General features: G+C 42.9%; 1 long non-coding RNA gene across 2 annotated transcripts; it reads left to right on the top strand.

Moving 5' to 3' along the window:
• Window positions 1-26877: 26877 nt before the first annotated feature.
• On the top strand, window positions 26878-52045 carry LOC143989138 (uncharacterized). Of its 2 annotated transcripts, XR_013276993.1 has the most exons (6): window positions 26878-27037; window positions 34459-34568; window positions 35970-36073; window positions 37655-37918; window positions 38470-38548; window positions 51827-52045. It is a non-coding gene; the product is annotated as an uncharacterized LOC143989138 (long non-coding RNA). The 2 variants fall into 2 exon arrangements; XR_013276992.1 differs by lacking the exon at window positions 37655-37918.
• The last annotated feature ends 20044 nt before the right edge of the window (window positions 52046-72089 follow it).

The raw sequence follows: 72089 nt of genomic DNA, 5'->3' as shown, positions 1-72089 counted from the left end.
CTGTAACCTGTAAATCGCACATATCTGCATTCAGCCACCTGTAAATTTGAAAAAATTGGGGTCTATTAGACCCTAGATCTTTCCTCTGCCCTCAAAGCATCTGACCACACCGTTCGGTGTGATAAAATGCTTTCCCACTGGAAATGTTTATATCCGGGAGGGGGGACATTCCCTCCCACTGCTTGTAAAAGCAGTCTAGAGGCTAATTAGCCACTAGGATTGCTTTTACGTGAAAGCCGATCACTATCTGAAAAGAATACCAAGATGATACCTAAACCCGCAGGCATCATTCTGGTATAACCATTCAAATTCCAGCAACATACCAGTACGTTGCTGGTCCTTGTTGGACATATATTGTATTTTTTTTTCATGCAGCCTGTTGGCTGAAGGAAAAAAAAAGAGATTGATCGGTGGGTATGCCCACCATTAGAATACCTCCCTTCATCCACCCACTTCTAATGGTGGGCATACATGCACCATTTATATATGCCGAAGCATGGGGGCATCCTCCCGCAAAAAAGTTATGTCACGTACACACGGTCGGACTTTTCCACGGGCAAGCCATCTTTCGGAATTTCGACCATATGTATGCGGATTAGGAGCAAAATCGCTCCTCCGTCCCTGCTGCCCCCATGCTTCAGCATATATGCTCTTTTTTTTAACTGTGGTGTTGAAATCACCTCCTACAGCACTGGAGTCACAGCTTTATGTATCCTGAGGGCAAATGCTGCTGCTCTCAAGATAAATAAATCTGCGCTGCAGCTGAATGGCGCATCTGAAAACAAAAAAAATGGTAAATCGCACATATTTGCATTCTACAAGCTGTAAATCACATATCTGCATTCTGCAACCTATAAATCACACATAACTGCATTCTGAAACCTGTAACTTGCACATATCTGCATTCTGCAGCATTCAAATCGCACATATCTGCATTCTGAAACCTATAAATCGCACATAACTGCATTCTGCAACCTGTAAATTGCACATATCTGCATTCTGTAAATCGCACATAACTGCATTCAGCAACCTGTAAATTGCACATATCTGCAACATGTAAATAGCACATATCTGTATTCTGTAAATTGCACATATCTGCTTTCTGCAACCGGTAAATTGCACATAACTGCATTCTTAAATCTGTAAATCGCACATATCCGAATTCTTAAATCTGTAAATTGCACATAGCTGCATTCTGCAATCTGCAATTCGCACATATCTGCATTCTGTAACCTGTAAATCGCACATATCTGCATTCAGCCACCTGTAAATTTGAAAAAATTGGGGTCTATTAGACCCTACATCTTTCCTCTGCCCTCAAAGCATCTGACCACACCGTTCGGTGTGATAAAATGCTTTCCCACTGGAAATGTTTATATCGGGGAGGGGGGACATTCCCTCCCACTGCTTGTAAAAGCAGTCTAGAGGCTAATTAGCCACTAGGATTGCTTTTACATGAAAGCCGATCACTATCTGAAAAGAATACCAAGATGATACCTAAACCCGCAGGCATCATTCTGGTATAACCATTCAAATTCCAGCAACATACCAGTACGTTGCTGGTCCTTGTTGGACATGTATTGTAATTTTTTTTTCATGCAGCCTGTTGGCTGAAGGAAAAAAAAAGAGATTGATCGGTGGGTATGCCCACCATTAGAATACCTCCCTTCATCCACCCACTTCTAATGGTGGGCATACATGCACCATTTATATATGCCGAAGCATGGGGGCATCCTCCCGCAAAAAAGTTATGCCACGTACACACGGTCGGACTTTTCCACGGGCAAGCCATCTTTCGGAACTTCGACCATATGTATGCGGATTAGGAGCGAAATCGCTCCTCCGCCCCTGCTGCCCCCATGCTTCAGCATATATGCTCTTTTTTTTTAACTGTGGTGTTGAAATCACCTCCTACAGCACTGGAGTCACAGCTTTATGTATAGTGAGGGCAAACGCTGTTGCTCTCAAGATAAATAAATCTGAGCTGCAGCTGAATGGCGCATCTGAAAACAAAAAAATGGTAAATCGCACATATTTGCATTCTACAAGCTGTAAATCACATATCTGCATTCTGCAACCTATAAATCGCACATAACTGCATTCTGAAACCTGTAACTTGCACATATCTGCATTCTGCAGCATTTAAAGCGCACATATCTGCATTCTGAAACCTATGAATCGCACATTACTGCATTTTGCAACCTGTGAATTGCACATATCTGCATTCTGTAAATCGCACATAACTGCATTCAGCAACATGTAAATTGCATATATCTGCAACATGTAAATAGTACATATCTATATTCTGTAAATTGCACATATCTGCATTCTGCAACTGGTAAATTGCACATAACTGCATTCTTAAATCTGTAAATCGCACATATCTGAATTATTAAATCTGTAAATCGCACATAGCTGCATTCTGAAATCTGCAATTCGCACATATCTGCATTCTGTAACCTGTAAATCGCACATATCTGCATTCAGCCACCTGTAAATTTGAAAAAATTGGGGTCTATTAGACCCTAGATCTTTCCTCTGCCCTCAAAGCATCTGACCACACCGTTCGGTGTGATAAAATGCTTTCCCACTGGAAATGTTTATATCGGGGAGGGGGGACATTCCCTCCCACTGCTTGTAAAAGCAGTCTAGAGGCTAATTAGCCACTAGGATTGCTTTTACATGAAAGCCGATCACTATCTGAAAAGAATACCAAGATGATACCTAAACCCGCAGGCATCATTCTGGTATAACCATTCAAATTCCAGCAACATACCAGTACGTTGCTGGTCCTTGTTGGACATATATTGTAATTTTTTTTTTCATGCAGCCTGTTGGCTGAAGGAAAAAAAAAAGAGATTGATCGGTGGGTATGCCCACCATTAGAATACCTCCCTTCATCCACCCACTTCTAATGGTGGGCATACATGCACCATTTATATATGCCGAAGCATGGGGGCATCCTCCCGCAAAAAAGTTATGCCACGTACACACGGTCGGACTTTTCCACGGGCAAGCCATCTTTCGGAACTTCGACCATATGTATGCGGATTAGGAGCGAAATCGCTCCTCCGCCCCTGCTGCCCCCATGCTTCAGCATATATGCTCTTTTTTTTAACTGTGGTGTTGAAATCACCTCCTACAGCACTGGAGTCACAGCTTTATGTATCGTGAGGGCAAACGCTGTTGCTCTCAAGATAAATAAATCTGAGCTGCAGCTGAATGGCGCATCTGAAAACAAAAAAATGGTAAATCGCACATATTTGCATTCTACAAGCTGTAAATCACATATCTGCATTCTGCAACCTATAAATCGCACATAACTGCATTCTAAAACCTGTAACTTGCACATATCTGCATTCTGCAGCATTTAAAGCGCACATATCTGCATTCTGAAACCTATATATCGCACATAACTACATTCTGCAACCTGTAAATTGCACACATCTGCATTCTGTAAATCGCACATAACTGCATTCAGCAACCTGTAAATTGCACATATCTGCAACATGTAAATAGCACATATCTGTATTCTGTAAATTGCACATATCTGCTTTCTGCAACCGGTAAATTGCACATAACTGCATTCTTAAATCTGTAAATCGCACATATCTGAATTCTTAAATCTGTAAATCGCACATAGCTGCATTCTGCAATCTGCAATTCGCACATATCTGCATTCTGCAACCTGTAAATCGCACATATCTGCATTCAGCAACCTGTAAATTTGAAAAAATTGGGGGTCTATTAGACCCTAGATCTTACCTCTGCCCTCAAAGCATCTGACCACACCGTTCGGTGTGATAAAATGCTTTCCCACTGGATATGTTTATATCGGGGAGGGGGGACATTCCCTCCCACTGCTTGTAAAAGCAGTCTAGAGGCTAATTAGCCACTAGGATTGCTTTTACATGAAAGCTGATCACTATCTGAAAAGAATACCAAGATGATACCTAAACCCGCAGGCATCATTCTGGTATAACCATTCAAATTCCAGCAACATACCAGTACGTTGCTGGTCCTTGTTGGACATATATTGTAATTTTTTTTTCATGCAGCCTGTTGGCTGAAGGAAAAAAAAAGAGATTGATCGGTGGGTATGCCCACCATTAGAATACCTCCCTTCATCCACCCACTTCTAATGGTGGGCATACATGCACCATTTATATATGCCGAAGCATGGGGGCATCCTCCCGCAAAAAAGTTATGCCACGTACACACGGTCGGACTTTTCCACGGGCAAGCCATCTTTCGGAACTTCGACCATATGTATGCGGATTAGGAGCGAAATCGCTCCTCCGCCCCTGCTGCCCCCATGCTTCAGCATATATGCTCTTTTTTTTTAACTGTGGTGTTGAAATCACCTCCTACAGCACTGGAGTCACAGCTTTATGTATAGTGAGGGCAAACGCTGTTGCTCTCAAGATAAATAAATCTGAGCTGCAGCTGAATGGCGCATCTGAAAACAAAAAAATGGTAAATCGCACATATTTGCATTCTACAAGCTGTAAATCACATATCTGCATTCTGCAACCTATAAATCGCACATAACTGCATTCTGAAACCTGTAACTTGCACATATCTGCATTCTGCAGCATTTAAAGCGCACATATCTGCATTCTGAAACCTATGAATCGCACATTACTGCATTCTGCAACCTGTGAATTGCACATATCTGCATTCTGTAAATCGCACATAACTGCATTCAGCAACATGTAAATTGCATATATCTGCAACATGTAAATAGTACATATCTATATTCTGTAAATTGCACATATCTGCATTCTGAAACTGGTAAATTGCACATAACTGCATTCTTAAATCTGTAAATCGCACATATCTGAATTCTTAAATCTGTAAATCGCACATAGCTGCATTCTGAAATCTGCAATTCGCACATATCTGCATTCTGTAACCTGTAAATCGCACATATCTGCATTCAGCCACCTGTAAATTTGAAAAAATTGGGGTCTATTAGACCCTAGATCTTTCCTCTGCCCTCAAAGCATCTGACCACACCGTTCGGTGTGATAAAATGCTTTCCCACTGGAAATGGTTATATCGGGGAGGGGGGACATTCCCTCCCACTGCTTGTAAAAGCAGTCTAGAGGCTAATTAGCCACTAGGATTGCTTTTACATGAAAGCCGATCACTATCTGAAAAGAATACCAAGATGATACCTAAACCCGCAGGCATCATTCTGGTATAACCATTCAAATTCCAGCAACATACCAGTACGTTGCTGGTCCTTGTTGGACATATATTGTAATTTTTTTTTCATGCAGCCTGTTGGCTGAAGGAAAAAAAAAAGAGATTGATCGGTGGGTATGCCCACCATTAGAATACCTCCCTTCATCCACCCACTTCTAATGGTGGGCATACATGCACCATTTATATATGCCGAAGCATGGGGGCATCCTCCCGCAAAAAAGTTATGCCACGTACACACGGTCGGACTTTTCCACGGGCAAGCCATCTTTCGGAACTTCGACCATATGTATGCGGATTAGGAGCGAAATCGCTCCTCCGCCCCTGCTGCCCCCATGCTTCAGCATATATGCTCTTTTTTTTAACTGTGGTGTTGAAATCACCTCCTACAGCACTGGAGTCACAGCTTTATGTATCGTGAGGGCAAACGCTGTTGCTCTCAAGATACATAAATCTGAGCTGCAGCTGAATGGCGCATCTGAAAACAAAAAAATGGTAAATCGCACATATTTGCATTCTACAAGCTGTAAATCACATATCTGCATTCTGCAACCTATAAATCGCACATAACTGCATTCTAAAACCTGTAACTTGCACATATCTGCATTCTGCAGCATTTAAAGCGCACATATCTGCATTCTGAAACCTATATATCGCACATAACTACATTCTGCAACCTGTAAATTGCACACATCTGCATTCTGTAAATCGCACATAACTGCATTCAGCAACCTGTAAATTGCACATATCTGCAACATGTAAATAGCACATATCTGTATTCTGTAAATTGCACATATCTGCTTTCTGCAACCGGTAAATTGCACATAACTGCATTCTTAAATCTGTAAATCGCACATATCTGAATTCTTAAATCTGTAAATTGCACATAGCTGCATTCTGCAATCTGCAATTCGCACATATCTGCATTCTGTAACCTGTAAATCGCACATATCTGCATTCAGCAACCTGTAAATTTGAAAAAATTGGGGGTCTATTAGACCGTAGATCTTACCTCTGCCCTCAAAGCATCTGACCACACCGTTCGGTGTGATAAAATGCTTTCCCACTGGATATGTTTATATCGGGGAGGGGGGACATTCCCTCCCACTGCTTGTAAAAGCAGTCTAGAGGCTAATTAGCCACTAGGATTGCTTTTACATGAAAGCCGATCACTATCTGAAAAGAATACCAAGATGATACCTAAACCCGCAGGCATCATTCTGGTATAACCATTCAAATTCCAGCAACATACCAGTACGTTGCTGACCCTTGTTGGACATATATTGTAATTTTTTTTTCATGCAGCCTGTTGGCTGAAGGAAAAAAAAAGAGATTGATCGGTGGGTATGCCCACCATTAGAATACCTCCCTTCATCCACCCACTTCTAATGGTGGGCATACATGCACCATTTATATATGCCGAAGCATGGGGGCATCCTCCCGCAAAAAAGTTATGCCACGTACACACGGTCGGACTTTTCCACGGGCAAGCCATCTTTCGGAACTTCGACCATATGTATGCGGATTAGGAGCGAAATCGCTCCTCCGCCCCTGCTGCCCCCATGCTTCAGCATATATGCTCTTTTTTTTAACTGTGGTGTTGAAATCATCTCCTACAGCACTGGAGTCACAGCTTTATGTATCGTGAGGGCAAACGCTGTTGCTCTCAAGATAAATAAATCTGAGGTGCAGCTGAATGGCGCATCTGAAAACAAAAAAATGGTAAATCGCACATATTTGCATTCTACAAGCTGTAAATCACATATCTGCATTCTGCAACCTATAAATCACACATAACTGCATTCTGAAACCTGTAACTTGCACATATCTGCATTCTGCAGCATTTAAAGCGCACATATCTGCATTCTGAAACCTATGAATCGCACATTACTGCATTCTGCAACCTGTGAATTGCACATATCTGCATTCTGTAAATCGCACATAACTGCATTCAGCAACATGTAAATTGCATATATCTGCAACATGTAAATAGTACATATCTGTATTCTGTAAATTGCACATATCTGCATTCTGCAACCGGTAAATTGCACATAACTGCATTCTTAAATCTGTAAATCGCACATATCTGAATTCTTAAATCTGTAAATCGCACATATCTGCATTCAGCCACCTGTAAATTTGAAAAAATTGGGGTCTATTAGACCCTAGATCTTACCTCTGCCCTCAAAGCATCTGACCACACCGTTCGGTGTGATAAAATGCTTTCCCACTGGATATGTTTATATCGGGGAGGGGGGACATTCCCTCCCACTGCTTGTAAAAGCAGTCTAGAGGCTAATTAGCCACTAGGATTGCTTTTACATGAAAGCCAATCACTATCTGAAAAGAATACCAAGATGATACCTAAACCCGCAGGCATCATTCTGGTATAACCATTCAAATTCCAGCAACATACCAGTACGTTGCTGGTCCTTGTTGGACATATATTGTAATCTTTTTTTCATGCAGCCTGTTGGCTGAAGGAAAAAAAAAAGAGATTGATCGGTGGGTATGCCCACCATTAGAATACCTCCCTTCATCCACCCACTTCTAATGGTGGGCATACATGCACCATTTATATATGCCGAAGCATGGGGGCATCCTCCCGCAAAAAAGTTATGCCACGTACACACGGTCGGACTTTTCCACGGGCAAGCCATCTTTCGGAACTTCGACCATATGTATGCGGATTAGGAGCGAAATCGCTCCTCCGCCCCTGCTGCCCCCATGCTTCAGCATATATGCTCTTTTTTTTTAACTGTGGTGTTGAAATCACCTCCTACAGCACTGGAGTCACAGTTTTATGTATAGTGAGGGCAAACGCTGTTGCTCTCAAGATAAATAAATCTGAGGTGCAGCTGAATGGCGCATCTGAAAACAAAAAAATGGTAAATCGCACATATTTGCATTCTACAAGCTGTAAATCACATATCTGCATTCTGCAACCTATAAATCGCACATAACTGCATTCTGAAACCTGTAACTTGCACATATCTGCATTCTGCAGCATTTAAAGCGCACATATCTGCATTCTGAAACCTATGAATCGCACATTACTGCATTCTGCAACCTGTGAATTGCACATATCTGCATTCTGTAAATCGCACATAACTGCATTCAGCAACATGTAAATTGCATATATCTGCAACATATAAATAGTACATATCTGTATTCTGTAAATTGCACATATCTGCATTCTGCAACCGGTAAATTGAACATAACTGCATTCTTAAATTTGTAAATCACACATATCTGAATTCTTAAATCTGTAAATCGCACATAGCTGCATTCTGAAATCTGCAATTCGCACATATCTGCATTCTGTAACCTATAAATCGCACATATCTGCATTCAGCCACCTGTAAATTTGAAAAAATTGGGGTCTATTAGACCCTAGATCTTTCCTCTGCCCTCAAAGCATCTGACCACACCGTTCGGTGTGATAAAATGCTTTCCCACTGGAAATGTTTATATCGGGGAGGGGGGACATTCCCTCCCACTGCTTGTAAAAGCAGTCTAGAGGCTAATTAGCCACTAGGATTGCTTTTACGTGAAAGCCGATCACTATCTGAAAAGAATACCAAGATGATACCTAAACCCGCAGGCATCATTCTGGTATAACCATTCAAATTCCAGCAACATACCAGTACGTTGCTGGTCCTTGTTGGACATATATTGTAATTTTTTTTTCATGCAGCCTGTTGGCTGAAGGAAAAAAAAAAGAGATTGATCGGTGGGTATGCCCACCATTAGAATACCTCCCTTCATCCACCCACTTCTAATGGTGGGCATACATGCACCATTTATATATGCCGAAGCATGGGGGCATCCTCCCGCAAAAAAGTTATGCCACGTACACACGGTCGGACTTTTCCACGGGCAAGCCATCTTTCGGAATTTCGACCATATGTATGCGGATTAGGAGCAAAATCGCTCCTCCGTCCCTGCTGCCCCCATGCTTCAGCATATATGCTCTTTTTTTTTAACTTTGGTGTTGAAATCACCTCCTACAGCACTGGAGTCACAGCTTTATGTATCCTGAGGGCAAATGCTGCTGCTCTCAAGATAAATAAATCTGCGCTGCAGCTGAATGGCGCATCTGAAAACAAAAAAATGGTAAATCGCACATATTTGCATTCTACAAGCTGTAAATCACATATCTGCATTCTGCAACCTATAAATCGCACATAACTGCATTCTGAAACCTGTAACTTGCACATATCTGCATTCTGCAGCATTTAAATCTCACATATCTGCATTCTGAAACCTATAAATCGCACATAACTGCATTCTGCAACCTGTAAATTGCACATATCTGCATTCTGTAAATCGCACATAACTGCATTCAGCAACCTGTAAATTGCACATATCTGCAACATGTAAATAGCACATATCTGTATTCTGTAAATTGCACATATCTGCATTCTGCAACCGGTAAATTGCACATATCTGAATTCTTAAATCTGTAAATCGCACATATCTGAGTTCTTAAATCTGTAAATCGCGCATAGCTGCATTCTGAAATCTGCAATTCGCACATATCTGCATTCTGTAACCTGTAAATCGCACACATCTGCATTCAGCAACCTGTAAATTTGAAAAAATTGGGGGTCTATTAGACCCTAGATCTTACCTCTGCCCTCAAAGCATCTGACCACACCGTTCGGTGTGATAAAATGCTTTCCCACTGGAAATGTTTATATCCAGGAGGGGGGACATTCCCTCCCACTGCTTGTAAAAGCAGTCTAGAGGCTAATTAGCCACTAGGATTGCTTTTACATGAAAGCCGATCACTATCTGAAAAGAATACCAAGATGATACCTAAACCCGCAGGCATCATTCTGGTATAACAATTCAAATTCCAGCAACATACCAGTACGTTGCTGGTCCTTGTTGGACATATATTGTAATTTTTTTTCATGCAGCCTGTTGGCTGAAGGAAAAAAAAAAGAGATTGATCGGTGGGTATGCCCACCATTAGAATACCTCCCTTCATCCACCCACTTCTAATGGTGGGCATACATGCACCATTTATATATGCCGAAGCATGGGGGCATCCTCCCTCAAAAAAGTTATGCCACGTACACACGGTCGGACTTTTCCATGGGCAAGCCATCTTTCGGAATTTCGACCATATGTATGCGGATTAGGAGCAAAATCGCTCCTCCATCCCTGCTGCCCCCATGCTTCAGCATATATGCTCTTTTTTTTTAACTGTGGTGTTGAAATCACCTCCTACAGCACTGGAGTCACAGCTTTATGTATCGTGAGGGCAAATGCTGTTGCTCTCAAGATAAATAAATCTGCGCTGCAGCTGAATAGCGCATCTGAAAACAAAAAAATGGTAAATCGCACATATTTGCCTTCTGCAACCTGTAAATCACATATCTGCATTCTGCAACCTATAAATCGCACATAACTGCATTCTAAAACCTGTAACTTGCACATATCTGCATTCTGCAGCATTTAAAGCGCACATATCTGCATTCTGAAACCTATATATCGCACATAACTACATTCTGCAACCTGTAAATTGCACACATCTGCATTCTGTAAATCGCACATAACTGCATTCAGCAACCTGTAAATTGCACATATCTGCAACATGTAAATAGCACATATCTGTATTCTGTAAATTGCACATATCTGCTTTCTGCAACCGGTAAATTGCACATAACTGCATTCTTAAATCTGTAAATCGCACATATCTGAATTCTTAAATCTGTAAGTTGCACATAGCTGCATTCTGCAATTCGCACATATCTGCATTCTGTAACCTGTAAATCGCACATATCTGCATTCAGCAACCTGTAAATTTGAAAAAATTGGGGGTCTATTAGACCCTAGATCTTACCTCTGCCCTCAAAGCATCTGACCACACCGTTCGGTGTGATAAAATGCTTTCCCACTGGATATGTTTATATCGGGGAGGGGGGACATTCCCTCCCACTGCTTGTAAAAGCAGTCTAGAGGCTAATTAGCCACTAGGATTGCTTTTACATGAAAGCCGATCACTATCTGAAAAGAATACCAAGAGGATACCTAAACCCGCAGGCATCATTCTGGTATAACCATTCAAATTCCAGCAACATACCAGTACGTTGCTGACCCTTGTTGGACATATATTGTAATTTTTTTTTCATGCAGCCTGTTGGCTGAAGGAAAAAAAAAAAAAGATTGATCGGTGGGTATGCCCACCATTAGAATACCTCCCTTCATCCACCCACTTCTAATGGTGGGCATACATGCACCATTTATATATGCCGAAGCATGGGGGCATCCTCCCGCAAAAAAGTTATGCCACGTACACACGGTCGGACTTTTCCATGGGCAAGCCATCTTTCGGAACTTCGACCATATGTATGCGGATTAGGAGCGAAATCGCTCCTCCGCCCCTGCTGCCCCCATGCTTCAGCATATATGCTCTTTTTTTTTAACTGTGGTGTTGAAATCACCTCCTACAGCACTGGAGTCACAGCTTTATGTATCGTGAGGGCAAACGCTGTTGCTCTCAAGATAAATAAATCTGAGCTGCAGCTGAATGGCGCATCTGAAAACAAAAAAATGGTAAATCGCACATATTTGCATTCTACAAGCTGTAAATCACATATCTGCATTCTGCAACCTATAAATCACACATAACTGCATTCTGAAACCTGTAAATTGCACATATCTGCATTCTGCAGCATTTAAAGCGCACATATCTGCATTCTGAAACCTATGAATCGCACATTACTGCATTCTGCAACCTGTGAATTGAACATATCTGCATTCTGTAAATCGCACATAACTGCATTCAGCAACATGTAAATTGCATATATCTGCAACATGTAAATAGTACATATCTGTATTCTGTAAATTGCACATATCTGCATTCTGCAACCGGTAAATTGCACATAACTGCATTCTTAAATCTGTAAATCGCACATATCTGAATTCTTAAATCTGTAAATCGCACATAGCTGCATTCTGAAATCGGCAATTCACACATATCTGCATTCTGTAACCTGTAAATCGCACATATCTGCATTCAGCCACCTGTAAATTTGAAAAAATTGGGGTCTATTAGACCCTAGATCTTTCCTCTGCCCTCAAAGCATCTGACCACACCGTTCGGTGTGATAAAATGCTTTCCCACTGGAAATGTTTATATCCGGGAGGGGGGACATTCCCTCCCACTGCTTGTAAAAGCAGTCTAGAGGCTAATTAGCCACTAGGATTGCTTTTACGTGAAAGCCGATCACTATCTGAAAAGAATACCAAGATGATACCTAAACCCGCAGGCATCATTCTGGTATAACCATTCAAATTCCAGCAACATACCAGTACGTTGCTGGTCCTTGTTGGACATATATTGTAATTTTTTTTCATGCAGCCTGTTGGCTGAAGGAAAAAAAAAAGAGATTGATCGGTGGGTATGCCCACCATTAGAATACCTCCCTTCATCCACCCACTTCTAATGGTGGGCATACATGCACCATTTATATATGCCGAAGCATGGGGGCATCCTCCCGCAAAAGTTATGTCACGTACACACGGTCGGACTTTTCCACGGGCAAGCCATCTTTCGGAATTTCGACCATATGTATGCGGATTAGGAGCGAAATCGCTCCTCCGCCCCTGCTGCCCCCATGCTTCAGCATATATGCTCTTTTTTTTTAACTGTGGTGTTGAAATCACCTCCTACAGCACTGGAGTCACAGCTTTATGTATCGTGAGGGCAAACGCTGTTGCTCTCAAGATAAATAAATCTGAGCTGCAGCTGAATGGCGCATCTGAAAACAAAAAAATGGTAAATCGCACATATTTGCATTCTACAAGCTGTAAATCACATATCTGCATTCTGCAACCTATAAATCGCACATAACTGCATTCTAAAACCTGTAACTTGCACATATCTGCATTCTGCAGCATTTAAAGCGCACATATCTGCATTCTGAAACCTATATATCGCACATAACTACATTCTGCAACCTGTAAATTGCACACATCTGCATTCTGTAAATCGCACATAACTGCATTCAGCAACCTGTAAATTGCACATATCTGCAACATGTAAATAGCACATATCTGTATTCTGTAAATTGCACATATCTGCTTTCTGCAACCGGTAAATTGCACATAACTGCATTCTTAAATCTGTAAATCGCACATATCTGAATTCTTAAATCTGTAAATTGCACATAGCTGCATTCTGCAATCTGCAATTCGCACATATCTGCATTCTGTAACCTGTAAATCGCACATATCTGCATTCAGCAACCTGTAAATTTGAAAAAATTGGGGGTCTATTAGACCCTAGATCTTACCTCTGCCCTCAAAGCATCTGACCACACCGTTCGGTGTGATAAAATGCTTTCCCACTGGATATGTTTATATCGGGGAGGGGGGACATTCCCTCCCACTGCTTGTAAAAGCAGTCTAGAGGCTAATTAGCCACTAGGATTGCTTTTACATGAAAGCCGATCACTATCTGAAAAGAATACCAAGATGATACCTAAACCCGCAGTCATCATTCTGGTATAACCATTCAAATTCCGGCAACATACCAGTACGTTGCTGACCCTTGTTGGACATATATTGTAATTTTTTTTTCATGCAGCCTGTTGGCTGAAGGAAAAAAAAAAGAGATTGATCGGTGGGTATGCTCACCATTAGAATACCTCCCTTCATCCACCCACTTCTAATGGTGGGCATACATGCACCATTTATATATGCCGAAGCATGGGGGCATCCTCCCGCAAAAAAGTTATGCCACGTACACACGGTCGGACTTTTCCACGGGCAAGCCATCTTTCGGAACTTCGACCATATGTATGCGGATTAGGAGCGAAATCGCTCCTCCACCCCTGCTGCCCCCATGCTTCAGCATATATGCTCTTTTTTTTTAACTGTGGTGTTGAAATCACCTCCTACAGCACTGGAGTCACAGCTTTATGTATCGTGAGGGCAAACGCTGTTGCTCTCAAGATAAATAAATCTGAGCTGCAGCTGAATGGCGCATCTGAAAACAAAAAAATGGTAAATCGCACATATTTGCATTCTACAAGCTGTAAATCACATATCTGCATTCTGCAACCTATAAATTGCACATAACTGCATTCTAAAACCTGTAACTTGCACATATCTGCATTCTGCAGCATTTAAAGCGCACATATCTGCATTCTGAAACCTATATATCGCACATAACTACATTCTGCAACCTGTAAATTGCACACATCTGCATTCTGTAAATCGCACATAACTGCATTCAGCAACCTGTAAATTGCACATATCTGCAACATGTAAATAGCACATATCTGTATTCTGTAAATTGCACATATCTGCTTTCTGCAACCGGTAAATTGCACATAACTGCATTCTTAAATCTGTAAATCGCACATATCTGAATTCTTAAATCTGTAAATTGCACATAGCTGCATTCTGCAATCTGCAATTCGCACATATCTGCATTCTGTAACCTGTAAATCGCACATATCTGCATTCAGCAACCTGTAAATTTGAAAAAATTGGGGGTCTATTAGACCCTAGATCTTACCTCTGCCCTCAAAGCATCTGACCACACCGTTCGGTGTGATAAAATGCTTTCCCACTGGATATGTTTATATCGGGGAGGGGGGACATTCCCTCCCACTGCTTGTAAAAGCAGTCTAGAGGCTAATTAGCCACTAGGATTGCTTTTACATGAAAGCCGATCACTATCTGAAAAGAATACCAAGATGATACCTAAACCCGCAGGCATCATTCTGGTATAACCATTCAAATTCCAGCAACATACCAGTACGTTGCTGACCCTTGTTGGACATATATTGTAATTTTTTTTTCATGCAGCCTGTTGGCTGAAGGAAAAAAAAAAGAGATTGATCGGTGGGTATGCTCACCATTAGAATACCTCCCTTCATCCACCCACTTCTAATGGTGGGCATACATGCACCATTTATATATGCCGAAGCATGGGGGCATCCTCCCGCAAAAAAGTTATGCCACGTACACACGGTCGGACTTTTCCACGGGCAAGCCATCTTTCGGAACTTCGACCATATGTATGCGGATTAGGAGCGAAATCGCTCCTCCGTCCCTGCTGCCCCCATGCTTCAGCATATATGCTCTTTTTTTTAACTGTGGTGTTGAAATCACCTCCTACAGCACTGGAGTCACAGCTTTATGTATCCTGAGGGCAAATGCTGCTGCTCTCAAGATAAATAAATCTGCGCTGCAGCTGAATGGCGCATCTGAAAACAAAAAAATGGTAAATCGCACATATTTGCATTCTACAAGCTGTAAATCACATATCTGCATTCTGCAACCTATAAATCACACATAACTGCATTCTGAAACCTGTAACTTGCACATATCTGCATTCTGCAGCATTTAAATCGCACATATCTGCATTCTGAAACCTATAAATCGCACATAACTGCATTCTGCAACCTGTAAATTGCACATATCTGCATTCTGTAAATCGCACATAACTGCATTCAGCAACCTGTAAATTGCACATATCTGCAACATGTAAATAGCACATATCTGGATTCTGTAAATTGCACATATCTGCATTCTGCAACCGGTAAATTGCACATATCTGAATTCTTAAATCTGTAAATCGCACATATCTGAGTTCTTAAATCTGTAAATCGCGCATAGCTGCATTCTGAAATCTGCAATTCGCACATATCTGCATTCTGTAACCTGTAAATCGCACATATCTGCATTCAGCAACCTGTAAATTTGAAAAAATTTGTAAATTTTGTAAAAGCAGTCTAGAGGCTAATTAGCCACTAGGATTGCTTTTACATGAAAGCCGATCACTATCTGAAAAGAATACCAAGATGATACCTAAACCCGCAGGCATCATTCTGGTATAACCATTCAAATTCCAGCAACATACCAGTACGTTGCTGGTCCTTGTTGGACATATATTGTAATTTTTTTTTCATGCAGCCTGTTGGCTGAAGGAAAAAAAAAAGAGATTGATCGGTGGGTATGCCCACCATTAGAATACCTCCCTTCATCCACCCACTTCTAATGGTGGGCATACATGCACCATTTATATATGCCGAAGCATGGGGGCATCCTCCCGCAAAAAAGTTATGCCACGTACACACGGTCGGACTTTTCCATGGGCAAGCCATCTTTCGGAATTTCGACCATATGTATGCGGATTAGGAGCAAAATCGCTCCTCCGTCCCTGCTGCCCCCATGCTTCAGCATATATGCTCTTTTTTTTTAACTGTGGTGTTGAAATCACCTCCTACAGCACTGGAGTCACAGCTTTATGTATCGTGAGGGCAAATGCTGTTGCTCTCAAGATAAATAAATCTGCGCTGCAGCTGAATAGCGCATCTGAAAACAAAAAAATGGTAAATCGCACATATTTGCATTCTACAAGCTGTAAATCACATATCTGCATTCTGCAACCTATAAATCACACATAACTGCATTCTAAAACCTGTAACTTGCACATATCTGCATTCTGCAGCATTTAAAGCGCACATATCTGCATTCTGAAACCTATATATCGCACATAACTACATTCTGCAACCTGTAAATTGCACACATCTGCATTCTGTAAATCGCACATAACTGCATTCAGCAACCTGTAAATTGCACATATCTGCAACATGTAAATAGCACATATCTGTATTCTGTAAATTGCACATATCTGCTTTCTGCAACCGGTAAATTGCACATAACTGCATTCTTAAATCTGTAAATCGCACATATCTGAATTCTTAAATCTGTAAATTGCACATAGCTGCATTCTGCAATCTGCAATTCGCACATATCTGCATTCTAAAAACTGTAAATCGCACATATCTGCATTCAGCCACCTGTAAATTTGAAAAAATTGGGGTCTATTAGACCCTAGATCTTTCCTCTGCCCTCAAAGCATCTGACCACACTGTTCGGTGTGATAAAATGCTTTCCCACTGGAAATGTTTATATCGGGGAGGGGGGACATTCCCTCCCACTGCTTGTAAAAGCAGTCTAGAGGCTAATTAGCCACTAGGATTGCTTTTACATGAAAGCCGATCACTATCTGAAAAGAATACCAAGATGATACCTAAACCCGCAGTCATCATTCTGGTATAACCATTCAAATTCCAGCAACATACCAGTACGTTGCTGGTCCTTGTTGGACATATATTGTAATTTTTTTTTCATGCAGCCTGTTGGCTGAAGGAAAAAAAAAAGAGATTGATCGGTGGGTATGCCCACCATTAGAATACCTCCCTTCATCCACCCACTTCTAATGGTGGGCATACATGCACCATTTATATATGCCGAAGCATGGGGGCATCCTCCCGCAAAAAAGTTATGCCACGTACACACGGTCGGACTTTTCCACGGGCAAGCCATCTTTCGGAACTTCGACCATATGTATGCGGATTAGGAGCGAAATCGCTCCTCCGCCCCTGCTGCCCCCATGCTTCAGCATATATGCTCTTTTTTTTTAACTGTGGTGTTGAAATCACCTCCTACAGCACTGGAGTCACAGCTTTATGTATAGTGAGGGCAAACGCTGTTGCTCTCAAGATAAATAAATCTGAGGTGCAGCTGAATGGCGCATCTGAAAACAAAAAAATGGTAAATCGCACATATTTGCATTCTACAAGCTGTAAATCACATATCTGCATTCTGCAACCTATAAATCGCACATAACTGCATTCTGAAACCTGTAACTTGCACATATCTGCATTCTGCAGCATTTAAAGCGCACATATCTGCATTCTGAAACCTATAAATCGCACATTACTGCATTCTGCAACCTGTGAATTGCACATATCTGCATTCTGTAAATCGCACATAACTGCATTCAGCAACATGTAAATTGCATATATCTGCAACATGTAAATAGCACATATCTGTATTCTGTAAATCGCACATATCTGCATTCTGCAACCGGTAAATTGCATATAACTGCATTCTTAAATCTGTAAATCGCACATATCTGAATTCTTAAATCTGTAAATCGCACATAGCTGCATTCTGAAATCTGCAATTCGCACATATCTGCATTCTGTAACCTGTAAATCGCACATATCTGCATTCAGCAACCTGTAAAATTGAAAAAATTGGGGTCTATTAGACCCTAGATCTTTCCTCTGCCCTCAAAGCATCTGACCACACCGTTCGGTGGGATAAAATGCTTTCCCAATGGTGATGTTTATATCCAGGAGGGGGGACATTCCCTCCCACTGCTTGTAAAAGTAGTCTAGAGGCTAATTAGCCACTAGGATTGCTTTTACATGAAAGCCGATCACTATCTGAAAAGAATACCAAGATGATACCTAAACCCGCAGGCATCATTCTGGTATAACCATTCAAATTCCAGCAACATACCAGTATGTTGCTGGTCCTTGTTGGACATATATTGTAATTTTTTTTTTCATGCAGCCTGTTGGCTGAAGGAAAAAAAAAAGAGAGATTGATCGGTGAGTATGCCCACCATTAGAATACCTCCCTTCATCCACCCACTTCTAATGATGGGCATACATGCACCATTTATATATGCCGAAGCATTGGGGCATCCTTCCGCAAAAAAGATATGCCACGTACACACGGTCGGACTTTTCCACGGGCAAGCCATCTTTCGGAATTTCGACCATATGTATGCGGATTAGGAGCAAAATCGCTCCTCCGCCCCTGCTGCCCCCATGCTTCAGCATCTATGCTCTTTTTTTAACTGTGGTGTTGAAATCACCTCCTACTGCACTGGAGTCACAGCTTTATGTATCGTGAGGGCAAACACTGTAGCTCTCAAGATAAATAAATCTGCGCTGCAGCTGAATGGTGCATCTGAAAACCAAAAAATTGTAAATAGCACATATTTGCGTTCTACAACCTGTAAGTCACATATCTGCATTCTGCAACCTATAAATCGCACATAACTGCATTCTGAAATCTGTAACTTGCACATATCTGCATTCTGCAGCATTTAAATCGCACATATCTGCATTCTGCAACCTGTAAATTGCACATATCTGCATTCTGTAAATCGCACATAAGTGCATTCAGCAACCTGTAAATTGCACATAACTGCATTCTGAAATCTATAAATCGCACAACCTGTAAATTGCACATATCTGCATTCTGTTAATCGCACATAACTGCATTCAGCAACCTGTAAATTGCACACATCTGCAACATGTAAATAACACATATCTGTATTCTGTAAATTGCACATATCTGCATTCTGCAACCGGTAAATTGCATATAACTGCATTCTTAAATCTGTAAATCGCACATATCTGAATTCTTAAATCTGTAAATCGCACATAGCTGCATTCTAAAATCTGCAATTCGCACATATCTGCATTCTGTAACCTGTAAATCGCACATATCTGCATTCAGCAACCTGTAAATTTGGAAAAATTGGGGTCTATTAGACCCTAGATCATTCCTCTACCCTCAAAGCATCTGACCACACCGTTCGGTGTGATAAAATGCTTTCCCAATGGTGATGTTTATATCCAGGAGGGGGGACATTCCCTCCCACTGCTTGTAAAAGTAGTCTAGAGGCTAATTAGCCACTAGGATTGCTTTTACATGAAAGCCGATCACTATCTGAAAAGAATACCAAGATGATACCTAAACCCGCAGGCATCATTCTGGTATAACCATTCAAATTCCAGCAACATACCAGTACGTTGCTGGTCCTTGTTGGACATATATTGTAATTTTTTTTTTCATGCAGCCTGTTGGCTGAAGGAAAAAAAAAGAGAGATTGATCGGTGGGTATGCCCACCATTAGAATACCTCCCTTCATCCACCCACTTCTAATGATGGGCATACATGCACCATTTATATATGCCGAAGCATGGGGGCATCCTTCCGCAAAAAAGATATGCCACGTACACACGATCGGACTTTTCCACGGGCAAGCCATCTTTCGGAATTTCGACCATATGTATGCGGATTAGGAGCAAAATCGCTCCTCCGCCCCTGCTGCCCCCATGCTTCAGCATCTATGCTCTTTTTTTAACTGTGGTGTTGAAATCACCTCCTACTGCACTGGAGTCACAGCTTTATGTATCGTGAGGGCAAACACTGTAGCTCTCAAGATAAATAAATCTGCGCTGCAGCTGAATGGTGCATCTGAAAACAAAAAAATTGTAAATAGCACATATTTGCGTTCTACAACCTGTAAGTCACATATCTGCATTCTGCAACCTATAAATCGCACATAACTGCATTCTGAAATCTGTAACTTGCACATATCTGCATTCTGCAGCATTTAAATCGCACATATCTGCATTCTGCAACCTGTAAATTGCACATATCTGCATTCTGTAAATCGCACATAAGTGCATTCAGCAACCTGTAAATTGCACATAACTGCATTATGAAATCTATAAATCACACAACCTGTAAATTGCACATATCTGCATTCTGTTAATCGCACATAACTGCATTCAGCAACCTGTAAATTGCACACATCTGGAACATGTAAATAGCACATATCTGTATTCTGTAAATTGCACATATCTGCATTCTGCAACCGGTAAATTGCATATAACTGCATTCTTAAATCTGTAAATCGCACATATCTGAATTCTTAAATCTGTAAATCGCACATAGCTGCATTCTGAAATCTGCAATTCGCACATATCTGCATTCTGTAACCTGTAAATCGCACATATCTGCATTCAGCAACCTGTAAATTTGGAAAAATTGGGGTCTATTAGACCCTAGATCATTCCTCTACCCTCAAAGCATCTGACCACACCGTTCGGTGTGATAAAATGCTTTCCCAATGGCGATGTTTATATCCGGGAGGGGGGACATTCCCTCCCGCTGCTTGTAAAATCAGTCTAGAGGCTAATTAGCCACTAGGATTGCTTTTACATGAAAGCCGATCACTATCTGAAAAGAATACCAAGATGATACCTAAACCCGCAGGCATCATTCTGGTATAACCATTCAAATTCCAGCAATATACCAGTACGTTGCTGGTCCTTGTTGGACATATATTGTAATTTTTTTTTCATGCAGCCTGTTGGCTGAAGGAAAAAAAAAAAGAGATTGATCGGTAGTTATGCCCACCATTAGAATACCTCCCTTCATCCACCCACTTCTAATGATGGGCATACATGCACCATTTATATATGCTGAAGCATGGGGGCACCCTCCCGCAAAAAAGTTATGCCACGTACACACGGTCGGACTTTTCCACGGGCAAGCCATCTTTCGGAATTTCGACCATATGTATGCGGATTAGGAGCAAAATTGCTCCTCCGTCCCTGCTGCCCCCATGCTTCAGCATATATGCTCTTTTTTAACTGTGGTGTTGAAATCGCCTCCTACAGCACTGGAGTCACAGCTTTATGTATCGTGAGAGCAAACGCTGTTGCTCTCAAGATAAATAAATCTGCGCTGCAGCTGAATGGCGCATCTGAAAACCATAAAATGGTAAATCGCACATATTTGCATTCTGCAACCTGTAAATCACATAGCTGCATTCTGTAACCTGTAAATCGCACATATCTGCATTCAGCAACCTGTAAATTTGAAAAAATTGGGGGTCTATTAGACCCTAGATCTTACCTCTGCCCTCAAAGCATCTGACCACACCGTTCGGTGTGTGTCAGGAAAGGTTCCCTCCGCTGGTAATATCAATCATTTGGCATGCAGTACTGCGATCCACCAGCAGGTGTCTCCTGCTGGAATTATGTAATCTTTGGTCCGCAGTACTGGTGTCCACCAGCGTAGGGATCCTGGCAGTGTGGAGCAGGTATTGCCTTCTACAGTCAGGTGTCACATGACTGACAGCAGCCATTATAAATACCCGGCAGGTGCACACACACCTCGCCTTGGTATTGTTCCTTGTGCCCTGACCTGCTGCTGGTGATCCTGAACCTATTCCTGTTCCTGTTCCTGTTCCTGTTCCTGTTCCTGTTCCTGTTCCTGTGTCCTGAACCTGTGACCCGTGGTTCTGATCCTGTTTCCCTGTCCTGGTCCCTACCCTGTCCCACCTGTTACCATTTTCCCTGTCCTGCAGTCTGATCCGTCCATCCTCTCCCTGTCCTGTGTTCCTTACCCCATTTGCTGATCTCCCCGTGTATGACCTTGGCCTGGCTTGTGACTCTGATTCTGGACTGCCCTTGTTTATTTGCTGATCCTCTATGTATGACCCTGGCCTGCCTACCGTTTACGGTCCTTGCATTTCCCATTTATTGTACATATCTGTCTGTTGTTGTTTGGGGTCTTTGTTGGTTGGTTTATTGCACTGTGTGGTTGTATTTATATTATTCACTTTCTTTAATAAATCATATTTCACTTATACACGTTTGGGTTTCCTCTGTTGCAGTCCACACAGTTCTGGTCTTATCTGATACGTGACAGAATACCAAGGCCATCCCTGACCAGAAGTGGCTACACAGAGGAACCATCTTGGTTCAGGTTGCTTACTGAAATGAATTTAGAAGTGATTCGTTATTATGCTTTGCTGGCGTCTGAGAGTGGTGACTATCTCCGCCAGACATTGAAAGGGTGGACCAGTGATCAGCTGTTGGAAACCATTCGTTTAGCTCACTCCTGGGTTGATCAGGGCTGTATGTTGTTTGGGGATGTTCAGCCGTTAACTCAAATCTGCACAGAGCTGGCCCTGCCCTGCATCCCAGGGGGCCAGGATGATTTTTCTCCCCCTTTCAGTATTAATCAAGTCGCATCACTGGTATGGCTTCTGGAAGATGATTCCCCTTACTTTTTTGAGCATTACACAGCCTGTTCCCAACAGATGATAATAGAATGTGTTGATTCCGTACAATCCCTTGTTAGACAGGCAGTGTGTAACCCGCAGTTTTTACAACCATTACTTTTAGCATGGTCTGGTATTTTGCAATCAGCCACAGCCAGCCCACAACAAACCATCTCTGCTACCAAACACCTGCCTGCCCAAGAGTCTCTTCCTCCATCACCTATGGCAACCTCAGTTTCAGCCCAATATACTCTACTCCCCACCAAATATCAATACCCTGTTTCTTCCTGCTGCACATATCCTGCCTTTAATCCAACTGCCTCTTTCCCGTGGCCCACTATCCCTCAAGATCTTCCCCCAGCCACTGTTACCTCTTCCCTGCCATATTCCAACCCTTCTCTCCAGTCTGCTTCATCCCCTACCTATAGATCTGCAGCTACCTACAGGCCTTCAGTAGCTAAATCTAAAAAGAGACAGAAGTTCTTTCCTACCCATTTGATCCTGCCAGTAACGCAACCTGCCTCCACACCAACCAACCTGCTCCAGTCTGCCTGCATGCCAGCTGAACCTGATCACCCACCTGATTCTGCCAATCATCTGCCTGCTATCCAGCCAGACGCCTTGCAGCCTGATGTCCCGGCCTTCCAGCCAGACGCCTTGCAGCCTGATGTCCCGGCCTTCCAGCCAGACGCCTTCCAGTCTGATGCCCCGGCCTCGCGGTCTGATGCCCCGGCCTCGCGGTCTGATGCCCCGGCCTCGCGGTCTGATGCCCCGGCCTCGCGGTCTGATGTCCCGGCCTCGCAGTCCAATTCCTTCCAGTCTGATGTCCCGGCCTTGCAGTCCGATGCCTTCCAGTCTGATGTGCCTGCTGTCCAGTCTGATGTGCCTGACGTCCCGCTGCCCGCCTTCCAGCCTGACGTCCCGCTGCCCGCCTTCCAGCCTGACGTCCCGCTGCCCGCCTTCCAGCCTGACGTCCCGCTGCCCGCCTTCCAGCTTGACGTGCCGCTGCCCACCTTCCAGCTTGACGTGCCGCTGCCCGCCTTCCAGCTTGACGTGCCGCTGCCCGCCTTCCAGCTTGACGTGCCGCTGCCCGCCTTCCAGCTTGACGTGCCGCTGCCCGCCTTCCAGCCTGACGTGCCGCTGCCCGCCTTCCAGCCTGACGTGCCGCTGCCCACCTTCCAGCCCGTTGTGCCAGCTTCCCGGTCCGATGTGCTTCTGTCTGCTGCCCTGCTTGAAGTGCCCGTTACCCAACCTGATGTGACTTTGCTCGTAGCCCAGCTTGACGCAATGAACTTTCCCCAGCAACTGCTAGTTGGAGCGTCCGGAGGTCGCTCCTTTGAGGGGGGGTACTGTCAGGTAAGGTTCCCTCCGCTGGTAATATCAATCATTTGGCATGCAGTACTGCGATCCACCAGCAGGTGTCTCCTGCTGGAATTATGTAATCTTTGGTCCGCAGTACTGGTGTCCACCAGCGGAGGGATCCTGGCAGTGTGGAGCAGGTATTGCCTTCTACAGTCAGGCGTCACATGACTGACAGCAGCCATTATAAATACCCGGCAGGTGCACACACACCTCGCCTTGGTATTGTTCCTTGTGCCCTGACCTGCTGCTGGTGATCCTGAACCTATTCCTGTGCCCTGAACCTGTGACCCGTGGTTCTGATCCTGTTTCCCTGTCCTGGTCCCTACCCTGTCCCACCTGTTACCATTATCCCTGCCCTGCAGTCTGATCCGTCCATCCTCTCCCTGTCCTGTGTTCCTTACCCCATTTGCTGATCTCCCCATGTATGACCTTGGCCTGGCTTGTGACTCTGATTCTGGACTGCCCTTGTTTATTTGCTGATCCTCTGTGTATGACCCTGGCCTGCCTACCGTTTACGGTCCTTGCATTTCCCATTTATTGTACATATCTGTCTGTTGTTGTTTGGGGTCTTTGTTGGTTGGTTTATTGCACTGTGTGGTTGTATTTATATTATTCACTTTCTTTAATAAATCATATTTCACTTATACACGTTTGGGTTTCCTCTGTTGCAGTCCACACAGTTCTGGTCTTATCTGATACGTGACAGTGTGATAAAATGCTTTCCCACTGGAAATGTTTATATCCGGGAGGGGGGACATTCCCTCCCACTGCTTGTAAAAGCAGTCTAGAGGCTAATTAGCCACTAGGATTGCTTTTACATGAAAGCCAATCACTATCTGAAAAGAATACCAAGATGATACCTAAACCCGCAGGCATCATTCTGGTATAACCATTCAAATTCCAGCAACATACCAGTACGTTGCTGGTCCTTGTTGGACATATATTTCAGAATGCAGCTATGTGAGATTTACATGTGGGGACTAAGCCTCTAACACAATAGCAGCAAGTAGGGTAAGTCGAATTTAATTAACTATCCTACAAGGCAGAGCAGAGGGGACCCCACAGAGAACAAGTGGCTTGTGCAGATCAAAATGCCTATCAACATCCCAGCTGGGCAACAGGGACCTAAGGGCTAAAGTCGACATGACACTTGATTATGGCCAAAAGGGCTGAGCAGCGATAATGCTGGAATGGAAAAAGTGGTTAGTAGGGTTTTGATCTAGTCTTCCATTAGGCTACTTTCACACTGGGGCGTTGCAGGCGCTGGAGGTAATGCTTTGCTATATTTAGCTGCGCTTTACCGTCGTTTTAGCGGTGCTATTATGCCGCTAGCGGGGCAGTTTTAACCCCCGCTAGTGACTGAACAAAGGGTTAAAACTGCCTGCAAAGTGCCGCTCTAGCAGTGCTTTGCAGGCGGGTATGCAGCGCTGCTCCATTGTTTTCTATGGGAAGGGGCGCTTTAGGAGCAGTAAATATGTACAGCGCTCCAAAGATGCGGCTTTGACCATCCTTCAAGCGCACCGCTCCAGTGTGTAAGCCCTCGGCCCTGTGTGTATGTGTATATATATATATATATATCTATCTACAGCTGAGGCTGCAGAGAAAGGCACAAGTGTTTGAGCTTCGGGGTGCACACACCTATGTATACATTATATATATAGATATACACAGATAGGTGTGAGGAGCACAAATCAAGCCCATGTCCAGCGGTGAGAGCCTCCTCTGGATACAAAGGAGAGGAGGAGGAGGAGGGGGGGGGGGAGCACTCTGTTGCTTCAGCCCCCCCCCCCCTCCCCCACACCTCTGTGCCACCTGAGTGCACTGCACCCGTCCTAGGATCGGCCCTATGTGTGTGTGTGTGTGTGATATATATATATATATATATATATATACATACATACACACACACACACACATATACACACAGTGGAGGGACCTCATAGAACACCAATATATATATATATATATATATATATAACTATAAATATATATTTATATATATATACACAAATATATATATATATATATATATATATATATATATATATATACACACAGAGAGGGGATGGACCTCATAGAACAACAATATAAATTGTTTAAGTCTGGCCTTTTCTCTTTTTTTTGCAGCGTTTCCCTTCCATGTGATCCTGAACAGCAGTGACTGAGCCGCACCTAAAGGCAAGAGATGTTTCCCGACCGAGAGTCAGGCAAAGACTGAGCGCTCCGCCTCTGCTGACTCTATTTATAGGCGGGCCTTGTGACGTCACGCGTAACGGTCCGCTTGGTAGTGGCTGGTCACGTGTCTGTACCTACTACTGCACGTGATTGTAGGAACTCCGTTAAGCGGGCAGGACTTGTGACGTCACGCGTAACGGTCCGCTTGGTAGTGGCTGGTCACGTGTCTGTAGCTACTCCGACACGTGATTGTAGCTATTCCGTCACGCGATCGTAGCCAATCCGTAGTGACGTGCCTGATTTCCCTTCATTTATTCCCGCCATTTTTACTATTTATTTTCTATTCATTATCTAGTCTGAATATTGTTTTTTTATTATTTATTCCTACTCATAATCAATAAGCTATTACTATTTAATATGTTTTCCTATTTGCTAATGAGTTAGTTGCCTCCGTCTACGGTAAAATGTCTCCTGTACTGCGGACATGGAGGATCAGCCAATGAAATCCCGGCAGTGCGGGACGTCACGTGATCGCGCCGTTCAGTCCCCGCCCCCCTAAAGCTGAAGTCACCATGGAGATGCTGTCACAACGTGAGTGTGGGGTGACCGGTGCCCGTTGTGTGTATGTTGTATGGAGGGACTCCTCTGTAGTGCGGTTATTATGATGGAGATAATGAGCTGTCCCTGTGTGGAGCGCTCTGACCTGTGTCCTTGGAATCATGGAGAGACTTCTGTGTTCTGAGATATATATATATATATATATATATATAATGGTGTCCTATGAGGTCCCTCCACCCTGATTGATTTATGTATATATCTCATAAAACACCATAGCCCCCCCCCCGTTATTTATAATGGTGTGTGTATATATATATATATATATATATATATATCTACACACACACTGTATCTAACAAAAAATGGGTATACCTACAATACATGTATAGAGCCACAATAGGTCCTTTTATACTCCTACATACATGTATAGTGCTATGACAGGTCCTCTTTATACTCTTATATACACGTATAGAGCCATGACCGGTCCTTTTACACTCCTATATACACGTATAGAGCCATGACCGGTCTTTTTACAGTCCTATATACATGTATAGAGCTACAACAGGTCCTTTTACAGTCCTATATACATATATAAAGCCACGACAGGTCCTCTTTATACTCCTATATACATGTATAGAGCCATGACCGGTCCTTTTACAGTCCTATATACATGTATAGAGCTACAACAGGTCCTCTTTATACTCTTATGTTCATGTACAGAGCCATGACAGGTCCTTTTATACTCCAGTATACATTTATAGAGCCATGACCAGTCCTTTTACAGTCCTATATACATGTATAGAGTCATCACTGGTTCTCTTTATACTCTTATATACATGTATAGAGACATGACCGGCCCTTTTATTCTTATTTATACATGTATAGAGCCATGACAGGTCCTTTTAAACTCCTATATACATGTATAGAGCCATGACAGGTCCTTTTAAACTCCTATATACATGTATAGAGCCATGACCGGTCCTTTTTACAGTCCTATATACATGTATAGAGCCATCACCGGTTCTCTTTATACTCTTATATACATGTATAGAGACATGACCGGCCCTTTTATTCTTATATATACATGTATAGAGCCATGACAGGTCCTTTTACAGTCCTATATACATGTATAGAGCCATGACAGGTCCTTTTACAGTCCTATATACATGTATAGAGTCACGACAGGTCCTCTTTGTACTCTTATATACATGTATAGAGACATGACTGGTCCTTTTATTCTTATATATACATGTATAGAGCCATGACAGGTCCTTTTAAACTCCTATATACATGTATAGAGCCATGACCGGTCCTTTTTACAGTCCTATATACATGTATAGAGCCATCACCGGTTCTCTTTATACTCTTATATACATGTATAGAGACATGACCGGCCCTTTTATTCTTATATATACATGTATAGAGCCATGACAGGTCCTTTTACAGTCCTATATACATGTATAGAGTCACGACAGGTCCTCTTTGTACTCTTATATACATGTATAGAGACATGACTGGTCCTTTTATTCTTATATATACATGTATAGAGCCATGACAGGTCCTTTTAAACTCCTATATACATGTATAGAGCCATGACAGGTCCTTTTAAACTCCTATATACATGTATAGAGCCATGACCGGTCCTTTTACAGTCCTATATACATGTATAGAGCTACAGCAGGTCCTCTTTATACTCTTATATTTATGTATAGAGCCATGACAGGTCCTTTTATACTCCCGTATACATGTATAGAGCCATGGCCAGTCATTTTACAGTCCTATATACATATAGAGCCATGACCGGTCCTTTTACAGTCCTATATACATGTGTAGAGCCATGACCGGTTCTCTTTATACTCTTATATACATGTATAGAGACATGACCGGTCCTTTTATTCTTATATATACATGTATAGAGCCATGACAGGTCCTTTTACAGTCCTATATATACATGTATAGAGTCACGACAGGTCCTCTTTATACTCTTATATACATGTATAGAGCCATGACGGGTCCTTTTATACTCCTATATGCATGTATAGAGCCATGACCGGTCCTTTTATACTCTTGTATACATGTATAGAGCCATGACCAGTCCTTTTACAGTCCTATATACACATATAGAGCCATAACCGTTCCTTTTACAGTCCTATATACATGTATAGAGCTACAACAGGTCCTTTTACAGTCCTATATACACATATAGAGCCATGACCAGTCCTTTTACAGTCCTATATACACATATAGAGCCATGACCGTTCCTTTTACAGTCCTATATACACGTATAGAGCTACGACAGGTCCTTTTACAGTCCTATATACATGTATAGAGCCACAACAGGTCCTCTTTATGTTCTTATATACATGTATAGAGACATGACTGGTCCTTTTATTCTTCTATATACTTGTATAGAGCCACGACAGGTCCTCTTTATATTCCTACATACATGTATAGAGCCACGATAGGTCCTTTTACAGTCCTATATACATGTATAGAGCCACGACCGGTCCTCTTTATACTCTTATATACATGTATAGAGCCATGACAAGGTCCTCTTTATATACTCTTACATACATGTATAGAGCCATGACAGGTCCTTTTACAGTCATATATACATGTATAGAGCCATGACCAGTCTTTTTATACTCCTGTATACATGTATAGAGCCATGACAGGTCCTCTTTATATTTCTATATACATGTATAGAGCCATAACAGGTCCTCTTTATACTTCTATATACAGTATCTCACAAAAGTGAGTACACCCCTCGCATTTTTGTAAATATTTTATTACATCTTTCCATGTGACAACACTGAAGAAATGACACTTTGCTACGATGTAAAGTAGTGAGTGTACAACTTGTATAATAGTGTAACTTTGCTGTCCCCTCAAAATAACTCAACACACGCCCATTAATGTCTAAACCGCTGGCAACAAAAGTGAGTACACCCCTAAGTGAAAATGTCTAAATTGGGCCCAATTAGCCATTTTCCTTCCCCAGTGTCATGTGACTGTTTAGTGTTACAAGGTCTAGGTGAGGGAGAACGACATTGATCCGATTGAACCAATCTGTCATATATCGTCCAACCTCGGCGGTAGGAAGGTAAAGGAGGAAACTGGAATTTCTGTAGATCATACAGGATAGACCAGTGTTTGTTTTTTTATTATGTTCTAAAGCATGAATAAACAAATTACAATGATAAATAAAAACATTCTCTATCATGTCCATAAATTCATTGGTGTATTTTATAAATTTTTATTTTTTTTTACTAGTAATGGTAATCTGTGTTTTTTTATTTTTATTTTTTATCGGGACTGCGACATTATAGCGGACAGATCGGACACTTTTGACACATTTTTGGGACCATTGACATTTCTACAGCGATCAGTGCTATAAAAATGCATTGATTACTGCGTAAATGTCACTGGCAGGGAAGGGGTTAACACTAGGGGTGATCAAGGGGTTAACTGTGTTCCCTTGTGTGTGTTCTAACTGTAGGGGGGATGGGACTGACTAGAGGAGATGACAGATCATTGTTCCTAGCTAGTAGGAACACATCATCTGTCTCTCCTCACAGAACAGGGATTTGTGTGTTTATACACACACACACACACACACCTGTTCTACATAATCTGTCTCTCCTCACAGAACAGGGATTTGTGTGTTTATACACACACACACACACACACACACACCTGTTCTACATAATCTGTCTCTCCTCACAGAACAGGGATTTTTGTGTTTATACACACATACACACACACATCTGTTCTTACTCTCGTGCCTGCGATCGCACGTATATTAGTAAAACCTTGGATTGCGAGCATAATTTGTTCCGGAAGCATGCTTGTAATCCAAAGCACTTGTATATCAAAGTGAAATTCCCCAAAAGAAATAATGGAAGCTCAGATGATTCGTTCCACAACCATTTATTCATAAGACCTTCAGTTTATAGTCCATATAAAAAGATTATAGCAATGTGACCAGGTTGTGTATCAATAAAATGTCCATCCATAAATGGAAGAGTCCGCAAGGGGATTAGAAGAAAAATCCAGTAGGAGCTACAGAGCATAAAAGAGAATAGAGTCGCCTCTACGGCCGCCTACACACGGGCGGATTGTCTGCCCAACTAAGTTCGTCAGACAATCCGACAGACAGTCCGTTCAACTTTTGAATGAACGGACTTGACCACACACGATGAACAGACAGTCCGCTGAAAGCTTGCGCGATGACGTGTACAGAACGTACGACGGGAGTAGAAATACGACGTCCAATACACTGCAATGCAACCTTCGGCGTGTAAATCCTTTCTGAGCATGCTCCATACTTAGTCCGTCCAACTTGCCTACTCACGAGCGGACTGTCCGCTGAAACCAAGTTTGGACGGACAAAATTACGGAAATTCCGAAAGACTAAGTCCGTCAGACTGTCCGCTGAAACAGTCCGCTGAAGCCCACACACGAGCGGATTGTCCGCTGAAACGCGGTTCAGCGGACTAAGTTGGGCAGACAATCCGCCCGTGTGTACGCGGCCTACGTGTAGCAATATGGTTACATGTAACCACTTGCCGACTGGCTCACGCTGATATACGTCAGCAAAGTGGCACGGGTGCGGAAAACGATGTACCCGTACATTGCTGCGTCATCGGCGGTTAGCGTGCGTGCCACGGGAGCGTACCCACCTGTGGCCCACAATCGTGACACGGAGAGGCAGAATGGGGAGATGCCTATGTAAACAAGGCATTTCCCTGTTCTGCCTAGTAACATGACAGAGATCTACTGCTCCCAGTGATCGGAAACGGTGATCTCTGTCATGTTCTAGTGAGCCCATCCTCCCTACAGTTAGAACACGCTGAGAGAACACACTTAACCCCTCGTTCGCCCCCTAGTGTTTAACTCCTTCCCTGCCAGTGACATTTACACAGTAATCAATGCATTTTTATAGCTTTGATCACTGTATAAATGCCAATAGTCCCAAAATAGTGTTAAAAGTGTCAGATCTGTCTGCTATAATGTTGCATTCATGATAAACTCAGATCACCGCCATTAATAATAAAAAAATAATAAAAATGCCATAAATCTATCCCCTATTTTATAGACGCGATAACTTTTGCGCAAACCAACCAATATATACTCGTATTGTGATATTTTTTGGGGGGGGGAAATGTAGAAGAATACATATCGGCCTAAACTGAGGAAGAATTTATTTATTTTATTTTTTTATTTTTGGGGGGATATTTATTATAGCAAAAAGTAATAAAAAAAATAAAAAAAAAAGCTTTTTTTTTTCAAAATGTGTTCAAAATTAGTTTATAGAGCAAATAATAAAAACCGCAGTGGCGATCAAATACCACCAAAAAAAATCTCTCTTTCTTGGAAAAAAAAAGGACATCAATTTTGTTCAGGTACAACATCGCACAACCGCTCAATTGTCAGTTAAAACGACGCAGTGCCGTATTGCAAAAAAGGGCTTGTCAGGAAGGGGGGTAAATCCTTCCGGGGCTGAAGTGGTTAATAAAGGTACAATATTTAGCAACTCGCATGGTTAATGAAAAACTAATGAATTTACTGGCGCAAAAGGTTTCAACAGATTATGTGTTAGTTTGCTGCAATCAGGTATAAATGTCACTATATAAGTGGACAAATTTAACATAAAATGTGCATATAATATGGATTGCGCCAACTACCACCACAACTATTTAGTGTCATATATCACTTACACAATATTTTGTACAAAACCACATAAAGTGCCGTGCCTTCATTAAGGTCCTCACTTTGCTCTCATACCCCTATATAGAGTGCAATTAATATAAACATTGTGGAAGAAAAATCCAAACATAAAGAATATGTATCCTTATATAAATAAAAAATATAATAAAAATAAAAAAATAGAGCGAACAATTTCAGTGTCACATGAATGTCCCAAGTGAGTGATCACTCCAGTGTAACTAAATTCCTCCTATTTAAAGTGCTTCTTCTATTTATATATTTTTATGTTATTTATTTTATTTTTATATTATTTATATTTTCTCTTTATTGAAGAAGCACTTTAAATAGGAGGAATTTAGTGACACTGGAGTGATCACTCACTTGGGACATTCATGTGGCACTGAAATAGTTCGGTCTATTTTTTTTATTTTTATTATATTTTTTATTTATATAATGATACATATTCTTTGTTTGGATTTCTCATCCTCGTTGTTTATATTAATTGCACTCTATATAGGGGTATGAGAGCAAAGTGAGGAACTTAAAGGGGAGGGCCACCCTGAAAAAAAAAGACATTAAAAATTAGAAAAAAATCTAAAAAAAAAAAAATGAAAAAAAAATTTTTTTTTTACTTACCAGAAATGCCTGTTGCTAGGCACTTAATCCTAATCTGCCTCTTCCTCCTCCACGGAGATCTTTCTTCTCTCCTCGTCGCGTTGTCTTCTGGGTAATGGGTCGCGCTGTGTTCTGGGAACTGTGTGTCCCAGAACACAGCGCGTCCCATTCACAAAGCGCTGCGCGACTCGCGCATGTGCAGTAGTTAACCGGCAGTGAAGCCGCAAGGCTCCACTGCCTGTTTTCCTTAGCCTGTCCGAGAGCCGAGGGACGGGTCGGCCTCGGGCGGCCGACATCGCGGGCGCCCTGGACAGGTAAGTCGGCTTATTAAGTCAGTGTTTGCAGCTGCTGATTTTAAATTTTTTTTTTTTTTTTAAACGGCCCTCCTCTTTAATTAAGGCACGACACTTTATGTGGTTTTGCACAAAATATTGTGGAAGTGATATATGACACTAAATAGTTGTGGTGGTAGTTGGCGCAATCCATATTATATGCACATTTCACATGGTTGATGATTGAAGGAGGCACATCTAAGTATGCAGTCATCTGGGGTAAAGCTGTCCACATAGACCGCCTTCCGCATCACCGGCTCTCACCGATGTCAGTCAGCAATCGTGACCGGGAAGACTACCCTGCGATGGGGCGATCTGAAAGCGAGGCTGGAAGCTCTCGTGGAGCTCAGGGTAGAAGTTGTTGGCCGTGCGGAGGATGGTCTATGTGAACGGCTTTACCCCCGATGCCTACATACTTAGATGTGCCTGTTCTATTCATCAACCATGTGAGTTGCTAAATGTTGTACCTTCATTAAATGTAACCATATTGCTACACTTAGAGGCGCCTCTGTTTTGTTTTATACCCAGTAGTGACCTGACGCTACTTGTATATCAAGACATCGCTTGTAGATCAAGTCACAATTTGTTTAAAAAATGTTCTTGTCTTGCAAAACACTCTCAAACCAAGGTTTGTGTGTGTAATATATATATATATATATATATATATATATATATATATATATATATATATATATATATATATATATATATATATAAAATAATAATAATAATAAATTATATAATATAAAATCTCTATAATACACACATAGTGTCTGATAGTCTTAGTTCTCTCTCCAGCCCGCAGGAAGCAGAAATGGTCGGTGGACCCCAGGAACAGCGCCTGGACCAAGGACGACTCCAAGTTCGGGCAAAAGATGCTGGAGAAGATGGGTTGGTCCAAGGGCAAGGTGAGCGCAATATGTCAGAGGAGGCCAGATATCAAGCGTAAACTTCACCCCCCCCCCCCAATTATCCCTTTCATAGAGTTGAGATCTGTCTCTAGTCCAGCCTATTTGTTTTAAATAGCGCAGCAAAAGGTTTTCTTACTGTTGACCCCCATGTGGGACATTTCTTCTCAGTTCCTGTTTGAAGGGTGTATGTCAGAATAATGATGTGATTGCGATGCTCCTGAAAAAGGACCCAGGCTGCATTTAGAACCTTTCTTCGCTGCATGCAAAACTATATAGAAAGGTACCACGGCAGATAGGATTTGTAGAGGACGCCAACAGTCCCCCCCCTCCTTCTGCACCCATCGCCCCCCCCTCCTTCTGCGCCCATCGCCCACCCCTGTCCTTCTGTGCCCATCGCCCCCCCCCTGTCCTCCTGCGCCCATTACCCCCCCCCCACTGTCCTTCTGCACCCATCACCCCCCCACTGTCCTTCTGCACCCATCGCCCCCCCCTGTCCTTCTGCGCCCATCGCGCCCCCCTGTCCTACTGCGCCCATCTCCCCCCCTGTCCTTCTGCGCCCATCCCCCCCCCCCCCTCCCGCGCCCATCGCCCCTCCCCCTGTCCTTCTGCGGCCATCGGCCTACCCGTCTTCCCCTCTGCGGCCATCGGCCTACCCGTCCTCCCCTCTGCGGCCATCGGCCTACCCGTCCTCCCCTCTGCGGCCATCGGCCTACCCGTCCTCCCCTCTGCGGCCATCGGCCTACCCGTCTTCCCCTCTGCGGCCATCGGCCTACCCGTCCTCCCCTCTGCGGCCCTCGGCCTACCCGTCCTCCCCTCTGCGCCCATCGGCCCACCCCGTCCCCTCTGCGCCCATCCGTCCCCCCGTCCCCTCTGCGCCCATCCGTCCCCCCGTCCCCTCTGCGCCCATCCGTCCCCCCATCCCCTCTCTGCCCATCGGTCCCCCCATCCCCTCTGTGCCCATCGATCCCCGGAAGTTGTTACCATGCTCTGCAGGCCTCAGTGCACTAATTAAGGACTTGCACATTTTTGTTATTCTATCAGTGTTGGTGCATTTACTAAAATTTTGCAAAAGGCGGCCTATGCCTTTTAAATTTAGAGGAGAAGGATTAGAAGTTACATCTGTGCCACAAAATAATGTATTTTGAATTGCACCATGGGGGGGTACACTGTGCAGATATGTTCCGGGAAGAGAAGGGAGGGGTGACCCCCATAGGGGAATTGTAGACACAGGTGGTAACATCTCTGGCCAGGCCGGCTGTATTATTCTGGAATACTCTAGAACTGATGATTTTACAGTCGGCTGGTGTCACTCCGGCTGTTTCCAATGACAGGATTCCTTTTGGGGTGCAGCCGTTGTCTTATCATGTGATGATTTTTTTTAACCAATGCTTTAACCAGTTCTATTCAAGGGTCTCGGGGCTCAGGAATAAGGATCCACGGAGCACATCAAAGTTCAAGTGAAGAACAACACTCTGGGCCTTGGAGCTTGCAACAATTATGAGGTAATGAAGAAGTTTTGTACCAGACAAGAGCATTGGTGTCCTATAACAACAGCTAATAGTAGGTATAGAGGGCCTCATCTTGGGTGCCTAATAGATACAAAGGGCTACATATAACATTCAGCGTAGACATTGTACAGGAGATGGTCGGGGACTGCCAACATGATACAGGAGATGGTCAAAGAAAAAGGAGATAAGACTGCAGAGGCTCCTGGGTCAGAGGATGGGCACCAGGTCTCTAGGGGCCTTTACACAGCACTCTAATCAGTTGCTTTTGATGGTCATCCAGCAAGGATCCTATAGGGAGAACACTGCAGAGCCCCCCTCACAATCCTCCCTAGTGGCTCCTCTGTGAGCCTAGTATCGCTGCGGAGAATCGAGAACGTTGCTATGCTGAATAAACCTGGAAGTCCTCTGAGTATTTCTGGGTTTGTGTTTTGTGTACCTTTTATACCTACTGTCTATAGGAAGCAGAGGAGGCATTGCCGACCAACGTTCTTGATTCCTTGCAGCCATGCTAGGCTCATAGAGGAGCCACTAGGGAGGATGTGAGGGGGCTCTGCAGTGTTCTCCCTATAGAATCCTTGCTGGGTCACTATCAAAAGCATCTGATTAGAGTGCCATGTAAAGGCCCCTAGGGACCTGGTGCCCATCCCCTGGCCCAGGAGCCTCTGCAGTCTCTTATCTCCTTTTTCTTGTCTGCAGTATCTGATCGTCTCCTGTAGCGTGTCTGCAGTCTCTGACCATCTCCTGTACCGTGTCTGCAGTCTTTGACCATCTCCTGTACCGTGTCTGCAGTCTCTGACCATCTCCTGTACCGTGTCTGCGGTCTCTGACCATCTCCTGTACCGTGTCTGCAGTCTCTGACCTTCTTCTGTACCGTGTCTGCAGTCTCTGACCATCTTCTGTACCGTGTCTGCAGTCTCTGACCATCTCCTGTACCGTGTCTGCAGTCTCTGACCATCTCCTGTACCGTGTCTGCAGTCTCTGACCATCTCCTGTACCGTGTCTGCAGTCTCTGACCATCTCCTGGTCTGTGTCTGCGGTCTCTGACCATCTCCTGGTCCGTGTCTGCAGTCTCTGACCTTCTTCTGTACCGTGTCTGCAGTCTCTGACCATCTCCTGCATCATGTCTGCAGTCTCCGACCATCTCCTGCATCATGTCTGCAGTCTCCGACCATCTCCTGCATCATGTCTGCAGTCCCTGACCATCTCCTGTATCATGTCTGCAAATGCTTTGTCAACACTTGCTGCTCTTATACAAACTGAAGCCCCGTGAAAGCCAGGCCATAGAGTTTAATGCTTCTAAAATATGGGTACGGGACTAATTTAAAATCCAATACACTGCAGATGTAAATGAGCCCTCTTGGGCTTGTTCCCAAGTGCTACCAGAGGGACGGGGGTTAAAACCAGGCGTTTAAGTACCAGTTTTTCCACCCTGGTACTCAACTTGTACTCAAGTACTTAGGAACAAGCCCAAGAGGGCTCATTTCCATGTTGCCTCTTAACTGCTTGTCAAGCATTTTCTTTTTTTAAATTGATCCACCCCAGACTTCCCCTCCCATCTTTCGCCGGCGTTTCTAGGCCTTACTGTTTCCACCGGTTCTCCTTGCTGGAGAGGAAGCTGTACCAGAGGATCTGCAGTTCAAGGATTTCCCTGCTTCCAAACCTGGTAGCCTCAGGAAATTTGAAGTGAGATTTGGTGATGTCACTACAGTACTGCTAACTGTTCTCCTTGCTGGAGGGGGAAGCTAAAGCAGGGTGCAGTCCTGACACAAGGAAGCAAAGCCTTTCTCCTCTACCAAGATGGCTGCCTCCGCACAGAGACACAGTATAGAACATGGCATGGTAAGTCAGTAGTGGGAAGAAGTACATCTATAGGGAGACCACAGGCAACACTGGTGACTAGTATTTCACCCTCTACTTGCTTTTTGTGCAGTTTCCATCTCTGAACCTCTTAGAAGTGTGTGTGTGTGTGCAGGTTTTTTTTTTGCTGGGTCCAAAGTTACATCTTAAAGGGCCTCCAACCTCTTTTACTCACCTGACTTTCTCACCGCGCCTTCCTCCTTCACAGCAGTTGACACTAGGTATGGGGGAGCCTGTGACCACCTCTCCTCTGTCTGTGCTCAGGCCTAATAACCACTTTATAGGGTCCAGCACTGTCACATGACCAAGAGAGTGACATCTTCTTTCCCCTGGTTCCCCAAGACCGATAATTTCATCACTGGCTGCATTGGAGGTAGGAGCTGTAAAGGAGTCCATATAAGGGGAGTATAGGTGGGTCATTAGGGGCCCTTTGCAGATACGCTGTTCCTCTTTTCTCATGGTCAATATGTCTGTGTCCATTTTTTAAATGCTTTTTAATCAGAATCCCTTTTATTTGTTTTTTTTTATTTCAGGATAAATGGATCCCCCATCAAGACGATTTCAACCACCTTCTGCCCGAACTGAACTTTTGCCATGGCACAGCAAGCTCTGGTAAGATCCGTGCATGCAGAATTTGGACATATTATTGTCATCATAGTGCACTGATTGTCCACTGATTTCCTTAAATGCCACCTTTTTGCACCATGTTACACCCGTATTTAGGATGTAACATGGTGAAATGTGCTGTACAGATGATGACCCCTGGTTTGAATGGGTGTAGAGGTGCACTTGATATGGACGGTCGTCACAGTTGGGGTTGCTCTTACATTTTTTTATTGAAGTTTGTGGTTCAAGTGATCAGTAGAGCCAGTGTGCTTCAGGGGTGATGCCTCCCACATTGTTAGGGCTGTGATGGTTGATGTGGTCGAGATTGGCCTTGGACCCAGGGGTCAAATAAGAATGGAGCCTTTTAGGTGCTGTAAAATGATGGAGGACTGTATTTGACCTTCAAGTCCAGACCCGTTCCAACCATCACAGCCCTGATAAAGGGGGAGGCAATTCCCCCGAAACACGTCGGCTACTGTCATCACTTGTGAACCGTGAATTTCAATAAAAAAATTTAAAAGCAACCTCAAGTGTGATGATCTTCCATACCAAATACACCTCTACACCCATCCGAATCTATCTTGCTTGGCACTTTTCCATCTCTACCAGAGAGGTAGCAGCTGAAACGCCAATGATGATCACCCACATCTTGCCTTCAACCACCATGTATCTCTGTGATGGAACAGACAACAAAGGTCCTGTGCGCCGCACATCACCGCAAGACCCTGTGAATGTGTTAAATTACAGCCTCGGCCAAGCCACTCCCCCAATACACACACAAACACACCCCTGTGACCAGACTATAGCAAATAAGTTACTTATCCAAACACAATCCTTTAACCAGTTGTGGACCCTGGATTCTGTACATACGCTAAAACTTTATCAACATGTACAGGGTGTGTAGTCCCTTCTCCCACTAGCTGGAGATTCCCAGCTGTCATAATGACAGCTGCTGCGTAAATATAGAAGCTGCTGCTGTCAAAATAAATAAAGGATCCCATGGCACAGTGTTTATAAACGTTGTTACTTTTGTATCTAATCTCATTCATCTGCAGATCAAAGGGATGAACCTCTATCTTTTATATGTTATCAGTTAAAGTAACCTGACAAGTTAGAAAAAAAAAATATATGTTCTAATATAACCCCTTTAAAGTGGTTGTAAACCCTTACAAACCACTTTGACCTACAGGTAAGCCTAGATTAAGGCAGGGGCACTGAGCGTGGCATTCTCAATAACGAAGATGCCGCGCGTCTCGGCTCCCGTGCGCATGCGCGGGAGTGACCTCATCGCGGCTTTGGCTAATGACAGCGGCGGAGCTGCGAGACCCCACCAAGAAGATGGATGCGGCGGACTACAGGGGACAGCAGTGACTTCGCTGGCTCCTGTGTCAGGTAAGTGACACATAATGGACTACTATGTGATGCATAGTAGTCCATTATGCTTTGCCTTTGCAGGGAATGAAAGAGGAAGTAAACCCATAATTGTAAAATATCTGATGTGGCCCTTCCACTGAAAAAGTTTGGAGACCCTTGCGTTTTTTTTTTTTTTTTATATATAATGGAAACAATATCACCATTCCAGAAAGCAAATGACAAATCGTATCCATTACAATTCAAACAATGCAGTGTATTCGTAGGGCCCACATATTGTGCTCCTAAGTACACATCTATTCTTTAATACAATCGGCATAGAGAACATTATGTTTGACTCATGCCGCTTTCGTCGGCAGGCAACACTATTCCTCCTTTAAGGCATCTTCCCCCGCTCCGGTTTGAGAACCTGTCAAAATGAGCATTTTGACAGGTACCTGCTTATACTTCCGTACTAACCGCCTAGGCCAGTGATGGCGAATCCTTGGCACTCCCAGATGTTTTGGAACTACATTTCCCGTGATGCTCCACTACACTGCAGAGTGCAAGAGCATCATGGAAAATGTAGTTCCAAAACATCTGGGGTGCCAAGGATTCGCCATCACTGGCCTAGGCGGTCAGAGCGGAAGTTCTCTCTGAAAATTTTATTTTTTCTTGGCTTATGTCAGAAATATTTTTAAATGAGTAATTTTTCTCCTCCACTGATATGCGCTGATGCGGCCGCAATGATGGGCTAACACTGAAGAGGCACTAATATGCAGCACTGAAGGGTGGGACTGATGGGCAGCACTTATGGGCAATGATAAGTGGCACTAGTGGGCACTGAAAGGCAGCACTGATTGGCCTCACTGATGGGCACTGTTGGGGCTTTACTGTAATCATGTCCCTGATGATGTATACAGGTCTCCCCTGTGAGGAGCTGCCGCTGATTGGCTCTCCTCTCCTCCCTCTGTCAGTGTGAGGCTAGGAGAGTCGATAAACAGTATCTCCTTGTTTACATTTTATCAGCTGTGATTGTACACCACTGCTGATCACATGGGAAAAGAGCCACGGCTCTTTACCGAGATCAGGGTCACCCTGTGTCCCCAGGGATTGCCGCGTTGCGTACCAAGACTGGGTGCCGTCATATGAAGGTGTCCCAGAGCTGCTCCACTCTGCCATTTATTTGTCTATACGGCGGGCGGGAGGCAATTCAAGAACCTAACCTGGCCCAAACTGGAAAAAGCAAAGAGAGAAGCTAGGAAGATGCATAGAAAAGAGAGAGAAAAAAGGGTTGGGGGAGTATTATGGGAGCATCCTGATCAATCGCACCCCTGGCCCCCCTGCCCACCCTGAGGGAGGTCTGTTATAGCTGCAAAGAGCGGGCCAACTCAATATAGAACCCTACAGTCTAATGCTCTGTACACGCGATAGGATTTTCCAAAGGAAAATGTTCGATGGGGGCTTGTTGTCGGAAATTCCGACCGTGTGTAAGCTCCATCACACATTTTCCATCGGAATTTTCATCACACAAAATGTGAGACCTGGATCTCAAATTTTCCAACAACAAAATCCGTTGTCAGAAATCTTGACGCACAAAGTTCCACGCACGCTCGGAATCATCAGAAGAGCCGCACTGGCTATTGAACTTCATTTTTCTCGGCTCGTCGTACGTGTTGTACGTCACCGCGTTCTTGACGTTCGTAATTTCCGACGAACTTTGTGCGACCGTGTGTATGCAAGACAAGTTTGAGCCAACATCCGTCGGAAAAAAAAAAATCCATGGATTTTGTTGTTGGAATGTCCGATCAATGTCCGATCGTGTGTACGGGGCATTAGACGCCTTTTAAAGTTCATGTGCGTGTAAAGGCAGGCGTCGCAATACTTTTGACAATATTGTGTATCTCCAGTAGACAGGTTCTCTTGAACCGACAAAGCTCCCACTACATCTGTAAACAGACATGTTGTTGTGACGGGGAACATGCAAATTCTTGTCGGCTATTCCGATTCTTCTGGGCAATGCGCAGTTATTAAAGGCAGAAATTTTCTGATGAGAAGTTTCACACCTGGAGATACGCTCAGGTGTTGGAGAGATTTTCATTTCTTAGATCTCTTGATTAGTCCTCTTTGAAGTGAATTCCTTTTCATTCATCCATTTATTGTTTTGCTTCTACGTGCTTCACACAAAGTCCCACCCTCCGCGCAAACGAACCCCCTTTTTCTTTCTCGATGTAAATGGCATGGATATTCATGACCTTACCATGTCCTGATGTCATATAAAGTCCCTAGGGATGGAAATAGATGACCTTACCAGGTCCTGATGTCATATAAAGTCCCTAGGGATGGAAATAGATGACCTTACCAGGTCCTGATGTCATATAATGTCCCTAGGGATGGAAATAGATGACCTTACCAGGTCCTGATGTCCTATAAACTCCCTAGGGATGAAAATAGATGACCTTACCAGGTCCTGATGTCCTATAAACTCCCTAGGGATGGAAATAGATGACCTTACCAGGTCCTGATGTCCTATAAAGTCGCTAGGGATGGAAATAGATTACCTTACCAGGTCCTGATGTCATATAAAGTCCCTAGGGATGGAAATAGATGACCTTACCAGGTCCTGATGTCCTATAAAGTCTCTAGGGATGGAAATAGATGACCTTACCAGGTCCTGATGTCCTATAAAGTCCCTAGGGATGGAAATAGATGACCTTACCAGGTCCTGATGTGCTATAAACTCCCTAGGGATGGAAATAGATGACCTTACCAGGTCCTGATGTCCTATAAAGTCCCTAGGGATGGAAATAGATTACCTTACCAGGTCCTGATGTCCTATAAAGTCCCTAGGGATGGAAATAGATGACCTTACCAGGTCCTGATGTCCTATAAACTCCCTAGGGATGGAAATAGATGACCTTACCAGGTCCTGATGTCCTATAAACTCCCTAGGGATGGAAATAGATGACCTTACCAGGTCCTGATGTCCTATAAAGTCTCTAGGGATGGAAATAGATGACCTTACCAGGTCCTGATGTCCTATAAAGTCCCTAGGGATGGAAATAGATGACCTTACCAGGTCCTGATGTGCTATAAACTCCCTAGGGATGGAAATAGATGACCTTACCAGGTCCTGATGTCCTATAAACTCCCTAGGGATGGAAATAGATGACCTTACCAGGTCCTGATGTCATATAAAGTCCCTAGGGATGGAAATAGATGACCTTACCAGGTCCTGATGTCCTATAAACTCCCTAGGGATGGAAATAGATGACCTTACCAGGTCCTGATGTCCTATAAAGTCTCTAGGGATGGAAATAGATGACCTTACCAGGTCCTGATGTCATATAAAGTCCCTAGCGATGGAAATAGATGACCTTACCAGGTCATGGCTTCCTGAAAGTCTCTCTTTTTTCCAAAAAACGTTTTCAACGCTCTTTGAAGTGAAGGCAGAAAAATTAGGATTAAAGCAGAACAGCTCGGCACACGGTTCTAATATTATGTGTTATCTGTAGAAGGTACAATATATCTTCAGATTTTCACCCCCTCTCTGTCACAGCCATGCAAGTGACACCCCTATTTCCAGGTCCATTGGTTCAGCTTCCTGTGTCGGCTCTTCATCTCTGACACTGGACTCAAAACAGGATGTGCTTCAGGGTGTCCCCAAGGGTCCCATGCCAAAATGCTTAAAAGTGCCGCTACCTCCACAAGTCCATCAGAAGGAAATACTCCAAACACCGTATGCACATACTCAGGGGTGCCCACTATGGAGTGTAGACAAAGTGGGATTGACGATGTTTAACCACTTGCTTACTGGGCACTTAAACCCCCCTCCTGCCCAGACCAATTTTCAGCTTTCAGCGCTGATACACTTTGAATGACAATTGCACGGCCAAGCAACACTGTACCCAAATGAAATTTTTATCATTTTTTTCCCACAAATAGAGCTTTCTTTTGGTGGTATTTAATTACAACTGGGAGTTTTATTTTTTGCTAAACAAACAAAAAAAGATGCAAAATAAAATAAAAAATCATGTTTAATAGTTTGTTATAAAATTTTGCAAACAGGTCATTTTTCTCCTTCATTGAAGTGCGCTGATGAGGCGGCACTGGTGGGCACTGATAGGCTGCACTGGTGGGCACTGATAGGCTGCACTGGTGGGCACTGATAGGCTGCACTGGTGGGCACTGATAGGCATAGTTAAGACAGCACTAATAGGCGCAGATAAGGTGGCACCGATAGGCACAGATAAGGCAGTACTGATGGGCACAGATAAGGCGGCACTGATGGGCAAAGATGGGCACAGATAAGATGGCACGGATGGTTGGCACTAAGGGGCACTGATAGGTACCACTGATAGATGGGACTGATGGGCACTGATAGGTGGCACTGCTGGGCACTGATGGGGGGCACTGGTAGATGACACTGATGGGCACGGATATGTGGCACTAGGGTGCAGCACCGTTGTTGAGGCAGATTGTGGGCACTGATGTGTGGCACTGTGGGCACTGATGTGTGGCACTGATGGGTGGCACTATGGGCACTGATGGGGGGCACTTTTTAATTACTGAGGTGGCACTGGTAGGGGACAGGTGGGCACTGGTAAGCTGGTCGTGATCGGGACTGATGTCCTGATCGCGGCCGCCGGTGATCGGCTCTTTTTTTTTCCTCTTCGCACTGCCAGCGCGAGGAGGAAAAATAGCCGATTACCGGCTCCATTGTATCCCATGATCAGCTGTCATTGGCTGACAGCTGATCACGTGGTAAGGGTTGGGATCGACCCCTTGCTTTGATCCGTGATCAGGCGAGTCTCATAGACCAGGGGGGGTGCAGTCCGCTTGTGCACGGGACGACGTCAATAGACGTCGTCCCGGCAAAGGAGGTCCGCGCTGTAGACATCATTTGGCTATAGCGCGGATCTCTATTGGTTAAATAATTTGCCAATTAATAGGCTGGGAATAAGTTTAAGAGATGTTACAATCAAGAACGTAAATGTATTTTATTGGGATTTTATGTGATAGACCAACAAAAGTGGAAAATACTTGTGAAGTGGAAGGAAAATAATAAATGGTTTTCCACATTTTTTACAAATAAATGTGAAAAGTGTGGGGTGCATTTGTATGCGCCCCCCGGAGTCAATACTTCGTAGAACCACCTTTCACTGCAATTACAGCTGAAAGTCTTTTTGGGGATGTCTCTACCAGTTTTGCCCATCTAGAGAGTGACATTTTTGCCCATTCTTCTTTACAAAATAGCTCAAGCTTTGCCAGATTGGATGGAGAGCGTCTAAACAGCAATTTTGAAGTCTTGCCACAGATTCTCAATTGGATTTAAGTCTGGACTTTGACTGGGCCATTCTAACACATGAATATTCTTCAATCTAAACCATTCCATTGTAGCTCTGGCTGTATGTTTAGGGTCATTGTCCTGCTGGAAGGTGAACTTCCGCCCCAGTCTTAAGTCTTTTGCAGACTTTAACAGGTTTTCTTCTAAGATTGTCCTGTATTTGGCTCCATCCATCTTCCTATCAACTCTGGCCAGCTTCCCTGTCCCTGCTAATGAAAAGCATCCCCACAACATGATGCTGCCACCACCATGTTTCACAGTGGGGATGATGTATTCAGGGTGATGTGCAGTGTTAGTTTCCCACCACACATAGCATGCTGCTTTAAAGCAGTGTTCCAGCCAAATATATATGTTTCTAAAGTCAGCAGCTGCAAACACTGTAGCTGCTGACTTTTAATAAGGACAATCGTCTGTCCAGGAAGCCAGCGATGTCAGCCTCCTGTACTCTTCGTACTTCCAAAAAAGGTAAGTTAGAAAGTAATTTTTTTTTTTTAAATATCCAAAAACAAGGGGTGGAGAGGTAGTCTTTTGTTTAAGAGCACTTCGGGAGTCTGTCTGTATTAACCTGCTGTGTATGACTTCTTTCATGGGGGGTCATATAAATCTGGTGAATAGGCTGTGTGACCGGTGTTGGTGGCAGAAGGTCCTAGTCTCTATTGTTGGAAATATGGAAACACATGCACTTTTGTATATCGTTTGATGGGAATTGAATGGACTTTGTTCACTTATTTTTATTTAATATTATTTAATTTTGAACATTTCACTTTACAAGTTTATAAAGTTTACATAAGTATATTGTCACACACTGGAGAGATTCAGTGGTCACTGTATGTACTTGGTATTTAAAACTTTTGCACTGTCACTTTATCATTAGTAACCTGCTGGGGACACCTAGTGGCTGCAAAGTATATTGTATCCTTTTGCATTTATGATGTACATGTTTAAAGCGGAGGTCCACCCTAAAGTGGACCTTCCGCTCATTGGAATCCTCCCCCCTCCGGCGCCACAATTGGCGGGAGGGGGTGCAGGTACCTGTACAGTACAGGTATCTGCACCCACTTCCGGGATAGCTCTCTGCGGAAAGGGGCGTAGATTACGCCCCTTTCCGAAAGTCCCCCGCTGCCTGCTGGGAAACACAAAGATCCCAGAGGCAGCGGGTCCATCCTTATTGCGCAGCGCGACTCGCGCATGCGCAGTAGGGAACCGGGAAATGAAGCCGAAAGGCTCTACTTCCTGATTCCCAAACCCAAGATGGTGGCGGCAGCACCAGAGAGACGATCGAGAGATCGGCTTCGGGTGCCGACATTGCGGGCGCGCTGGACAGGTAAGTGTCACTATTTTAAAAGTCAGCAGCTGCAGTATTTGTAGCTGCTGGCTTTAAAAAAAAAAAAAAAAACGCGGACTCCCGCTTTAATTAGTGAGTAGGGTGCGCTGTTCATATTTTTTTACATATTTTTATTATTTTTACTGTATGTCTGCATCTCTGACCATCTCCTTTATCATGTCTGCAGTCTCTGACCATCTCCTTTATCATGTCTGCAGTCTCTGACCATCTCCTTTATCATGTCTGCAGTCCCTGACCATCTCCTTTATCATGTCTGCAGTCTCTGACCATCTCTTGTATCATGTCTGCAGTCTCTGACCATCTCTTGTATCATGTCTGCAGTCTCTGACCATCTCCTTTATCATGTCTACAGTTTCTGACCATCTCCTTTTATCATGTCTGCAGTCTCTGACCATATCCTGTACCATGTCTGCAGTCTCTGACCATATCTTGTACCATGTCTGCAGTCTCTGACCATCTCTTGTACCATGTCTGCGGTCTCTGACCATCTCTTGTACCATGTCTGCGGTCTCTGACCATCTCTTGTACCATGTTTGCGGTCCCTGACCATCTCTTGTACCATGTCTGCAGTCTCTGACCATCTCCTTTATCATGTCTGCAGTCTCTGACCATCTCTTGTACCATGTCTGCGGTCTCTGACCATCTCTTGTACCATGTCTGCAGTCTCTGACCATCTCTTGTACCATGTCTGCAGTCTCTGACCATCTCCTTTATCATGTCTGCAGTCTCTGACCATCTCTTGTACCATGTCTGCAGTCTCTGACCATCTCTTGTACCATGTCTGCAGTCTCTGACCATCTCCTGTAGCATGCCTGCAGTCTCTGAGGCCCCTTATATCCAATAAATTATCCATCAATGCTTTAAACCAACTTAATCCAACCTGACCCATCCACCTACTTGCCCATTCTAGCTGTTACCCATTGTATGCTTTATCTGAGCTGATCCAGGAAGAGCAGCCTACCCCATGTGGTGCTCTGATTCTCAGTGAATTCCTACTATGGAGAAGTACTGCACATGTATGGCATTTCTACATAAGCCTTAATGGAATGGCTATCAACTAGGGGCACAGCACCATGTGGCACGGGATAGGCACACCAAATGGCGTAGGAAGTATCTCTTGGACTGATTTAAGATAAGTTGAAGAAGTATATGTAGAACGGCGAAGGGACAGATAGTATTAAGTTGGTCTTCTCTAAAGTACAATTTTCCATCAATTTGTGATGCCAAAATGTCCCATATTATTAGCTCTACGCTTAGACAGGAGACAGGTCAGTCTCTGTAGAGGGCTTATAACTTGACAATGATCTGGTAGGAGAGAATATAAATAAATAGTAGCATACCTACCTAGTGGGATAGGTGGGTGTGCTTTTATTCAGTTGCATTCTGTCCTGGTAGGGTGGCACAGAAGGGAGGTACAAGGTTGAGGGAGTTCTGGCAAGGCACAAGCTGTTGCCATATTATGTGCATCCTCAGAAAGTTCATCTCTATAGGCAAACAAGTAATTCAGCTGCAGAAATTAGAAATCTGTCAATATACTGATTGGCGGTCTCTCCAACAAAGAGTGACCAATGTAATTACATGAAATAAACATCTCCAAGAGATTTATGTCATGGGCAATCATTCAATATGAATGATCCTCAGAAGTTCCAGCTTTTGTTGTTCTATCACCCATAAAGATCACTGACCTGGCTCATCATGGCCCAAGTATAGTCTCTTATTGTGACTGCATCCTCCATGTTAAAGGGGTTATAAACCTTTGCGTTTTTTTATCTTAATGCATCCTATGCAGGTGACAGGTGACCAGCCCCCCGTTTTACTTACCTGAACCCTCTAACCCGACCCGACGGGACACGCTGTCTCTCTGCCCGAGGTTCTCGGCTCTTGATTGGATAGATTTATAGCAGCGCAGCCATTGGCTCCCACTGCTGTCAATCGAATCCAGTGACGCGAGCACCGGGGGATGGGGCCAAGTCCTGCATCCAGCAATTCTCCGAGGGGGTTATTAGATGTGGGGAGGAGCTGCGAGAGCTGCCAGGGGACCCCAGAAGATGAGATTCGGGGCCACACTGTGCAAAACAAGCTGCACAGTGGAGGTAAGTATGATATGTTTGTTATTTTTATTTTTATTTTTTATTTACTGTGGCAGCACGCAGGTAAAGTCACCTGGTTGTATCCAGGATGGGAAATATGTGTGCCCTAGATTCAGGCTTTATGCAGACTTTTACAATTAGAGGGGAAGAGTTAATGAGCCCAGCTGAAGTAAGTGGGCTCATTAAGACCTCTACAAAAAACCCCAGCATGCTTAGGGAGATGCTCCATCCTGGAACCAGTTTTGTGCTGTATAGACTGGGGAGTGTGATATCTGTTCTGTGCGGTGAGTTAACGCCTGTGTGGCAAACCTCTACAACAGAGACAGGGACTGGTGCAGCACAAGGCTGCACTCAGTTGTTAGACAGGGAATCTAAGTGTGTAGTTAGAGGTCAAGCTGACCAGGATTTATTTTCATGTTTTATTTTTGTTTGGCTGTTATATGTATCACTGCATGTAGCATAAATAAACCGCATCTTTTGTTTTTGCACCTACAACGCTGTCTGCTGTGCCTGATTTTGTGTTGTGAACCCATCCAGGGGGTCACACACACCCGCTGCCGAGCTAACCCCTCACATTACCTTTACAATCACTTTAAGCAACTGTGTGCAGATTATCTGTCTAGGGTCCATTTGTTTTTTTGTGTTGCATTAACATGCATTGTATTAGGGCAGCCCATTGACAATAAGTGACCACCAATGCATCCTAGTGTGACTTGATGTGCAGGCCATATGTGGCCCTTTGCTTGCCTTTACCCGGCCCCTGGGGCCCTATTTCTCTCATTGATACGAGGCACTATTCCTCCCCCTGACACCAAGAATTGGGCATAATTCATCCCACTTACACCAAAGATTGGGCACTATTCCTTCTACTGACACCAACGACAAGGCACCATTCCTTCTATTGACACCAACAATGGGGAACGATCTCTTTCACCAATACCAACAATTTGGCGCTATTCCTTCTACTGACACCAGCAATGGGGCAGTTCCTGCCACTGACAACAATGGTGAGGCACTAGTCCTCCCACAGACACCTGTAACGGGGCACTATTCCTTCCACAGGCACCAACTATGAAGAACTTTTCTTCCAACTGACACAAATGATGGGGCACTATTCCTCCCACTGATACATACAAAAGGGGTGCTATTGCTTCCACCAACACAAATTGGGCACTATTCCTCCCACTGACATTGTTTGGGCGCTATTCCTTCTACTGACACTGACAGGGCACTTTTGCTTTTACCAACACTGATAATGGAGCACTATTCCTTCCACTGATACCAACATTTTGGCACTATTCCTTCTACTGACACCAACAACAGGACACTTTCCTTTCACCAACACTGCTGATGGAGCACTGTTCCTTCCACTGATACCCACAATGGGACAGTATTACTCCCACCAACAAAAATAATGGCGCACTATTCCTCCCAATGATACCAACGTTTGGGCACTATTCCTTCTACTGGCATCAATGATGGGACACTATTCCTCCCACTAGCACCAACATTTGGTACTAGCCCTCCCACTGACACTAACATTTTGGCATTATTGCTCCTACTGACACCAATGATGGGGCACTACTTCTTCTACTGACACCAATGATGGGGCACTACTTCTTCTACTGACACCAATGATGGGGCACTACTTCTTCTACTGACACCAATGATGGGGTACTACTACTTCTACTGACACCAATGATGGGGCACTATTTCTTCTACTAACACCAACAGTTGGGCACTATTCCTCCCACTGACATCAATGATGGGGCACTATTCCTTTTACGGTAAGTCTCTGACCCTCTCCTGTAGAATGTCTGCAGTCTCTGACCCTTTCCTGTAGAATGTCTGCTGTCTCTGACCCTTTCCTGTAGAATGTCTGCTGTCTCTGACCCTCTCCTGTAGAATGTCTGCTGTCTCTGACCCTCTCCTGTAGTATGTCTGCTGTCTCCGACCCTCTCCTGTAGTATGTCTGCTGTCTCCGACCCTCTCCTGTAGTATGTCTGCAGTCTCTGACCCTCTCCTGTAGTATGTCTGCAGTCTCTGACCCTCTCCTGTAGTATGTCTGCAGTCTCTGACCCTCTCCTGTAGTATGTCTGCAGTTTCTGACCCTCTCCTGTAGTATGTCTCCAGTTTCTGACCCTCTTCTGTAGTATGCGTATTAATGTGCCACTTTACTTGCTCAATTATTTGTGATTGCCCCACTGCTCAGTGAGTGGTAATGATGAGCAGTAGCCTGTAGCAACCAATCTGTGAACAGTAATGGTATGCTTTAATTTCTAGCAACCAATCAGTGAGCGGTAATGTTGCCTTATGAGTTTATGTGACATCTCCATCAATAGCTGTAAAATATTGTAATTATGAATATATTTAATTTAGCTTGTATCTATGTAAAGCATGTAATATTGTCTAACAGACACTTCTGTGAAGCTGACAATTTGGTGCCTAAGCTTGTGTATCAAACAATGGGACCCAAACCTCATTGTTCTACACATACTCACTTCAAAGGATCCCATGTTTGGATATGCAATGAGGGGCCATGGCCAGTCCATCATGTATACTTAATTTCCCTGAAAATATAATCTACTTACAAGGTAAAGTTTCCTGCTCAAAGTAGGGACAAGGATTTGCATTAAAGGGGGCTGACTTATGCAAAGTATAGGGATTGGAGATGTAGACAGTCCTTTCCCAAGATAAGAGAGGCCCACCAATCGGAGCCACGCCATGCCAACCAATGAGGCATCAGCCTGTAATGATATACACAGACTAGATGGGGGGAAAATGCACACTCTCTGGTGGAGCGGTCCCCCAAATGGAACCTTCAGCTGTGGGTCATAGCCTGGTAACTATTGGAACTAAATATGTTTTTCGTTTGTCTTTTCTGTCCTACTGTTTGTAGATTCATGTTTTAAGGAATATACTCTGTATTCCTTCATGTAATCCATGATGTTTACCCTTTTCCTGTACAATTTAGATAAATTGCTGCGTATTAGTCTAGGCCTACTTTACTATATACCATAGGTAAGCCAAGCTCGCCTGTATAACATTTACTCCAAGTAATGCTGTTATTCAATGCATAATAATTTGTTCCTCCCTATCCCCTGTTAAATACCCTGTGATTGAATTAATTAGAAGATTGTATTTTTTCTTAGATGTGTAAGGTCAATCCCTCCTGACGAAGCAAATTTATTCACAAAACATGTAGAGGATTACACATTGGATCTACATCTTCTGAGGCCCCACCAAATTGTGGTGTTTCTACTGTTCACAGTCTGTATTATATTGCCGTTGTATGCAATTATGTTTTATATGTGACTTGTATTAATGTGTACAAAGTTGTTTTTTCTACAATAAATTACAGATTTTTATAATCAACTGTTTACTTTCTGGGTACCGAGATGGTCCATACAATTTCCTTGTCATAGGGCAATTATTGGAGTAGCCCCTGACATACCCCTCTATACCGCTTTACTATATACCAATACATCTTTGTTATTGTGTTAAAGCTTTCACTTATGGTTCAAAGAACTCTCATTTAACCCAAATCATATCTGAGAGATATTAAATCTCAAATATAGTAAATGGGTAACAGGTAATGATGTGCTGTAATCTCTAGCAACCAATCAGTAATAATGTGCTGTAACCTCTAGCAACCAATCAGCAAGCAGAAATGATGTGCTGTAACCTCTAGCAACTAGTCAGTGAATGGTAATAATCGACTGTAACCTCTGGCAACCAAGTACAAACACTGTGCGATTTGCTGTAGTAAACAGATTTTGAGTCTACCTGCTATTTGTTTGTATGACTCAGAATGGAGGGGGGGCCAACAAAATGTTTGCACAGGGTCCAATCAATAGTAAAGATGGCCCTGACGGTGCAGGGGATGGGACGGGGGTCAGCAAAATGTAAAGTAGACAAAAAAGGCTTGCAGGGCCCAGTTTGTTGTTGCCATTAAAAGGAGTACCCCACCATTTCTCATTTCTTCGAGTGCACTGAAAAAAAAAAAAACACTAGGAAGCTGCTAATCTATTAGACATTGCAAAAAAAAAAGGGGGGGGGGACTTTAGATGAGGTACATGGGGTAGAGCCAGACACAACCATATACATATGTGAAAAATGATATTCTTTATTAGACCAAAGATAGGGCATGGATCAACCCATATAAACGCATAATAGCACATTGGTATATAAAATACAAAGTATCAACATACATATTGAGGATAGTCACCAACATGACACATAAACAGAACATGTTGGTGACTATCCTCAATATGTATGTTGATACTTTGTATTTTATATACCAATGTGCTATTATGCGTTTATATGGGTTGATCCATGCCCTATCTTTGGTCTAATGACTATCTATGTAAGGAGAGGGCAGTATATGCAAAACGAAATAACCTAAAGGAGTTTAATAGGAACTGGCGAGAGTGGATAGAAGTGATGCATACCCCAGTTTAAACCATGATAGGAAAGGGAAGAGGGGAGGGGGGATGGGTAATGGGAAGGAGTAGGGTAGGGTACATAAAAGGTTCGGGAATTATTATAACACATTTATGCTATACTGTAGGATAAAAGCACCAATATATATATAAGAGGGGAGGGGAGGGGGGGCGGGGTTGATAGAAGGGATGGGAGGGAGGGGTGGGGTTATAACAATAGGAAAAACGTAGGAATTGCAAAAATAGTGATGGTAGGAGAAGGGGGGATATGGTACTGTTTAGATAATGTGCTTTTGTTTTTTTTTGGCTAATTATATGTGATGTATGGATGTATCTTCATGTCCCCCTTCCCTTCCTAGAACTCTAAAACTCAGATCTCGGAAGGGAAGAAAGAGGTATTTGAACCCTGGTAATGTTATTTTAAAATGTGGTCTGTATAAATGTGAAAATTTAATAAAGATTAATAATAAAAAAAAAAAAAAAAAAAAATCTTTGGTCTAATAAAGAATATCATTTTTTTTTACATATGTATATGGTTGTGTCTGGCTCTACCCCACACCCCTCATCTAAAGTCCCCACCCTCTTTTTTGCAAAAGCAACCAGGGATGGAGGCGTAATATTCCCGTTGCATCTCATTTAAAGTCCCAAATATTGCTTTTTTTCTTTGAATCCATTAGACATGTTGATAGTACAGTTGTGTTGTGTAAATATTGAGTTACCTATTCTTGTATTGATTTTTATGCTATTGATCTAGAGCTGCTTATATAGATATATTTGTTTACCTTTATTACCTAAGGGCAGTTCTACTCTGCTTAGTGAACTGCACTTTAATTGTTATTTTATGCAAGTTCATAATTATAGTCTATTAGTGTCTACCACTAAGCAGGGGTGTGTTCTTTTATTGCCTAGATCCTACAGTAAGGTGAAAGGTACTACACGCTGGTGTTGCTACATGCATCTGTAGTGATTCAATCAACCAGGTGAGTCAGAGGGGCTGAGGGTGTTCTTGGAGTTGAGGCGGAGAACAGGGAACCCAAAATTACCAAGCAGCTCTTTCAGGGGGTAGTGCTACACACATTACCCCAGTTTTGAGGAACAAGGGACCTTAACACTGAAGTGTTCAGGCAGTGTTAAGAGCCCTGTCTCGTTTAAGCAGGCCTCGTGCTGACTGAACAGTTTATTTGCAGCGTTGACTTTAACCTAATGCCGCGTACATGCGATCGGACATTCCAACAACAAAATCCATGGGATTTTTCCCGACGGATATTGGTTCAAACTTGTCCTGCATACACACGGTCACACAATGTTGTTGGAAATTCCAAATGTCAAGAACGAGGCGACTTACGACGAGCCGAGAAAATTGAAGCTCAATAGCCAGTGCGGCTCTTTTGCTTGATTCCAAGCATGCTTAGAACTCTGTGCATCGGAATTGTGTACACACGATCGGAATTTCTGACAACGGATTTTGTTGTTGTAAAATTTGAGATCCAGATCTCAAATTTTGTGTGTCGGAAATTCCAATGGAAAATGTCCGATGGAGCCCACACACGGTCAGAATTTCTGACAAAAGGCTCCCATAAAACATCTTCTGTCGGAAAATCCGACCGTGTGTACACGGCATAAGACTTCTGGAGCTCCACCCGTCAGCCAACGAAGAGAGATGCTGGGTCCACACATGTCACCCCTTGCAACCACCGCACAAGTATCTCAAGCTGGGAAGGGCTGCTGCGTAGCTGATGGGCGTGAGTGGGGCCTCATATCTACCTCACAAAGCCTAGAGCCGTCTCTGATGACATCATATGACGCAAAGGGGTTAACCCCTTAGTTTACCCTAATGAGCCCTAATTATCTCATTCCTACCCTGAGCTATATTTTTTTCATCTTTTCTTTTACCTTTTTAACCTCATGCCGACCATAACAGATGCATGCTGTGGCAGGACAGGTGGGCCTTAACACCGCACATGCAGTATGCATCCGTGGTGGCTGAAGTTTTTGTTCCCGCTCACTACACTCAAACCATCCGGGTCATACGATTAGTAACATACCAGTTGGTCAATTTTGTAGACTAAAATGTATATGCAGTAAAGAATCTGATTTTAGAAGGCATTCCATTCTTATGACCTCCAGATTTGAGGAAAGAGGTTATCCCAGTTCTGTTATTCATAGGGCTTTTAGATACTGCTGAGAAAACCCCATGAGATATGCTTATGAGCAACAAATGCTTGGGCAATAAACGCCATATGAATAAAACTTTGCAGTTCGAGAACTCCTATATTCTCAACCCCCTACAATATTGAGTTTGAAAAAATAAAAAAGTCATAAAGAAATATCTTCCAATTTTGTCCAATGATCCCACTTATGCACAGATCTTACCCAATGGGATACAGGTGGTTTCAAGAAGGGCATCCACTTTGGGCAGAAGGCTATGACCCAGGCTGTATACAAGTGAATGTACACACTGGTTATAATTTAAGGGTACATCTAAATGTGGTGTGAGTGGTTGCTAGTATTGTTCCTTTATTAAAAGGGCTGACCGTGTCATTTCACTTTTCACTGGTAAATCATTTGGGATTATATCTTTCATCAATTGCAATACACACTATGTGGTGTATGTAATCACATGCACTACATACCAGGTCCAATATGTAGGAAGGACAACCCGGCGTTTGAGGGATCGTTTATATGATCACCTACATGATATAGAAAAGGACCACTCCACCAACGTGGCTAGACATTGGGTTCAACATCATAATAAAACTACATCCAGCCTTGTTATTCAGGGCATGGAGAAAATAAATATGCCTACTAGAGGTGGTGATAAATTTGGTATTTTATGTAGGAAAGAAGTTTACTGATATTTCTGATGAAGTTCAAATATGCATATGCACAAAAATCAGGTTATGAGAAATGTTGGATATGTAGTAAACTAGAGTCACCTAATTATATTATTTTACAAAGATCTGGGTCTACTATCTCATCTGAATGTCTTGATTGGAGACGCCCTAAGCTGATTTAACATAATGGTGCCTTTCGACTCAGATACAATCCAGTGGGCTCCCAGCCAGATGGACACGAATCTCACGTTGAGCAGGCAGGTGGCCATGGTAAGAAACTGCTATTGTTACTTATTCTGCTCTCCGTAGTGAGTAATTAGTTGGTGTCTGGAGTCCATTCGCTGAAGGAGTCTAATGCTGTTGATGAGATGGTGAGATTAAGGTAAAATGATGCGTTTAATTACTAGAGCCACTAGAATCCCTGACCCAGGTGCTGAAAGTAAAGCTTACCTCTGTCTTTATTACACTAGAAACTCTGTAGTAAAGTAAGTAATTTTTTTTATGACTTAAGAGGGGATTGTAATAGAGAATATGATCAACTATCACTCCATTTTGTAATCTGCCCTCCATTTTAAAAGCTTGTTTTTAAAGAATGTACGTGCCTTATCTTACACTTCTTTCATGTTTTAGACCTTTTTGCTTGAGCCAACTTTTAATTAGAACTCTCACTGTATGACTCAATGGGGATTATTTACAAAAGGCAAATACACTTGGAAGTGCAGTCGCTTTAGATCTGAGGGGTAGATCTGAAATAAAGGGAAGCTCTGCTGCTTTTATCATCCAATCATGTGTACGATAAAACCCTTATTCTTATTTTCCTTGCTTGTCCCCCTCAGATCTACAGTGATTGCACTTCCAAGTGCACTTTTGTAAATAATCCCCATTGTGTTTAGATCGATTCTCAGTAGTCTATTCAGATAAGCTATCTTTATGAATTTCTTTCAGCTGCCTAAAACTAATAATGAAATAAAATCTCTCTGTAGAAACCTGGTTAATCCTTAGAAACTTAGGAGCGAGTTTACCCCTCCCCTCTTTTGTTGTTACTCACATATAAAATATATAATTCTTAATAAAGAATTCAGACTCACTTTGCAAATGAAAGCTGCCTGTTGTGTGTGACATTGGGGTCTCCAAAATTCTGATGGGGTCACTGTGGTTTACTAAGGAAGGGTGGCCGGCTGTCCAGTAATCCATATTTACAGTTACTGAAAAAAAAAAGAATAAATAAAAATATCCCATACTTTGTACACACTATAACTTTTGGCAAACCAATTAATATACGCTTATTGTTTTTTTTTTTTACCAAAAATATGTAGCAGAATACATATTGGCCTAAATTGATGAAGAAATTTAATTATTTTTTTCAATTAACTGTTTTTTATTGATCATAAAAGTAAGTGAATGAACAAAAAGGTAATATTGCAATACATAGGCACCAACATAACAGTGGTCGGGCCAACGTGCAGTTGTTAACAGGAAGCAAAAAAAAAACAGCAATAAGAAGTTATCACCAGTTCTACATAGCAGAAATAAAAGAGGTAGGAGAGGATGGGAAGAGGGGGGGGGGGGGGGGTTGGTGGGGCTCAGCCATTAGCTCAGGGCGGATCTTCACATCTGTGCCATCGATGGCATGTAATATATCTGGTGTCAGGTACCAAAAACAGAGAACCTTATAAGTGTTCTCTTTATAGAGCGTGCATAAAGAGCTTTTTGCTGCCTGCAACCAGATTGTTTGCCATGTTGCATCTGGGATCTCTTCTCCCTGATCCTTCTCCCAGCGAAGCATGTACATATGTTTACCTTGGCTGGGGAAGGAGTAAGAGTTTAACAGCTGGTAAATGTCTGAAATAAGACCTCGGCATGCAGATCCCTCCAGGATTAGACTCTCAAATGGCGTTGGCGCTGAGAATTGAAGGTCCGGGGCAAAGAACTGGGCATAGTGCCTTATTTGCAGGTAGCCGTAAAAAAAAACCTGGCAGGGCAAGTCAAATTTTGGAGCTCAGCGAAGGAGTGCAGCTTGCGTGAGCAGGGATGCACTAGGTGGCCAAAGTGGAATAAATTCCACGTTGCCCAGGGTGAAGACATCTGGTGCATAAGACCTGCAGGCATTCTGGGGTTGTAAAGAAAGGAGGTTAGGGGAGACTTTTCAGAGCCCAGCTTATGTACCCGGGCCAGTCTACGCCAAAGCGTCTTAAGATGGAGCATAGGACCTAGAAGCTGGGCTGGCTCCACCTCTATGCCTGCATTCCAGAGCAGGCTGTTTGGGTGTATGGGTGCAAACCATAGCTTTTCAATTTCCGTCCATTTTTTGTAAGATCATTGGGGAAACCAGGAGGTCAAGGCACGCAGTTGGGCAGCCTGGTAATATTTAATCAGATCTGGAAATGCTAGTCCCCCGTCAGTGCGGGACGCTGTTAGCACCGAGCGGGGGACTCTGTGTCTCTTATAGTTCAACACAAATCATATTAAGTCCGCTTGGAGTTTTCACAGGTCTGCGTAGGGGACTAAAATGGGTAACGTTTGAAAAAGGTACAGACGTTTGGGAAGGATAGTCATCTTAACAGATGCCACTATTCCCAGGAGGGAGATATGGTGAGTTTTCCACTTCTGTAAAAGGTCTCTTATGGACTGGAACAGGGGAGGAAAGTTGGCCCGATTTAAAGTGACGTAGGACTGAGTTATTTGAACCCCCAAATATTTCAAGGCTGTCGTCCTCCAATGCTAGGGGAAGCAACGCTCTAAGTGTTATACCTCTGCACTTGGGATATTAATAGCGAGAGCCTCCGACTTAGTTGCAATTATTTTATAGCCAGAGAGGGATTTATAAAGATCAAGTTCGGAACTTCGACCATATGTATGCGGATTAGGAGCGAAATCGCTCCTCCGCCCCTGCTGCCCCCATGCTTCAGCATATATGCTCTTTTTTTTAACTGTGGTGTTGAAATCACCTCCTACAGCACTGGAGTCACAGCTTTATGTATCGTGAGGGCAAACGCTGTTGCTCTCAAGATAAATAAATCTGAGCTGCAGCTGAATGGCGCATCTGAAAACAAAAAAATGGTAAATCGCACATATTTGCATTCTACAAGCTGTAAATCACATATCTGCATTCTGCAACCTATAAATCGCACATAACTGCATTCTGAAACCTGTAACTTGCACATATCTGCATTCTGCAGCATTTAAAGCGCACATATCTGCATTCTGAAACCTATAAATCGCACATAACTGCATTCTGCAACCTGTAAATTGCACATATCTGCATTCTGTAAATCGCACATAACTGCATTCAGCAACCTGTAAATTGCACATATTTGCAACATGTAAATAGCACATATCTGTATTCTGTAAATTGCACATATCTGCATTCTGCAACCGGTAAATTGCACATATCTGAATTCTTAAATCTGTAAATCGCACATATCTGAGTTCTTAAATCTGTAAATTGCGCATAGCTGCATTCTGAAATCTGCAATTCGCACATATCTGCATTCTGTAACCTGTAAATCGCACATATCTGCATTCAGCAACCTGTAAATTTGAAAAAATTGGGGGTCTATTAGACCCTAGATCTTACCTCTGCCCTCAAAGCATCTGACCACACCGTTCGGTGTGATAAAATGCTTTCCCACTGGAAATGTTTATATCCAGGAGGGGGGACATTCCCTCCCACTGCTTGTAAAAGCAGTCTAGAGGCTAATTAGCCACTAGGATTGCTTTTACATGAAAGCCGATCACTATCTGAAAAGAATACCAAGATGATACCTAAACCCGCAGGCATCATTCTGGTATAACCATTCAAATTCCAGCAACATACCAGTACGTTGCTGGTCCTTGTTGGACATATATTGTAATTTTTTTTCATGCAGCCTGTTGGCTGAAGGAAAAAAAAAGAGATTGATCGGTGGGTATGCCCACCATTAGAATACCTCCCTTCATCCACCCACTTCTAATGGTGGGCATACATGCACCATTTATATATGCCGAAGCATGGGGGCATCCTCCCGCAAAAAAGTTATGCCACGTACACACGGTCGGACTTTTCCATGGGCAAGCCATCTTTCGGAATTTCGACCATATGTATGCGGATTAGGAGCAAAATCGCTCCTCCGTCCCTGCTGCCCCCATGCTTCAGCATATATGCTCTTTTTTTTTAACTGTGGTGTTGAAATCACCTCCTACAGCACTGGAGTCACAGCTTTATGTATCGTGAGGGCAAATGCTGTTGCTCTCAAGATAAATAAATCTGCGCTGCAGCTGAATAGCGCATCTGAAAACAAAAAAATGGTAAATCACACATATTTGCCTTCTGCAACCTGTAAATCACATATCTGCATTCTGCAACCTATAAATCGCACATAACTGCATTCTGAAACCTGTAACTTGCACATATCTGCATTCTGCAGCATTTAAAGCGCACATATCTACATTCTGAAACCTATATATCGCACATAACTACATTCTGCAACCTGTAAATTGCACACATCTGCATTCTGTAAATCGCACATAACTGCATTCAGCAACCTGTAAATTGCACATATCTGCAACATGTAAATAGCACATATCTGTATTCTGTAAATTGCACATATCTGCTTTCTGCAACCGGTAAATTGCACATAACTGCATTCTTAAATCTGTAAATCGCACATATCTAAATTCTTAAATCTGTAAATTGCACATAGCTGCATTCTGCAATCTGCAATTCGCACATATCTGCATTCTGTAACCTGTAAATCACACATATCTGCATTCAGCAACCTGTAAATTTGAAAAAATTGGGGGTCTATTAGACCCTAGATCTTACCTCTGCCCTCAAAGCATCTGACCACACCGTTCGGTGTGATAAAATGCTTTCCCACTGGATATGTTTATATCGGGGAGGGGGGACATTCCCTCCCACTGCTTGTAAAAGCAGTCTAGAGGCTAATTAGCCACTAGGATTGCTTTTACATGAAAGCCGATCACTATCTGAAAAGAATACCAAGATGATACCTAAACCCGCAGGCATCATTCTGGTATAACCATTCAAATTCCAGCAACATACCAGTACGTTGCTGGTCCTTGTTGGACATATATTGTAATTTTTTTTTTCATGCAGCCTGTTGGCTGAAGGAAAAAAAAAAGAGATTGATCGGTGGGTATGCCCACCATTAGAATACCTCCCTTCATCCACCCACTTCTAATGGTGGGCATACATGCACCATTTATATATGCCGAAGCATGGGGGCATCCTCCCGCAAAAAAGTTATGCCACATACACACGGTCGGACTTTTCCACGGGCAAGCCATCTTTCGGAACTTCGACCATATGTATGCGGATTAGGAGCGAAATCGCTCCTCCGCCCCTGCTGCCCCCATGCTTCAGCATATATGCTCTTTTTTTTTAACTGTGGTGTTGAAATCACCTCCTACAGCACTGGAGTCACAGCTTTATGTATCATGAGGGCAAACGTTGTTGCTCTCAAGATAAATAAATCTGAGCTGCAGCTGAATGGCGCATCTGAAAACAAAAAAATGGTAAATCGCACATATTTGCATTCTACAAGCTGTAAATCACATATCTGCATTCTGCAACCTATAAATCGCACATAACTGCATTCTGAAACCTGTAACTTGCACATATCTGCATTCTGCAGCATTTAAAGCGCACATATCTGCATTCTGAAACCTATGAATCGCACATTACTGCATTCTGCAACCTGTGAATTGCACATATCTGCATTCTGTAAATCGCACATAACTGCATTCAGCAACATGTAAATTGCATATATCTGCAACTTGTAAATAGTACATATCTATATTCTGTAAATTGCACATATCTGCATTCTGCAACCGGTAAATTGCACATAACTGCATTCTTAAATCTGTAAATCGCACATATCTGAATTCTTAAATCTGTAAATCGCACATAGCTGCATTCTGAAATCTGCAATTCGCACATATCTGCATTCTGTAACCTGTAAATCGCACATATCTGCATTCAGCCACCTGTAAATTTGAAAAAATTGGGGTCTATTAGACCCTAGATCTTTCCTCTGCCCTCAAAGCATCTGACCACACCGTTCGGTGTGATAAAATGCTTTCCCACTGGAAATGTTTATATCCGGGAGGGGGGACATTCCCTCCCACTGCTTGTAAAAGCAGTCTAGAGGCTAATTAGCCACTAGGATTGCTTTTACGTGAAAGCCGATCACTATCTGAAAAGAATACCAAGATGATACCTAAACCCGCAGGCATCATTCTGGTATAACCATTCAAATTCCAGCAACATACCAGTACGTTGCTGGTCCTTGTTGGACATATATTGTAATTTTTTTTTCATGCAGCCTGTTGGCTGAAGGAAAAAAAAAGAGATTGATCGGTGGGTATGCCCACCATTAGAATACCTCCCTTCATCCACCCACTTCTAATGGTGGGCATACATGCACCATTTATATATGCCGAAGCATGGGGGCATCCTCCCGCAAAAAAGTTATGCCACGTACACAAGGTCGGACTTTTCCACGGGCAAACCATCTTTCGGAATTTCGACCATATGTATGCGGATTAGGAGCAAAATCGCTCCTCCGTCCCTGCTGCCCCCATGCTTCAGCATATATGCTCTTTTTTTTTAACTGTGGTGTTGAAATCACCTCCTACAGCACTGGAGTCACAGCTTTATGTATCCTGAGGGCAAATTCTGCTGCTCTCAAGATAAATAAATCTGCGCTGCAGCTGAATGGCGCATCTGAAAACAAAAAAATGGTAAATCGCACATATTTGCATTCTACAAGCTGTAAATCACATATCTGCATTCTGCAACCTATAAATCGCACATAACTGCATTCTGAAACCTGTAACTTGCACATATCTGCATTCTGCAGCATTTAAATCGCACATATCTGCATTCTGAAACCTATAAATCGCACATAACTGCATTCTGCAACCTGTAAATTGCACATATCTGCATTCTGTAAATCGCACATAACTGCATTCAGCAACCTGTAAATTGCACATATTTGCAACATGTAAATAGCACATATCTGTATTCTGTAAATTGCACATATCTGCATTCTGCAACCGGTAAATTGCACATATCTGAATTCTTAAATCTGTAAATCGCACATATCTGAGTTCTTAAATCTGTAAATTGCGCATAGCTGCATTCTGAAATCTGCAATTCGCACATATCTGCATTCTGTAACCTGTAAATCGCACATATCTGCATTCAGCAACCTGTAAATTTGAAAAAATTGGGGGTCTATTAGACCCTAGATCTTACCTCTGCCCTCAAAGCATCTGACCACACCGTTCGGTGTGATAAAATGCTTTCCCACTGGAAATGTTTATATCCAGGAGGGGGGACATTCCCTCCCACTGCTTGTAAAAGCAGTCTAGAGGCTAATTAGCCACTAGGATTGCATTTACATGAAAGCCGATCACTATCTGAAAAGAATACCAAGATGATACCTAAACCCGCAGGCATCATTCTGGTATAACCATTCAAATTCCAGCAACATACCAGTACGTTGCTGGTCCTTGTTGGACATATATTTTAATTTTTTTTTATGCAGCCTGTTGGCTGAAGGAAAAAAAAGAGATTGATCGGTGCGTATGCCCACCATTAGAATACCTCCCTTCATCCACCCACTTCTAATGATGGGCATACATGCACCATTTATATATGCTGAAGCATGGGGGCATCCTCCCGCACAAGAGTTATGCCACATACACACGGTCGGACTTTTCCACGGGCAAGCCATCTTTCGGAATTTCGACCATATGTATGCGGATTAGGAGCAAAATTGCTCCTCCGCCCCTGCTGCCCCCATGCTTCAGCATATATGCTCTTTTTTTTAACTGTGGTGTTGAAATCACCTCCTACAGCACTGGAGTCACAGCTTTATGTATCGTGAGGGCAAACGCTGTTGCTCTCAAGATAAATAAATCTGCGCTGCAGCTGAATGGTGCATCTGAAAACAATAAAATGGTAAATCGCACATATTTGCATTCTACAAGCTATAAATCACATATCTGCATTCTGCAACCTATAAATGGCACATAACTGCATTCTGAAACCTGTAACTTGCACATATCTGCATTCTGCAGCATTTAAATCGCACATATCTGCATTCTGAAACCTATAAATCGCACATAACTGCATTCTGCAACCTGTAAATTGCACATATCTGCATTCTGTAAATCACACATAACTGCATTCAGCAACCTGTAAATTGCACATATCTGCAACTTGTAAATAGCACATATCTGCATTCTGTAAATTGCACATATCTGCATTCTGCAACCGGTAAATTGCACATAACTGCATTCTTAAATCTGTAAATCGCACATATCTGAATTCTTAAATCTGTAAATAGCACATATCTGCATTCAGCAACCTGTAAATTTGAAAAAAATTGGGATCTATTAGACCCTAGATCTTACCTCTGCCCTCAAAGCATCTAACCACACCGTTCGGTGTGATAAAATGCTTTCCCAATGGTGATGTTTATATCCAGGAGGGGGGACATTCCCTCCCACTGCTTGTAAAAGCAGTCTAGAGGCTAATTAGCCACTAGGATAGCTTTTACATGAAAGCTGATCACTATCTGAAAAGAATGATACCAAGATGATACCTAAACCAGCAGGCATCATTCTGGTATAACCATTCAAAGTACAACAACATACCAGTACGTTGCTGGTCCTTGTTGGACATATATTGTAATTTTTTTTTCATGCAGCCTGTTGGCTGAAGGAAAAAAAAGGAGATTGATCGGTGGGTATGCCCACCATTAGAATACCTCCCTTCATCCACCCACTTCTAATGATGGGCATACATGCACCGTTTATATATGCTGAAGCATGGGGGCATCCTCCCGCAAAAGAGTTATGCCACGTACACACGGTCGGACTTTTCCACGGGCAAGCCATCTTTCGGAATTTCGACCATATGTATGCGGATTAGGAGAAAAATCGCTCCTCCGCCCCTGCTGCCCCCATGCTTCAGCATATATGCTCTTTTTTTAACTGTGGTGTTGAAATCACCTGCTACAGCACTGGAGTCACAGCTTTATGTATCGTGAGGGCAAACACTGTTGCTCTCAAGATAAATAAATCTGCGCTGCAGCTGAATGGCGCATCTGAAAACAATAAAATGGTAAATCGCACATATTTGCATTCTACAAGCTATAAATCACATATCTGCATTCTGCAACCTATAAATGGCACATAACTGCATTCTGAAACCTGTAACTTGCACATATCTGCATTCTGCAGCCTTTAAATCGCACATATCTGCATTCTGAAACCTATAAATCGCACATAACTGCATTCTGCAACCTGTAAATTGCACATATCTGCATTCTGTAAATCGCACATAACTGCATTCAGCAACCTGTAAATTGCACATATCTGCAACATGTAAATAGCACATATCTGCATTCTGTAAATTGCACATATCTGCATTCTGCAACCGGTAAATTGCACATAACTGCATTCTTAAATCTGTAAATCGCACATATCTGAATTCTTAAATCTGTAAATAGCACATATCTGCATACAGCAACCTGTAAATTTGAAAAAATTGGGGTCTATTAGACCCTAGATCTCACCTCTGCCCTCAAAGCATCTGACCACACCGTTCGGTGTGATAAAATGCTTTCCCACTGGAAATGTTTATATCCAGGAAGGGGGGGACATTCCCTCCCACTTCTTGTAAAAGCAGTCTAGAGGCTAATTAGCCACTAGGATTGCTTTACATGAAAGCCAATCACTATCTGAAAAGAATGATACCAAGATGATACCTAAACCAGCAGGCATCATTCTGGTATAACCATTCAAAGTACAACAACATACCAGTACGTTGCTGGTCCTTGTTGGACATATATTGTAATCTTTTTTTCATGCAGCCTGTTGGCTGAAGGAAAAAAGAGATTGATCGGTGGGTATGCCCACCATTAGAATACCTCCCTTCATCCACCCACTTCTAATGATGGGCATACATGCACCATTTATATATGCCGAAGCATGGGGGCATCCTCCCGCAAAAAAGTTATGCCACGTACACACAGTCGGACTTTTCCACGGGCAAGCCATCTTTCGGAATTTCGACCATATGTATGTGGATTAGGAGAAAAATCGCTCCTCCGTCCCTGCTGCCCCCATGCTTCAGCATATATGCTCTTTTTTTTAACTGTGGTGTTGAAATCACCTCCTACAGCACTGGAGTCACAGCTTTATGTATCCTGAGGGCAAATGCTGCTGCTCTCAAGATAAATAAATCTGCGCTGCAGCTGAATGGCGCATCTGAAAACAAAACAATGGTAAATCGCACATATTTGCATTCTACAAGCTGTAAATCACATATCTGCATTTTGCAACCTATAAATCGCACATAACTGCATTCTGAAACCTGTAACTTGCACATATATGCATTCTGCAGCATTTAAATCGCACATATCTGCATTCTGAAACCTATAAATCGCACATAACTGCATTCTGCAACCTGTAAATTGCACATATCTACATTCTGTAAATCGCACATAACTGCATTCAGCAACCTGTAAATTGCACATATCTGCAACATGTAAATAGCACATATCTGTATTCTGTAAATTGCACATATCTGCATTCTGCAACCGGTAAATTGCACATATCTGAATTCTTAAATCTGTAAATCGCACATATCTGAGTTCTTAAATCTGTAAATCGCGCATAGCTGCATTCTGAAATCTGCAATTCGCACATATCTGCATTCTGTAACCTGTAAATCGCACATATCTGCATTCAGCAACCTGTAAATTTGAAAAAATTGGGGGTCTATTAGACCCTAGATCTTACCTCTGCCCTCAAAGCATCTGACCACACCGTTCGGTGTGATAAAATGCTTTCCCACTGGAAATGTTTATATCCAGGAGGGGGGACATTCCCTCCCACTGCGTGTAAAAGCAGTCTAGAGGCTAATTAGCCACTAGGATTGCTTTTACATGAAAGCCGATCACTATCTGAAAAGAATACCAAGATGATACCTAAACCCGCAGGCATCATTCTGGTATAACCATTCAAATTCCAGCAACATACCAGTACGTTGCTGGTCCTTGTTGGACATATATTGTAATTTTTTTTTCATGCAGCCTGTTGGCTGAAGGAAAAAAAAAGAGAGATTGATTGGTGGGTATGCACACCATTAGAATACCTCCCTTCATCCACCCACTTCTAATGATGGGCATACATGCACCATTTATATATGCCGAAGCATGGGGGCATCCTTCCGCAAAAAAGTTATGCCACGTACACACGGTCGGACTTTTCCACGGGCAAGCCATCTTTCGGAATTTCGACCATATGTATGCGGATCAGGAGCAAAATCGCTCCTCCGCCCCTGCTGCCCCCATGCTTCAGCATATATGCTCTTTTTTTTTTTAACTGTGGTGTTGAAATCACCTCCTACAGCATTGGAGTCACAGCTTCATGTATCGTGAGGGCAAACGCTGTTCCTCTCAAGATAAATAAATCTGCACTGCAGCTGAATGGCGCATCTGAAAACAAAAAATGGTAAATCGCACATATTTGCATTCTGCAACCTGTAAATCACACATAACTGCATTCTGCAACCTATAACTTGCACATATCTGCATTCTGCAACCTGTAACTTGCACATATCTGCATTCTGCAGCATTTAAATCACACATATCTGCATTCTGAAACCTATAAATCGCACATAACTGCATTCTGCAACCGGTAAATTGCACATATCTGCATTATGTAAATCGCACATAACTGCATTCAGCAACCTGTAAATTGCACATATCTGCAACATGTAAATAGCATGTATCTGTATTCTGCAACCGGTAAATTGCACATAACTGCATTCTTAAATCTGTAAATCGCATATATCTGAATTCTTAAATCTGTAAATCGCACATAGCTGCATTCTGCATTCTGCAATTCGCACATATCTGCATTCTGTAACCTGTAAATCGCACATATCTGCATTCAGCAACCTGTAAATATGAAAAAATTGGGGGTCTATTAGACCCTAGATCTTACTTCTGCCCTCAAAGCATCTTACCACACCGTTCGGTGTGATAAAATGCTTTCCCACTGGAAATGTTTATATCCGGGAGGGGGACATTCCCTCCCACTGCTTGTAAAAGCAGTCTAGAGGCTAATTAGCCACTAGGATTGCTTTTACATGAAAGCCGATCACTATCTGAAAAGAATACCAAGATGATACCTAAACCCGCAGGCATCATTCTGGTATAACCATTCAAATTCCAGCAACATACCAGTACGTTGCTGGTCCTTGTTGGACATATATTGTAATTTTTTTTTCATGCAGCCTGTTGGCTGAAGGAAAAAAAAGAGATTGATCGGTGGGTATGCCCACCATTAGAATGCCTCCCTTCACCCACCCACTTTTAATGATGGGCATACATGCACCATTTATATATGCAGAAGCATGGGGGCATCCTCCCGCAAAAAAGTTATGCCACGTACACACGGTCGGACTTTTCCACGGACAAGCCATCTTTCGAAATTTCGACCATATGTATGCGGATTAGGAGCAAAATCGCTCCTCCGCCCCTGCTGCCCCCATGCTTCAGCATATATGCTCTTTTTTTTAACTGTGGTGTTGAAATCACCTAATACAGCACTGGAGTCACAGCTTTATGTATCGTGAGGGCAAACGCTGTTGCTCTCAAGATAAATAAATCTGAGCTGCAGCTGAATGGCGCATCTGAAAACAAAAAAATGGTAAATCGCACATATTTGCATTCTGCAACCTGTATATCACATATCTGCATTCTGCAGCATTTAAATCGCACATATCTGCATTCTGAAACCTATAAATCGCACATAACTGCGTTCTGAAACCTGTAACTTGCACATATCTGCATTCTGAAGCATTTAAAGTGCACAGATCTGCATTCTGAAACCTATAAATCGCACAAAACTGCATTCTGCAACCTGTAAATTGCACATATCTGTATTCTGTAAATTGCACATATCTGCATTCTGCAACCGGTAAATTGCACATAACTGCATTCTTAAATCTGTAAATCGCACATATCTGAATTCTTAAATCTGTAAATCGCACATATCTGAATTCTTAAATCTGTAAATCGCACATAGCTGCATTCTGAAATCTGCAATTCGCACATATCTGCATTCTGTAACCTGTAAATCACACATAACTGCATTCTGAAACCTGTAACTTGCACATATCTGCATTCTGCAGCATTTAAAGCGCACCTATCTGCATTCTGAAACCTATAAATCGCACATTACTGCATTCTGCAACCTGTGAATTGCTCATATCTGCATTCTGTAAATCGCACATAACTGCATTCAGCAACATGTAAATTGCATATATCTGCAACATGTAAATAGCACATATCTGTATTCTGTAAATTGCACATATCTGCAACCGGTAAATTGCACATAACTGCATTCTTAAATCTGTAAATCGCACATAGCTGCATTCTGAAATCTGCAATTCGCACATATCTGCATTCTGTAACCTGTAAATCGCACATATCTGCATTCAGCCACCTGTAAATTTGAAAAAATTGGGGTCTATTAGACCCTAGATCTTTCCTCTGCCCTCAAAGCATCTGACCACACCGTTCGGTGTGATAAAATGCTTTCCCAATGGCGATGTTTATATCCGGGAGGGGGGACATTCCCTCCCACTGCTTGTAAAAGCAGTCTAGAGGTTAATTAGCCACTAGGATTGCTTTACATGAAAGCCGATCACTATCTGAAAAGAATGATACCAAGATGATACCTAAACCCGCAGGCATCATTCTGGTATAACCATTCAAATTCCAGCAACATACCAGTACGTTGCTGGTCCTTGTTGGACATATATTGTAATCTTTTTTTCATGCAGCCTGTTGGCTGAAGGAAAAAAGAGATTGATCGGTGGGTATGCCCACCATTAGAATACCTCCCTTCATCCACCCACTTCTAATGATGGGCATACATGCACCATTTATATATGCCGAAGCATGGGGGCATCCTCCCGCAAAAAAGTTATGCCACGTACACACGGTCGGACTTTTCCACGGGCAAGCCATCTTTCGGAACTTCGACCATATGTATGCGGATTAGGAGAGAAATCGCTCCTCCGCCCCTGCTGCCCCCATGCTTCAGCATATATGCTCTTTTTTTTTAACTGTGGTGTTGAAATCACCTCCTACAGCACTGGAGTCACAGCTTTATGTATCGTGAGGGCAAACGCTGTTGCTCTCAAGATAAATAAATCTGAGCTGCAGCTGAATGGCGCATCTGAAAACAAAAAAATGGTAAATCGCACATATTTGCATTCTACAAGCTGTAAATCACATATCTGCATTCTGCAACCTATAAATCGCACATAACTGCATTATGAAACCTGTAACTTGCACATATCTGCATTCTGCAGCATTTAAAGCACACATATCTGCATTCTGAAACCTATGAATCGCACATTACTGCATTCTGCAACCTGTGAATTGCACATATCTGCATTCTGTAAAATCGCACATAACTGCATTCAGCAACATGTAAATTGCAAATATCTGCAACATGTAAATAGTACATATCTATATTCTGTAAATTGCACATATCTGCATTCTGCAACCGGTAAATTGCACATAACTGCATTCTTAAATCTGTAAATCGCACATATCTGAATTCTTAAATCTGTAAATCGCACATAGCTGCATTCTGAAATCTGCAATTCGCACATATCTGCATTCTGTAACCTGTAAATCGCACATATCTGCATTCAGCCACCTGTAAATTTGAAAAAATTGGGGTCTATTAGACCCTAGATCTTTCCTCTGCCCTGAAAGCATCTGACCACACCGTTCGGTGTGATAAAATGCTTTCCCACTGGAAATGTTTATATCGGGGAGGGGGGACATTCCCTCCCACTGCTTGTAAAAGCAGTCTAGAGGCTAATTAGCCACTAGGATTGCTTTTACATGAAAGCCGATCACTATCTGAAAAGAATACCAAGATGATACCTAAACCCGCAGGCATCATTCTGGTATAACCATTCAAATTCCAGCAACATATCAGTACGTTGCTGGTCCTTGTTGGACATATATTGTAATTTTTTTTTCATGCAGCCTGTTGGCTGAAGAAAAAAAAAATAGATTGATCGGTGGGTATGCCCACCATTAGAATACCTCCCTTCATCCACCCACTTCTAATGGTGGGCATACATGCACCATTTATATATGCCGAAGCATGGGGGCATCCTCCCGCAAAAAAGTTATGCCACGTACACACGGTCGCACTTTTCCACGGGCAAGCCATCTTTCAGAATTTCGACCATATGTATGCGGATTAGGAGCAAAATCGCTCCCCCGTCCCTGCTGCCCCCATGCTTCAGCATATATGCTCTTTTTTTTTAACTGTGGTGTTGAAATCACCTCCTACAGCACTGGAGTCACAGCTTTATGTATCCTGAGGGCAAATGCTGCTGCTCTCAAGATAAATAAATCTGCGCTGCAGCTGAATGGCGCATCTGAAAACAAAAAAATGGTAAATTGCACATATTTGCATTCTACAAGCTGTAAATCACATATCTGCATTCTGCAACCTATAAATCGCACATAACTGCATTCTGAAACCTGTAACTTGCACATATCTGCATTCTGCAGCATTTAAATCGCACATATCTGCATTCTGAAACCTATAAATCGCACATAACTGCATTCTGCAACCTGTAAATTGCACATATCTGCATTCTGTAAATCACACATAACTGCATTCAGCAACCTGTAAATTGCACATATCTGCAACATGTAAATAGCACATATCTGTATTCTGTAAATTGCACATATCTGCATTCTGCAACCGGTAAATTGCACATATCTGAATTCTTAAATCTGTAAATCGCACAATTCTGAGTTCTTAAATCTGTAAATCGCGCATAGCTGCATTCTGAAATCTGCAATTCGCACATATCTGCATTCTGTAACCTGTAAATCGCACATATCTGCATTCAGCAACCTGTAAATTTGAAAAAATTGGGGGTCTATTAGACCCTAGATCTTACCTCTGCCCTCAAAGCATCTGACCACACCGTTCGGTGTGATAAAATGCTTTCCCACTGGAAATGTTTATATCCAGGAGGGGGGACATTCCCTCCCACTGCTTGTAAA

The sequence above is a fragment of the Lithobates pipiens genome, unplaced genomic scaffold, assembly GCF_037356315.1.
Source record: "Lithobates pipiens isolate NorthernLeopardFrog02 unplaced genomic scaffold, aLitPip1_a1.2 Scaffold_18, whole genome shotgun sequence".
Classification (NCBI taxonomy): Eukaryota; Metazoa; Chordata; class Amphibia; order Anura; family Ranidae; genus Lithobates; species Lithobates pipiens.
Note: the sequence above shows the minus strand (reverse complement) of the source record. Positions and strands in the feature narration are given on the sequence as shown.